This window comes from Sorex araneus, chromosome 9 (genome assembly GCF_027595985.1).
Source record: "Sorex araneus isolate mSorAra2 chromosome 9, mSorAra2.pri, whole genome shotgun sequence".
NCBI classification, from domain to species: Eukaryota; Metazoa; Chordata; class Mammalia; order Eulipotyphla; family Soricidae; genus Sorex; species Sorex araneus.
Genome location: NC_073310.1, coordinates 5683221 through 5751428, shown reverse-complemented (window position 1 = coordinate 5751428; position 68208 = coordinate 5683221). Strand labels below are relative to the sequence as shown.

Sequence of the window (68208 nt, the reverse complement as noted above, 5' to 3'; positions counted from 1 at the left end):
TAGGCAGGAGAAGGCAGAAGCATGGAGAGAGAAATTATAGAGATCGGTGGAGGTGAAAATAGTCCTAGATGAGTACAAAGAGACAGAAAAATATTCCTCAAGCCCACCCACTCACCCAGGCCCCGTTTCTCCTGGAAGGTGCAGACATATGGAGCCACGTGGGGTTAACCCGGAGCACTGGTCACCCACCCCCGCCACCCCCAACACGATGACACTTTCTGTGCCTGAGTTCCAACTCCCCGAAGTCTCAGCCTGGGGTCCCGTGTGTCAGCGCTTACAGCCAGTAATTCCTGAGCCGCGGGTGCCGGACAGCTGAGAGTCCGTTTCCAGGAATCCTGCAAGTCCGTGGTTAAACACGCTGTTACTGAGAGGTGAAATGGGCTCGCGATGGCAGGGTAGCTGCGAGAGTCCGTCTGTTTCCTCTCTGAGGCTCACGGCACCTGTGGCCCCTTTTGCTCTCAAGATGCTCCCGCGGTTCCTGGGGCTCGGGGAGAGACAGACGCCGGCTCTTTGCGATCTGCTCACCTTTCGTCTCCGCGACACGCCAGTTACACAGACCCCCACGGGGCCACTCACGTGTGGGAATTAGGGGGAGGCAAGACAGAGTGGATTCTGGGGTGCACTTCCTGTAGTTGGCTGGAAGGAGCAGAATCCTGAGTGTGTGTGTGTGTGTGTGTGTGTGTGTGTGTGTGTGTGTGGAGGGGAACCCAGGGTTGAACACGCACAATAACAGAACCTTCACTCCCGCATTAAATCATACTGCCCCCCCCCCCCAATGTACCGGCTTTAGAGTCCTGGGTACCCATGAAAGCTTTCCATTAAAAAATAAATCAAAGGCAAGTTTGGGGGCTGGAGTGCTAGTACAGGGGAGAGGGCATTTGCCTTGCATGCAGTGGACCCGGGTTCGATCCCCGGCATCCCATAGGGTCCCCTGTGGAACAACAGGAGTGATTCCTGAGTGCAGAGCCAGAGGAACCCCTGAGCATCGCTGGATATAACCCAAAAAGACAAATAAAAAGGCAAATTTCCCGGAGTACAGTTGAGGGCTGGATTTGGGGTGAACCTTCCAGATCCCGGCCCCCTCCCAGCCCTACTGGGGTGGCAGCGTCTCCACCATGCACACGGCCGGGACTCACGGACCCCGCGACGTTCTCGATTCTGCCTTGCCCGGCCAGGACTGGGGGATCCATCAGCCGGGGACGAGCCTGCCCGGCGGGCAGAGCCCAGGTCTCTCCACCCGTGGTGGCGCCCGTCCCCTCCCCTCCTGCCAGGGCAGAGGGAGGAGAGTCACGCTGCATCCCGGGAACCACGCGTGGTCCAGGCATGAGACCAGAGGCCCCAGACAGGACACGGACCCTCGACTCTGCCTGCCTTGGGCACGGCCGACCCGGCTCATCCCTGGCCCCGAATCCAGCCCCTGAGTCGGGCCAGGAGTGAGGCCTGAGTAACTGGATGTGACCCCCAAATCCCCCCAAAAAAGAGGCTCAAAGTTATTCTACCACCCCCATCCTGGGCCTTGAAACTCAACGTAGCACCCCAGACTTCTCTGGGGAGCCCCCCTCTGCGAGGTCAAGGGCCAATACGTCTCCAGGAGAATCTCCCTGACTCCCCTCTCCGGCCCTCTCTGGCCCCCGAGACTCCAAATCTGGCATCGCAGGCTCTCAAATACCAAGTCCCCCAGCTGTGCCCCCCACCCTCTCAGTCAGCAGCCCCCTGCCCCCGCTCCAGCCTCCCGCACTGGGTTCATCTCCGTTCCCCCCGAACCTGGGAAGCCCTTAGCTCAGTGGACGAGGTAAGCACTGGTCAAGACCCTCGATAATGGGGAGCAAAGCCCACCCGGGGTGCCGGGAGAAGGACTTCCTGGAAGCCTGAGCTGCCAGACCGGGGTCATAGGGTGTCTGTCCCTGTCTCTGCCCGTCTTCACCCCCCAGAGCCTCGGGGCCTGTTTCTCTGCCCCCCCCCCCCCCACGCACACACACTTAAGGCCGTGGGTGCCGGGAGGGAAGGAGCCGCACCCCTTCTCCCTGAGCCAGCCCCCGAGAGCCATGTGGGGTCTGTGCCCGGGGGCACCCCTAAGGGCATGCGCCTCGGGTGGGCGGGAGAGGGGCGGGCTGGGGGCTGTTTGTCATTCGTGGGGGCTTGGGGGCTCAGTGGCCGTGCCCCCCTCGGGGACAGGGAGGGCGGAGGGGTCCGTGCGGTGGGGTGAGAGAGAGGGGGGCACGCTGCCCCTGGGCCCGGGCCCCCGGGAGCCTGAGAGCCACAAGGGGCCGATCAATCACCCGAACTTTAAAGGCCGCCGGGCCGTCCCCGGCCGCGTCCTCCGAATGTTTCCCCGGCTCCGCGCTAACACCCGTTTGTTTAGAACTCACAGCAAATACATCTTGCGCAGAACTTTGATCCCTGGCAGCTGTGAACGTGTGAGTGAGGCCGAGTCCCAGGAACAGGGAGACGGCGGAGAGGGGGCGGGGCGGGCCGACTGCTCTCTCTCATGCCCTCGAGGCTTGGCACCGCGTCCGCCCCAGGGCGAGGGGCTCAACGCTTGCCCTGGTGTTGGCCTCCTGGGACCGCAGGCCAAAGCCCAGCTCCACAGTCCCAGCATCTTGGGAAAGCCACAAATTCCTTCACGCTGTGTGACCTCAGGTAAGTCACACGACCTCTCTGGGCATCTCTTGCCTCATTGGTCCAGTGGACACGACACCCAGTTCTTGAGGCCGGGAGTCTGCCTGGGAATCACGGTGACGGGTGCGTGAGAGAGAAGCTCACACAAATGTTGCTTTACGTGGGACATCATCATGCCCAGCTCAGGGTCTGACACCCACGGGCAGCATGGCTGTGTAGCTCAATGGTCTGGAACAGCGTTCCCCATCCCTGGGCCGGACTGGCGGCCACAGCGCACTGTCACCCTCATCACGGCACCATCATCCATGGGTCACTGCCGCCAGCAGCATCACCGCCGTCACACCGTCACTCTCCCCCCCGTCCCGGGCCCACCCCCGTTCCCGTCAGGCCACCAGCATCACCATCACGGCACCGCCGCTACCCCCTTTGCCCACTGTCGCGCAGAACCCGGGACCCAGCGGCAGCTGTCCCCGGGGGCCTCTGCGAGGTGGGCCCCAGACGCAGAGAGGCGGTGGCCATGGCACAGTCAGGTGAGAAGTGGCCATTCTCACCCCTGAACGATCCGGGCCGGGCTCACCTCCCTGGGCGTGTCCGGCCTCCCCAGAGCTGTAGGCTGATCTCCAGGCGCACACGGACACGGTGACTCGGCAGCGGGGTCCTGAGCGTGACTGGGGGGTGGGGAAGAGATCCCGGGGTGGGGGAGGGGAAGGTGCAGCAGCTGGGCTGGAGTAGCTTCGAATCCTGCCCCCGGGTCCAGCTCACGGGGAGACTGAGATGATGAGGCAGACGGACAGAAAGACAAACCAGCCCGACCACAGACACATTCTCTGTCACACGAAGGCCCAGTTTTCCCATAGATATCTCACAAAAAGAGCCATAGGTTAACTTAATCCTATGCTAAGTTCCTCCCCACTTAAGCACCTCCTTTTCTTTTCTCTTCTACTTTCCAATAAATTTCTGCTTTCTGAGGAGGCTGGAGCAATAGCACAGCAGGGAGGGCGTTTGCCTTGCACGCAGCCGACCCGGGTTCGATTCCCAGCATCCCATAGGGTCCCCCCGAGCACCGCCAGGAGTGATTCCTGAGTGCAGAGCCAGGAGGAACTCCTGAGCATCTCCGGGTGTGACCCAAAAAGGGAAGAAAACAACAACTCTGCCTCTGAGCATCTTTACCACTCAATATTTCCATTCTTGAAAACGTCAAGGAACCTGAGTATCGAGAACAGACACCCGCGGCCGCTCTGCCCCACGTCTGCTTATTGCGCACGTGGATTCCTTTCCCCTTGCTGCTGTCACTGTCGCGGTGGGGACTGTGTCCACCGGGGGGCATCAGCCACTCGCTGTGGTGCGTGTCTGTGGCTGGCCAGGCTCGGGGTGCTGAGACTCACAGACGGCGGAGTCCGCCCCTCCCCCAGGGGTCTAAGTCACACCCTTCTGCCCACCAGCCCAGCACCAGTCCCCGCACCCGCTGATGTTATTCCAAGGGAGGATGAGACCCCTGAGGGGATCACATCTGGGGACCCGAGGCATCCGGTGACCTCGGAGGGTGGGAAGCTCACAGGGGGGCCCCTGGTCCCCGGGGACGAGGAGCTGACCCCTTCGCTGTGTGAGGTGGCCATACAGCCCGCCCGGTGGCCTGGGGGGAGCCTGACCACCCACCCCCCGGCACTGTGGAAGGGCACCTCTGATGAGCGTCACTGCCCACGGCTAACTAGCCAGGCAGCGGGGCCGCCCCGCGTGTCACTGCATCATCGTCACAGATTTTACACAATCTTTTTGTGCAAAAAATAAAAATGTCAGGCGCAAGGGGTTGGCCGGCATTGCTGAGAACAGGGCGGGTGATCCTGCGTGTTAATGGCGGGTCTGTGTGTGTCTTCCACACAGCCGCCCGGACAGAAACGGAATCACCGTGTTGCTACAGTGCCGTCTTCCTGGGGCTGGTCCCTGGGGTGGGTGAGCCCCAGGGACAGTTTCACTGTCCCCAGGGACAGCCCCAGCCACAGTTTCACGCTCGTGTTTTCCTGCGTTTCCAGTCTGGGCCATTCCCACTGCCTGGCTGGGTCCCCACGGTCAGGAGCCTGGGGGAATCGCTCCTGTGCAGCGTTGGGTGATTCCAGGGTCGAGGGGCTTCCAGAACGCGGCATCTCTCCTCGGAAACTCGGTGTAAAATCGCTTTTCCTGGGGTCTAAGTTTCTCTCTGGGCTTGAGTAGGTTGGTACCCCCAGGCCTGGCAAACAACAGCCACCGCCCCAAGCACTCAGGGGGACTCACAGAGAGGCAGAACTCCCCCATATATATATATATATATATATATATAATATGTATATGTATAATATATATATAATGTCTATATTATATATATGGGCTCTCTTGGAAAACAGGGCGTTTCGGTGGGCTGCATGTCCAAGCCCTGGTGGTGGGGGGGTGTACAGGGCACGGGTCTATTGTCCCTCTTGCCACCTGCGTCTCCAACTCTCTGCCTTATTTCTGGGGGGTCCAGGTTCAAAGCCTTTATCCAGAAATATCTGCCCACCCACTAGAGGCAGGCTCACGTGGTGCAAGGCGCTGCCGCCAGGAGGCTCCGTCTTCCTGCAGGGGCAGGACCAGATGGAGCCCCAGGTCAGGTTGGCTTTAAGCTCCTGGAGGCTTCTCCCCCCGCCCCTGGAATCCCACTGGGGGGATTTGGCCTCCAGGAAAGACCAGGAGAGGATGCGCGATCCTCTGCCGCCCTCTGCTGGCCATCTGGAGACGTGCAGGCAGTGTTTGCAACGGGGCAGGGCGGGGGTGGCTGTGTCCAAATTTCTGCTAATTCTAGAGGCAGATTTTTTGTTTTTAATTAGTGAGTCACCGTGAGGGTACAGTTACAAATTTACACATTTTCGTGCTTGTGTTTCCCTCATACAGTGTTTGCGAGCCCATCCCTCCACCGGTGCCCATTCTCCACGACCAATGAACCCGGAGGAATCGAACCCGGGTCGACCGCGTGCAAGGCAAATGCCCCACCCGCTGTGCTATCGCTCCAGTCCTGATACAGTGTATATATTTTTATATTTTTTATTGAATCACGGTGAGACAGACCCTTACAAAGCTGTTCATGACTGGGTTTCAGTCATACAGTGTTCCGACACCGTCCCTCCACCAGTGCACATTTCCCAGCACCAGTGTCCCCAGGTTCCCCCCCACCCGTCATCCGCACCCCCCCCCACCGCCAGCCTGCCTCTGTGGCAGGCACTTTTCTTCCCTCTCTCTCTCCTTCGGGGCATTACGGTTTGCCATGCAGATACCTCGAGGTTATCATGTTTGTTCCTCTACCTGCTTTATTTATTTTTTTTTTGCTTTTTGGGTCACACCTGGCGATGCATAGGGGTTACTCCTGGCTCTGCACTCAGGAATTACTCCTCGCAGTGCTCAGGGGACCCTATGGGATGCTGGGAATCGAACCCAGGTTGGCCGCGTGCAAGGCAAACACCCTACCTGCTGTGCTATCGCTCCAGCCCCGCCTCTACCTGCTTTCGGCACGCAGACCTTATCCAGAGCGCTCATTCCCACTCCCGCTGTAGAGGCGGTGCTCAGTGGTCGGCTGCCCGGAGCTGGAGGGCGCCCTCCCTCCCAACGCCCAGCCTTAGCAGAGCCTCCGGGAGGGGCCCAGGCTTCACCCCTACCTGCCCCGGGAGAGCTGGGGGAGGTCCGAGAAGCTTTGGATGAAGCTGGGGAACCTGGCTCCCTTCTCCAGCCCCCTGGCCCGGGGACCCCTCCGGCCCGCTGCCTGGGGAGCAGTGAGATGCTCTTCCACGGTGCCTGACTGGCCAGTGCAACACGGGGGCTAGATTTAAGGGGGAGGGTCCCCAAGGCCACACCGTGCAGCCCGCCAGGGTTGGCCACGGGCAGAGAGGAACAAGTGGAACCGACTCCAGCCCTGTCCGGGCCTCTGTCCACTCTGCTCTGGGCAGGGCGAGCCTGCCTGAGGCTCAGTTTCCCCATGGGTGGATGGACGCACAGCCGATTGCCCCAGATTCTGCCGTAGGCCATCCAAGCACGTGGAAAGGGGCCGAGAGTCGCCTTCAGCTTGGGGAGGTGGTTCCGGGAGGGGAGGCTGCTGGGGCGGTGGCCTCAGCCCGGGAGTCCCAGCGTGGAGGAGGCAGCAGGTCCCCCGGGAGGAAAAGAGGCCACAGGGATCCGCCCGCTGGTCTCCAGAGCTGGAAAGGGCGTGAGGGGACAGGTGGACATCTGGGCATGTGCTCGTGAGGGGCTAGGTGGGGGGGAGCGGGGGGAGCCACGGAGAAGGTCCTGCAGGTGGGCTGGAGTCAGCGTGGCAGGTGCCTGGCCTCCAGCTGGACAGCATGTGGCCAGGATCCCGGGAACACAGAAGCTGGACCAGGCCAGGAAAGGGAATGCAGTCCTGGGAGACTGCCTGGAGGAGGTGGCTCCACCCACTGGGGGGGGTACCTGTGCTGCTAAAGCCACCATGTTTGCGATGCTTTGTCCCACCAGCAGAGGGAGCCGCGTTTGGGCCAGGGGGGGCTGTCAGGAGCAGGGAGGGGGAAGAATTTCTGGGCAAATGTTTAGGGTCCAGGAGGCTGGAGCGATAGCACAGCGGGGAGGGCGTTTGCCTCGCACGTGGCGGACCCGGGTTCGATTCCCAGCATCCCATAGGGTCCCCCGAGCACTGCCAGGAGTAATTCCTGACTGCAGAGCCAGGAGTAACCCCTGAGCATCACTGGATGTTAAAAAGCCAAATTAATTAATTAATTAATTAATTAAATAAGTAAGTGTTTGGGGTCGAGCCCTTCCTGTCTGACCTTAGCCTAATCTGCTGGAGGATCAGAGAAGGATTAAGCTTTGGGGAGCAGACAGGGGGACCTCGGACAGGATCAGACAGGACGGGCAGAGTCCCAGGCAGAGAAGGGAGGCAGGGGAGGACAGAGTGTGGGGGGGAGCCGTGAGGCGGGCAGAGCCCCCAGGGTGGGGGGAGGCCTGCAGTGGAGCGGAGGACAAGAGCGGGTTCTTCTTCCCGCGAGACTCGGGGCCAGGGACACTCCCTGAAGGCGCAACTCGGAGCAGAGGCCGTGGCGGGGCTGGTCCCCGCCGCCCCCGCCCTGCAGCCTGGAGACCGAGACTCCCACGCGTGAGCGCAGTGCTCCAGGCCGCTGTCCCCCTCTCTACCAGGGAAGCAAGAACCACAACGCGCAAGACCTAGGGATGCGGGGCCCGAGCGCGGGAGGGCGTCTACCTTGCACGCAGCCGACCTGGGTTCGATCCCTGGCATCCCATGGGGTCCCCGGAGCACCACCCAGGAGTAATTCCCTTTTTTTTTTTTTCTTTTGGCTTTTTGGGTCACACCCGGCGGTGCTAAGGGGTTTCTCCTGGCTCTGTCCTCAGGAATTCTCCTGATACGGGGTCGGAGTGATAAGCACAGCGGGGAGGGCGTTTACCTAACCATAGCTGACCCGGGTTCGATCCCCAGCATCCCAAATGGTCCCCTGAGCACTGCCAGGAGTAATTCCTGAGAGCAGAGGGAGCAGAGGCAGGAGTAACCTCTGAGCATCGCCGGAAGTGACCCAAACAAACGAAAAAATAAATAAATAAATAAATAAATAGATAGATAAATAAATAAATAAAAATGCTCAGGAATCAAATAGTCAAAGAGCCTCACCTGGAGACTCTTTGGGAACCAGCGCCCCCTGCCGGCCGCGCCGCCGCATCGCTTTCTCCGGCCAGAGGCCCGCGCCTGCGCAGTGTGGAGGCGCTCAGGCCCGCCCCGGGGGAGGGTGTGTGTGGGGAGACTTCCTCGGGAGGCCACGCCCACTTCCTGGGAGGGCGGGTCTCGGGCTGCGCACGTGACTCGCTTCCGGCTCTTTCAAGATGGCTGCGCCCAGGGCGGCAGCGTGAACGTTGGCGGCGGTGGTGGCGGTGCCCGTCTGCGCGGGAGTCTGAGCCTGGGCACCGGCGCCATGTCGCGACTGATCGTGAAGAACCTCCCGGATGGGGTGAGCGTCGGGCCTGAGCTGGTCCGAGCGGGGGGTCGCCGAGGGGTGGCAGGGAGCAGGGAGGGACTCTGAGGGTCTTCGGTTCTCGGCTCCTCCCTCCGTCTAACGTTGGCCGCGAGGAGCGGCGAGTGCTCTGGGCCCCGCAGCCCGCCGCGCCGCGGGGAGACCCCAGTTCCCGCGCGGTGCTGCGGCATCCGCCACGCCCCCGGGCCCCCCTGTCCCGCCGCGGCTGGGTCCGACCAGCCACTTTCCCACTCACAAGATCGCAGGGGAGGCAGCGGGGGAGGAGTAAGCTGAGGCCCCCAGTTGAGTTTCCGCTCGGAACCTTGAATAAGGCGGCTGCGGGGGTTGGGGGCTCGGAGAGTTGGTAGACACTTGCTTCGCACACAGCTGGCCCGGCCTCAGTACCCGGCACCGCATGTGGACCCGTCACGCGTGATCCCTGAGCATCATAGCGGGGGGCAAGAAAACGCTGGGTAGCATAGACCTTACAGTGGACAGGGCATTTGCCTGGCCTGCGGACTACTGGCATGACCCACCCTCAGTCTCAGCTGCTGCCCGGCTCGCCCCAGAACGGAAGTCGGTGGGCCTGGGCCCCCCATTTGGGCCCCCAGGAATGGCCCTTGAGTGCAGAGCCAGGAGTGAGCCCTGCCTGCCCCGCCCACCCTCAGTCTCTGTGTTGCCGGCCCCAGCCTCTCCCTGTAGCTTATCCTATTGGCCGAAAGATCTGACTAGAGGGCTGGGCTATTGCACGGGGCTGAGATAGCACAGCGGGTAGGGCCTTTGCTTGCACGCAGCCAGCCCAGGTTCAGACCCCCGGCACCACATATGGTCCCCCCAGCCCCACCAAGAGTGATTCCTGAGTGCAGAGGCATGTGTAAGCCCTGAGCACCGCTGTGTGTGTCCCCACCCCACAAAAGAAAAGGGAGTACGAGATCCCACCATGAGACTGCGGGCCAAGCACTGTGCAAGGCGCCCTTGGGTGAAGTGTTGCCAGGCCCCCATCTCCCTGCCTTTGCCCACACACTGGACCCAGGGGCTCAGAGCATGGTCACACGTTCACAGGCACCGGGTTCTAGGACCTGGGGGCTGGGGGTCTGCGCTGTTCTGCCCACCCAGGGAGCACCCGGATGGGGCAGGCTGCACCCAGCTGACCTCTGCATAGGCACAGGCCTGTCTCAACCCTTCCTGGCAGGGGAGCCCTTCGGGTGCCTGCAGAGAGGGGAGAAGGCCGGGCCCTGCTCCCGCTGCTGGGGACAGATGCCTGGTCGTGAGGAGAAGGGGGCTGTCCCGGGAGCTCAGGAGGCGGCTGGCCTGAGGGTCCCCAGATCAGCTCAGGGGGCACCGACAGCACTGAGGGGGGCGGAGGAGCTGGCCAGGCTCGGGATTTCTGCAGTGAAGGGGGAGGCATCTGGGAACAGGGTGGGCCTCTCTGGGGAACCTCCATCCCACCCCACACACACACACACACACTCCCCGTGGTGGGAAGCGAAACCACCTTGTTGGGGCTGAGCCGAGCTCCCACCCTCAGCTCCGAGGACCCTCCCGCACCACTCGCTCCTCCCGCGGCCCCTGATAACTCCAGGCTCGGGCCATGCGCGAGGCTGCTGCGATCAGGCAGGAACCTGCCCGGAAAGCCTTTTCCTCCCGTGCAGCCGCCCTCTCTGGCTTTGTGAATTCAGTCTTGTTCGGATTCTCGGGGGACCCTGAGTGTCGTCTCCAGCGGCCACCCCCACACCGATCTCCTGAGAACAGCCCCGAGTGCGGGGGTTGGCATCTGGCTGGAACGAGGGGGGCAGGGGAGGCAGGTGAGGGTGCATGGGGCTCTTCGGCCGGGTGAGTGCGTCCGGCCAGCTGTGGCTATTTGAAGGCCCCGGCTTGGGGGGCAGAAGCCCGTCACCATGCTGGGACGCCGTGTCCCTCTTGTAGAGTCTCCTGGAAAACCCGTTTCTGGCCTTTTCCAGCTCCCCCACGCCGCCCGCATCCCCTGGCTCAGGGCCCCACCCCCTGCCCTCCCCCATCTCCTGGCTCATGGCCCTACCCCCTGCCCTCCCCCATCCCCTGGCTCATGGCCCTACCCCCTGTCCTCCCCCATCCCCTGGCTCATGGCCTCACCCCCTGCCCTCCCCCATCCCCTGGCTCATGGCCCCACCCCCTGCCCTCCCCCATCCCCTGGCTCACGGTCCCACGCCCTAACCTCCCCCAGCTCCCCGCCTTTGCCCACACTGGACCCAGGGGCTCAGGGCATGGTCACACGTTCACAGGTGCCGGGTTCTAGGACCTGGGGGCTGGGGGTCTGCGCTGTTCTGCCCACCCCGGAGCACCCCCTCCGCCCCCTTCCCTGTTCCGTTGTTCGCACCCGCAGACCCGCGTGCTGGGCTCCGCTCTCGGTCTCCGGGCGCGCCTGTGTCTGGAATCTTCTGGGTCTCCCCGTCGGGGGGTGGGGGCGGGCACCGCGGACGCCCCCAGCTCCCCTGTCCGCCCCCAGATGAAGGAGGAGCGCTTCCGGCAGCTGTTCGCCGCCTTCGGCACGCTCACCGACTGCAGCCTCAAGTTCACCAGGGACGGGAAGTTCCGCAAGTTCGGCTTCATCGGCTTCAAGTCCGAGGAGGAGGCGGCGGCGGCCCTGCGCCATTTCCACCGGACGTTCATCGGCACGGCCCGGGTCACGGTGAGTCCGGCCATGGCGCCCTGGCCCCGCGTGCCCGCCTGCAGCCCACTGGGCCGCGCCCCTACCCGGCCTCCCGCTGAGAAGCACCTGCCTCAGTGGCTCGCCCACTCGGCGGGCCAGTGCCCACTGAGCACCGCGTGCACCGCGGGGATGGAGCCAGTGGGCAGCAGACAGGCCACTCTCAGTGTCCCCAGGCCTGGGGCCAGAAGTGTCAGGGGGTAATGGGAACAGAGGAGACACCGTCTTTGGTCGGGTGCAGCCAGGAGAGCTTCCCGGAGGAGGAGGCTACACCATGTCCTTTACTTACCCTTCATGGCTCTGATAAAGCACATGTGATGCCAGTGATGAGAAGAGTGCAGGGGGCAGGTCCAGCCCGTGGCTCCCCCTAGAGTCCCTGCCCCACCTGCCTCTGGAGGGTGAGAGTCACAGCCTCCCCGAGGCCCCCCCCCCCCCACCCCTTCCCCAGCTGTCTCTGAGGGTGAGAGCTATGTGCAGCCTCTTAGCAAACCCGGTTCCCCTTCTGGGCAGCAGGAAGGGGAGGTGCTCCTTTCACAGTGCTCTCCCAGCTGTTGCCTGTGGCCGCTTGTCAGTACAGAACTGTCCCCACCCTGGGGCTCAGGGGAACTCACCAGCACCCCGAGGCGCCCCTTCCCTCTCCCCCTTCTCGGGCTGCACTTTCCCTCCCGCCCCCCGCCCTGCAGCCCCCGTGGGTGACTGAGACCCAGACTCACGGCTCCGCCCGGGGCTGGAGCCGCCCTCCCAGAGCCCCTCAGAGAAATGCAGGCCCACAGCGCAGGCCGGGCAGAAGAGAGGCCCCAGGAAGCTTCTGGAAGCCGGCGCGGGGGGTGGGGTGGGGGGTGCCAGGGTCTCGGCCCCAGCCTCGCCCTCTCGCCCGCGCAGGTGGAGCTCTGCAAGGCCTTCGGGGACCCCAGCAAGCCGCGAGCCTGGAGCAAGCACGCCCAGAAGCCCGGCCAGGCCGAGCCCCCCTCCAGAACCGAGGCCCCCGGGGCGAAGAAGGTACAGCCCCCCAGGGCAGGGCAAGGGGTGGCTGCGGGGTCCTGGAGGGGCTGTTCCCTAGGGCGCCCTGCCCCCACCCCCAGCCCCTTACCCGCCGCGCCCGTCTTTCCCTTTCAGGGTGACAGGAAGAAGAAGGTGGTGGGGGAGCTGGAGCAGGTGAGGGGGGACAGCCTGGGGGGCTCTGGGGGCGGGGCTAAGGCTGGGGCGGGGCTCAGGCTCTGGGGGTGGGGCCAGGCTCAGGCTCTGGGCTTGGCCCCCTTCTGGCCCCCCGCTGGCCCCCCTGACCCCGACGCCCCCTTACCGGCCACAGCTCCGGGGTGACAGCGAGTTCCAGGAGTTCGTGTCGGCCCACCAGAAGCGGGCGCAGGTGGCCACGTGGGCCAACGACGCCCCGGACGCGGACGCGGGGCCCCCGAAGGGCCGGGGCCGGCCGGCCAATGACTACCTCAACTTCGACTCGGACTCGGGGCAGGAGAGCGAGGAGGAGGAGGAGGAGGAGGCGGTGGCCGGGGCGTCCTCGGGAGGTGCGGGGCGCGGGCAGGCCTGGCCCCCTGGGCAGGGGTGCCCAGAAGAGTCCACTCTGGATTGTGCTCCGTTTCCCGTGTTTCAGGGGGCCGCGGCTGGGGGCTTCTGTTTGCTTCCCCGCCCACGGCGGGGCCTCCCTCTGAGGGCGGGAGGAATCAGGGAAGGCCTCTCTGAGGAGGCGCCCGGCCTCCCTGGCTGGACAGGGCATCACAGCTCCTGTGGCCCGGGCTCGGCTGGGGTCGGGGCTGGGCCTGGAGGGAAGAGGCGAGGGGGTGCCTGCAGCAGGGCGGGCGGAGCCGGGCTGGGAGACGCCCCCAGGCCTCCATCAAGGGTTGGGGGGCAGCTGGTGTCAGCACCCCACCCGCCTCAGCCCTCTGGCCCCTCCCTGAGTGTCACCGGGACCCTGCTGGGCTCACCCCCTGCCCCCGGCCCCCTTTCTGCAGACGAGGCCGGCCCCCAGCGGGAGGTGAAGGCGGCCACACAGAAGGAGCTGTCAGACATGGAGTACCTGAGGGCCAAGGCCGTGCGTGCCCCGTCCCCCTCCTCCTCCTCCTCGGGAGACGAGAGCGAAGATGAGGCGGTGCACTCCGGCAGCTCGGGCGCAGGGAGCCCCGACGAGGAGGAGGAGGAGGAAGAGGGGGAGGGCACCTGCCCGACCCCCGCCCAGCAGGTCCCCGGGAACACAGGGGCCCCGCCCGGAAGTCGGAAGGCCCAGGAGGCCCGTGCCCAGGTGCGTGGGGATCGGGGGTGACAGAGCTTGGGGTGGGGGGGGCCCTGCCAGCCCCTTCCTGCAGGGGAGTTGACAGTGGGAGGGCCGGGAACCTGAGCCCCCCGTCCCCGCTCCCTGACCCTCCCATCCCCGCCCCCCGACCCTCCCATCCCCGCCCCCCGACCCTCCCATCCCCGCCCCCCGACCCTCCCATCCCCGCCCCCCGACCCTCCCCGGGGCCCCACCTGGTCACCCCTGCCCTCCGTGCTGCCTCTCCCCCCAGGCCGAGCCGCCGGCGTCCCCCAGGGAGTCCAGCACCCCGCACACGGTGAAGCTGCGAGGAGCCCCCTTCAACGTCACAGAGGTGGGCGCTCCTGGGCCTTGGCCCTCGCCCCAAGGACGGCCGAGTGGGTCCCGTTACAGCCGGGGGGGGGGGGGGGGGGCGTCTGTGTGGGCTGCGGTCAGGGCGTTCCTGTGCCCGTCAGCAAGGCCTGTCAGTGTGTGACTTTCTGGCAGCGCTCAGGGTCCCCCCTGGGGGGCTGGGGGGCAGCCAGCCCCTCTCTGCCCGGCGCTCGCTGTCTCCCAGGCTCACGAGCCTGCCCTGGGTCCGAGAGGCCCTTCAGGGCGGGGCCTCCGGACATCTGGGCTGAGCATCACTGAGCGCCCCCCCACACACACACGCCCCTGCATGGCCCCCGGAAAACAGCAGGGAGGGCACTGGTGTTTGCGTGGGGGGCTGGGGAGGGACGAGCATCGGGGGCCTGGGGGTGCAGCCCCAGCCCCTGTCTGTCCACCTGACCCTGGGGCCGGGCACACTTCTCCTGGGCAGAAAAACGTGATGGAGTTCCTGGCCCCGCTGAAGCCCGCGGCCATCCGCATCGTGAGGAACGCACACGGGAACAAGACGGGTGAGGGGGAGCACGGGGAGCGGGGGAGGGAGCACAGGGAGCCTGGGCTCAGGGAGGAGGACAGTCAGGGGAGGGAGGACGGAGAGTCGGGTGAGTCCAGGGGGTATTTTCTAGCCGGGGCTGGAGTTCCCGGGTCCCGCCTTTGCTCGCGTCCCCGTCCTCGCCGTCCTCCCCGTCCCCCCTCCTATCCTCCCCAGGGCCGCTGTGCTCACGCCCCGTCCCCTCAGGGTACGTCTTCGTGGACCTGCACAGCGAGGACGATGTGAGGAAGGCGCTGAAGTGCCACCGGGAGTACATGGGTAGGGGGAGCGGCCCCTCTCCAGGCCCGTTGCGGGGGGCGGGGCACAGGGGCCCTCCAGGATGGCCGGCCGGGGGGTAGTTTCGGGACAGATCCACGGGGGCTGTCTTGGCCCAGCTAGTCGCCTGGTGCTTGCGGGGGCCCCAGGTGCAGGTGGGCCACGCCTCCACCTCCCCGGGCAGGGCCCGGAATTCTCCAGAACCCCGAGGACGCCTGAGCCGGGGCGATGGCCTGCACATGGCCGGCCTGTGTGATCCCGGCACCCCGTGTGGCCCCCCCACCCCGCCCCCCGGGATTGATCCCTGAGCACCTCCGGATGTGGCCCCAAGCCGGGAGGTGGCCGCTGGGCGGGCTGTCCCTGGACAGGCTCCGCCCCCACGGCCACCTCTCCCGCAGGCGGGCGCTACATCGAGGTGTTCCGGGAGCAGAGCGCACCTGCCCCCAAGGGACCCCCGCGCAGTGGCACCAAGGCCTGGGCCGGCCGGACGCTGGGGGAGCACGAGGAGGAGGAGGACCTGGCCGACTCGGGCCGGCTCTTCGTGCGCAACCTGCCCTACACCAGCTCCGAGGAGGACCTGCAGGGCCTCTTCTCCGCCTACGGTGCGCCCGCCCCACACCCGCACCCCTGCGCCCTCCCTCCCCCCACCCGCACCCCTGCGCCCTCCCTCCCCCCACCCGCACCCCTGCACCCTCCCTTCCCGCACCAGCACCCCTGCGCCCTCCCCGCCCTCCCCGTGCCAGGCTTTCCCTTGCCCAGTGGAGCTTCCTTCCGCTCTGGGCCAGACCCCGGGGTCCGGCTCGGCTGCCCCCTCTCAGCTCTGTGTCCTGGGGTGGGGCCCGGGGACCCCGCAGGGTGGGGAGGGTGAGCAGGAGCCTGAGGACGCCCCACATCTGGGCTCATCTCCCGGCCCAGGCCTGGGTGGGTGGCGGGGCCCTTTGCTGTGTCCCTGCGGCTCAGGGCCCCCCTACACCTGCCCCCCCACCCAGGGCCCCTGTCCGAGCTCCACTACCCCATCGACAGCCTGACCAAGAAGCCCAAGGGCTTCGCCTTCGTCACCTTCATGTTCCCCGAGCACGCGGTGAAGGCCTACGCCGAGGTGGACGGACGCGTGTTCCAGGTGCCGGGGGGCCGGGGCCAGTGCGTCGGGGTGTGCACACATGCTTCCTACACATACACACTACACGTGCTTTACACACAACACACATGTTCATACACAGCTACACATGCTTTACATACAGTGCACACGTACACGCACACTTCATACACATACACGCTACACGTGCTTTACACACAACACACATACTCATATACACATGTTCATACAGCTATACATGCTTTACACAGTGCACACATACGTGCATGCTTCATACACATACACACTACACATGCTTTACACACACTACACATGCTTTATACACATACGCTACACATGCCTTACAGACAAGGCACATACATGCTACATATGCTTTACACACTACACACACACCTGCTTTACACAGACACACACGTTCACGCTTTACTCACACACAGACACACACATTCACGCTTTACTACTCAAGCTTCACACCCTGCGGTCCTGTGGGGGGCGCCCTGGGCCTCGGGTGCGGGCAGGAGGGGGGCTTCCTTGCAGTGTTGGTCCGGGGTCCCGGCCCCCACCCCCCTCCCCCGTCCATCCCTCCTGGTGCCCCTGGTTGGGGGCTGGCAGGACCCAGCCTGGGAGGCGGAGAGTGCCAGGAGGGCGCCCAGGGTCCCCCAGGCCCCCTCCCCGCCCCAGCGGCCCCAGTGCCCGCGGGCCTGACCCCGCCCCCGCCCCAGGGCAGGATGCTGCACGTGCTGCCGGCCACCATCAAGAAGGAGCCGGGCGAGGAGGCCGGCGCGGGCACGTCCTCGTACAAGAAGCAGAAGGAGCAGAAGGAGAAGGCGGCCAGCTCCAGGTCTGCCCGGCCCGCGACCCCCGACCCCGACCCTGACCCTGACCGGGGGGGGGGGGGGGGGGCGGAGGGAGCCAGCGGGCGGCCACCACGGGCCCGGCCGTGCCGCGTCACGCCCTGGCTGTCGGGCCGGCGGGGGAGGTGGCGGCCGTGCCTGACGCCCGTGGCCTCCGCCCCCAGCTCCCACAACTGGAACACGCTGTTCATGGGCCCCAACGCCGTGGCCGACGCCATCGCGCAGAAGTACAGCGCCACCAAGAGCCAAGTGTTCGACCACGTGAGTGCCGGGCACCCCCCGGCCCTGCCCTGCGCTGCCGGCCCTGGCCGTGCTCAGCGCCGACCCCTCCCGCCCGCCCGCCAGCCCCGTGCTCAGCCACAGTGCTCACTGCCAGCCGGCCCCTGTTATGCCCACGGCGTCTGGCCTGTCCCGGGGAGACATGCGTGGGCGTGGGCGTGGGCAGGGGGTCAGGGGTCAGGCGCTTCTGCAGGACAAGGTCCACCAGGGCCGAGGATGCAGAGTTGGGAGGAGTTGGGGGGGCCTGAACCCCAAATCTCACGGGCCGAAGCCCAGCGGGCAGGTGTGGGTGTGGCCGCGAGGGTCTGCCGTGCTCAGGGCCCCCGTCCCCCCCCCCGCAGGAGGGCAAGGGCAGCGTGGCCGTCCGCGTGGCCCTGGGCGAGACCCAGCTGGTGCAGGAGGTGCGCCGCTTCCTGCTGGACCACGGCGTCTGCCTGGACGCCTTCAGCCAGGTGAGTGTCCCGGGGGCCGGGCGGCTGGGGCCACGGGCGGGGACACCCCCCCACCCGTGCCCTCGCCCCCCCAGGCCGCAGCCGAGCGCAGCCGGACGGTGATCCTGGCCAAGAACCTGCCGGCCGGCACGCTGCCCGCGGAGCTGCGCGACACCTTCGGGCGCTTCGGCAGCCTGGGCCGGGTGCTGCTGCCCGAGGGCGGCGTCACGGCCATCGTGGAGTTCCTGGAGCCGCTGGAGGCCCGCAAGGCCTTCCGGCAGCTGGCCTACGCCAAGGTAGGCTGGGCCTGCGCCCTGCACCCCCGCCCTGCCCTGCCCCCAGCCCCGATCGGCCCGGCCCACACCCAGCGCCCCCACCTCTTCCTGCTTCCTCCAGCCCCCCCCCCCCATCTAAGGCACCCCCGGACCTCATCCCAGCACGGCCCCGCCCCCGCCCGCCCCTCCAAGGCCTGGCCGGCCCTCTCAGCACCCCCCTGTTCCCCCCCACTCTCTCCCAGTTCCACCACGTGCCCCTGTACCTGGAGTGGGCCCCCATGGGCGTCTTCTCCGGCGCGGCCCCTCCGAAGAAGGAGCCCCGAGACCCAGCGGCGGAGCCTGCGGGGAAGGACGGGGCTCGGCCAGACACAGGTCGGTGCCCCCCCCCACACCCCGGGCGCGGGCGGGGGGCTGCGCGGGCCAGAAAGGCCCCTTCCTCCTGGACGCAGGCTGCTGTCAGGGCCGGGGAAAGAGGCTGGCGGCGAGGCTGGCTGGCAGCGTTTGCTGAGGCGGGGAGCACGGGGACCCCCTGAAGACCCCGCCCCCATCAAGGGCCCCTCCCCAGGCGGCCGTGTGGGCCTGAGTAAGGGTGACTGCGTTTCCCTCCCGTCTCCACCGGCCTGGAGCCTTTCTCTGCCCGGAAGTACGCCCCTCGGTCTCTGTTCTGGAAGCTTCCCACTGGGTGCCTGGTCTAGACCCGTGTAGCCTGAAGTGTGATTTCAGTTGTGGCTTCAGCCAAGACCCGGCCCCCGGCCCCCCCACTCACCCCCCCCCCGCGATCCCACAGTGCAGGGCTGCGGCTCTCAGCGGCGCGTGTCCAGGTGCTTGGCTGGAGGGCGTGGCCCGGCACGCCCCCTTCTCTGTGCGACAGGCCGGACAGGACAGGGTGTCCCAGCGCCCGTGCAGTGTCCATTGTTCTCCGGAGGGGGCGCCCCCTGGAGAGCTCTTGCTGCTTGCTGGCCCGGGGTGGGGACATTTTGCGCCTCATTTCATGGATTTGTTCTTCTGGGGGAAGCAGCACAAGCCCGTGAGACCCCAGAAAGTGAGACCCCAGCGTCGGGAGGAGCAGATGACGTGGCCGCCAAGACGGGGGCGCAGGAGGAGGAGGGGGAGGAGGAGGAAGAGGAGGAGGAGGAGGAGGAGAGCCAGCCCGGCTGCACCCTCTTCATTAAGAACCTCAACTTCGACACCACGGAGGAGACGCTGAAGATGGTGCGTGGGGTCCCTGGGGAGTGACCCTCCCCTGAGCTCCCCCGAGGCACCCCCAGAGCCGGGGCGGGGGGCCTGGTTGGGGGGGGCCTGGGTCCCTGAGCCGGGTGGAGGTGGACGGTCCTTTCAGAGCAGAGTGGGCAGAGAAGGGCCCCGGTGGCCAGAATCAGGGTCTGCACAGAGGAGTGGGTTTGGGGGAGCTCTGTGGGGGGTCAGTGGGTCAGCCCTGGGGGACGGGGTGGGGGACGAGGCGGCACTGTCTGAGGTGCTGGGCACGCTGGTCCCTGTGCTTGGTGGCCGCTGCCTGCCTGCCTGCCCGGCGTTTCCTATTCGTTGGTTTGGTTTTGGGTCACACCCGGTGATGCACAGGGGTCACTCCTGGCTCTGTACTCAGGAGTCACTCCTGGCGGTGCTCAGAGGACACTATGGGATGCCAGGGATCGAACCCAGGTCAGCTGTGTGCAAGGCAAATGCCCTCCCCACTAGACTATTGCTCCAGTGGTTTGAGCCCGGCCAGCTTGGCCTGGCGGCCCTGGAGAGGGGCCGAGAGGGTCTCTCCCTCCCGGGCGCACAGGCACCGGCGGAGCAGACACAGGCCTAGGGCTCGGGGCAGGAGCCCGTTTCCTCCAGCCCATCCCCTCGACCCCTGCCCCTGGGACCCCGACCCGCGGCTCATGCCTGACCTTTGCAGGTGTTCTCCAAAGTGGGGGCTGTGAAGAGCTGCTCCGTGTCCAGGAAGAAGAACAAAGCAGGTAGCCCTGACCCCACTGTCTGGGGGGCCTTCAGGATGGGAACAGGGCTCAGAGGGCTGCTGGCCGAGCGTGGTTCTGGAAGCTTCCGGCCCAAAACCGGGGTGTGTTAGGTTGGGATGGTTCCTTTTTTTTTTTGGGCTTTTTGGGTCACACCCGGCGATGCACAGGGGTCACTCCTGGCTCTGCACTCAGGAATTACTACTCCTGGCAGTGCTCGGGGGACCATATGGGATGCTGGGAATTGAACCCAGGTCGGCCACGTGCAAGGCAAACGCCCTCCCTGCTGTGCTGTCGCTCCAGCCCCGGATGGTTCCTTCTGAGGCCGGGAAGCTCGTGGACTGGTGCCAGAGCTGAGAATTTCCCCGAAAGGACGGGGGAGGGGAGAAGAGTGAGTGTTTGCGGGGGGCTCTGTCCCCCACTGCCTCTGCAGCCCCCGCACACACTCTTCCAGGGGCGCTGCTGTCCATGGGGTTCGGATTCGTGGAGTACAAGAAGCCTGAGCAGGCCCAGAAGGCGCTCAAGCAGCTGCAGGTAACGGGGGTCTGGGCGCCCCCCAGGGACACTTGGCAAGCGAGGGGCCGGGGGCCCTTCCCCGGAACCAGACAGAAGCACAGGCCGGTCCCCAGCAGGGGGCAGCCTCCGGGGCACGTGCCAGTGGCTGGCACAGATGCCCTCGGCGGGCAGAGGGGGCCGCTGCCCCCACCAGCGTGGCACTGCCCATGGCGGGACTGTTCCATGGGGGGCTTCAGGGACCACCCGGAGTGATTCTGCTGGTGCCCGGGTCCGCCCTGAGGGGCTGGCTGGCACCCCAGCCCACGTGGGTGGCAGGGCCACTGCCACTCGGGTGCTCCTAGGCCCCACGGAGGACCTTGAGCCTCCCCCCACCCCATCCACTGCCCACCCTTCCCCCGCCCACCTGTCCCCGCCCCCCGCCTGGGAACCGCACAGCCCCCCCCTACCCCTGCACGCAGCCAAGGTTGGCCCCGGCCCCGGCAGGCACCAGAGGCCAGGCCCACCTTCCGCCGCCAGGAAAAGCCACCCCCGGGGTCGGTTTCTGCGGGGACTGACGGAGGGTGGCCTGTCTGTCCCCCAGGGCCACGTCGTGGACGGGCACCAGCTGGAAGTGAGGATCTCGGAGCGCGCCACTAAGTAAGTGACCCCCCCGCCCCGGGCGTCCTGGGTGCCACCTGACAAGGGGGTGGGGCGTGTCCCCCTCTGACGGGCAGGTGCAGGCCCCAGGCCCCGAGGGGGTGGCCTAAGCCCCGAGGCTAGACGGGGACACGGGGAAGGTCAGGCAGCGTGAGGGGCCCCCGGGCTCCCAGGCAGGAGGTCCTGGGCCTCCTCTATGATGAGGGGGCTGGGGGCAGGTGCCCGTAGTCGGGGGACGCTCTGAGCCCGGGACCCTGAGCCTGTGCCCCCCCGCCCAGGCCAGCCCCGACGGCCGCGCGGAAGAAGCAGGCGTCCCGGAAGCAGACGGGCTCCAAGATCCTGGTGCGGAACATCCCCTTCCAGGCCGACCGCCGGGAGCTCCGAGAGCTCTTCAGGTGGGCGTCTGCGCCGGGGCGCACGTGTATGTGTTGTGTGTGTGTGTGTGTGTGTGTGTGTGTGTGTCTGCACGCACGTGCATGTGTGTGCATGTGTTTTTGCACGTGTGCATGTGCGTGTGTGTGTGTGTGTGCGCGCGCGACAGCCAGAAGACCCGCACACTGTTCAGGTCCCGTCCGCTCAGAGCCTGCGTGTGCGGGGGTGCGAGGCAGTGGCCACAGGGCCTTGGGTGCTGTCCTGCTTCGCCCCCATGTGCGGAGAGAAGCCCCTGCAGCCATCCTGCCCGGGACCCCCCGGCCCTTCACCACTGCTGCCTGCGGGGCTGGAACAGAGGGTGGGGCCCCACCCTGGAGCCTCAGTTCGGGCCCCAGCTACCGCCCAGGCCTACACGCTCAGGCCAAGGAGCAGGCTGCAGGCTGGAGGCCGGGAGGCCGGAATGATCTCTCTGGGGCTGGGGCTCTGGCCCGAAGGGCCCCGCCCATACTTGGCCTGCGGGAGGCCTGGGTTCAGTCCCCAGCACTGAGCACTGTTTCAGGCATAGCTCAGAGCACTGGGCCTGGAGCAACCCCGAGCCCTGAGTCAGGAATAGCTGTGTCCTTTGCTTCCCGGAGCGGGGCCAGACGCCATCCCTGCTGATGCCCTCGGAGAGTCTGAGCCCCTGGGCGGCGTCTTCGCAGGGGGAGGGGCAGTGGCTGGGGGCTTGGGGAGGGCGCGTGCCCCCGCTGGAACGCGCTGACGAGTCTCTAAAATATGACTAAGAACGGCCATGTCAGGAGGGGGGGTGCGCCGAGGGGACAGTGCCCGGGGCGGGGGGGCGGGGGAGTGCCTGTGCCCTGGGCAGGGGGGAGGGAGGGAGGGAGGGAGGGAGGGAGCCCCGCACCCGCTGAGAGCTGCCCCTGGTCTTCCTCTCCCACCGTTGTTCCTGCACGTTCTCATCCGCCCTGGAAACGGGGTGGGGGTTGCAGGGAGGACGGGGGTGAGGGAGGCCCCATGGAGGAGGGAGGCGTCCCCCCCCCATTGGACTGGGCAGTGGGTTTGGAGGGGGGCTGCGGGCCTTCCCCGTGGCGGACAGCAGGGGGCGCTGCGGGCCTTCTCAGGAGCCGACTCCGGGCGGGAGGGAACCGAGTTTCAGACAAAGCCCGTGGCTGGCAGAGGTCAGCCAGGGCCCTGGCCGGCGGCACAGTGCGGGGTGGGGTGGGGGGGCACCTGTGGGCTTGTCCCCCTGCACGTGTCTGGGACCACACACGCCCAGGCTCCCGGCCGTGTCTGTGTGGGGGGGGGCTGCACCCGTGTCTGGGCACCGTGTCCCCTCCCTTGCCGCCCTCCTCAGGGGCTGCTCCTGGTGTGCACCCCCGTCCCTCTCTCCTTTCTGGGCCTTAGGCCACACCCAGCGGTGCTCAGGGGTCACTCCTGGTAGGGCCCAGGGTGGGGCCCTGGTCAGCCCCAGGGCAGAGGGCCTGCGTGTCCTGGGGACGGGCACTGGGTGCCCTGTCCACCCCCAGGCGGCTTGCCTGACCGGCAGGGGGCCGTGTGCCTCCGTGCCTCCCGCCCCGAGTCCCTGCAGCGTCTCTCTGCACCCCTGCCCCCCGCCCGGACAGCCGCTCCCGACTCCTCCCTGCAGCAGGAAAAGCCCACGTGGGTTCCCCAGTCACTTGCTGGGCCGGGTGACAGGCGGGCGAGACGGGCACGAGGGGGGCACCGGGCCTCCTGAGCCCGTGACGGGCCAGAGGTGGGTCCACTCTGGCACCGGCTCCCCAGTCAGTGCTCAGCCTCCCCCACCCCACCTCAAGGGGACCGGGCTTGGGTCCCCCGGGCAGTGACACCACACAGTCTCGCTGTCACCGGGGCACAGGAAGCGCCTGGCGCTGGCCCCAGAGGCCTCATGGCTGCGGCCCGCTGGCGAGGTTTCCCCCAGAGACGCCTCCCTCCCCCTCTGCAGGGGCGGAAACTTCCTTCTTTATTTTTGGGGTTTGGTGCCACCCCCAGCTGTGCCCAGGGCTTCCCCCTGGCTGTCCCGACCCCTCTGGGCTGTCCTTGACCCCCCCCCCACCAGCCCTGGCCTGGCCCCCGCCACAGCCCTCACCTCCCCCTGCAGGGCACCACTGAGGAGTGGGCCCCCCTCCCCCTCCCCTCCCCCTCCCCCTCTCCCTCCCCTTCCCCCTCCCCCTCTCCCTCCCCTTCCCCCTCCCCCTCCGTGTGTAAAGGAGCAGCTCGATGAGGGGTGGGAGAAGGCCCCGCCCAGGCCCTGTGTCCCCCGCAGGCTGCTGGACAGCGACTGCCCCCCACCCAGCCCCGAGGTCACCTGCGGGCCCCGTCAGCGCGGCCGCCGCGTCCTGCGTCCGTGCGGGCAGCGCTCAGCCCTGTTCTGGGAGGGAAGAGGAGGCCCCTTCCCTTTGGAGCTGGGGTGCGGCAGGTGAAGCCCTGCTTCCGGGGTGACCAGAGCGTCTCCCCAGCCCCCACCACCCGCCCCCCCAGGAGCCGGGGGTGGGGGGCGGCCGCGCGCCCGGCTCACGACGAGTCACTCATTTGTGTCTCATTTTCAGTTATTATCGAGCCGCCGGGCGTGAGAGTATTTTGACAGCAGCTGTCAGCGAGGTGCAAGCGGCTGTCAGCACCTGCGATTGGCTGCAGGCGCCAGGGCAGCGCAGCGGGCCGAGCCCGCCCCCCGCCCCCCCTGCACCTCCCAGAATGCCGGGCAGCCACCTGCCTGTGGGGGGGACTCAGCCTGCCTGCACCCCAGCCCCTAGACCCCAGCCTGCACCGTCTGCCCCCTGCCTACACCCCTGCCTGCCCCCTGCCTGCCCCTGCCTGCCCGGCACAGCGCCGCCCCTACCTCACCGGCGTGTGAGCTAGATCTTTCTACCTCACCTGGCGTCCTCCACACCTGCTGGCCCTCCCGCTGACCCCGTCCCCTGCCCAAGAGGGCCACGCCCCTGTGGTACCGCCCCTCCATTGGCCCCGCCCCTGCCGCTGGCCACGCCCCCTCCAGCCCCAGGCCTAGGTCTGTCCCCGAGCCCCTGGAGACCCTCGCACCTGTGCTCCTCCCTCCCTTCCCGCGACAGATGGCGGGATCAGTCCACGGGAGCTCGCTGGCCCCAGTTCCCTAACTTCCTGGGGGAAAGTCAGCATGGGGGCGGGTGGGGAATCCGAGACCACCTCTGTCGCAGGCCTCCCTCCCCTCCTCCTCACCCCCTCCTCCCGAGGCCGTCTCCGCGGGCCCATTGGAGCCGCTGCCCAGCGGTGCCCAAGCGGGGTAGGGGAGCCCCGAGAGTCTGGCCTGGGGGGATTCCTACCCACAGCCCCGCGCTCAGGGGCACGGAGAGGAAATGAGGTCTGAGGGTCATGGGGTGCAGGGGAGAGAGCCTCCTGCCCTGGGTGCCCCCTCCTTGGCACTTGAGGGGACAGTGGGCTCCCAATGAGGTTGGGGGACCCTCATCGTCAATGCCGAGATGATACCACGCCTGGCAGAGCTGGCGTGCAGGTACGGGGGTGGCCTGGTCACTCGGGGGTGGGGCCGAGGGCTGCACCCTGACAGTTGGCAGAGCGCCCACCCGAGCCCAGGCAGCGGGAGAGGGGCATGGGGTCTGGCAGCAGAAAGGTGGGGCGCCCCAGTTGGGACTGACGCCCCTTTCTGGGGTCGCTGTTTGGTCTGTTGCCCAGTGCGGGTCCGGGGAGGGTCCCATGGGGGGCAGCTGTCGTCTGTTCTCCTGGGCGAGCACTGGGCATGGCTGGCCCGGTGCCGGGGCGCCCCGTCTCGGGCAGGCTGGTCAGCAGACACAGTAAGGGGGGCCCCGACCCCAGCGGGCCGGGCAGTGCGGCTCCCAAAGAAACAGTTACTTCCTGTTGTTGCTTTGGGGGGTGTTGGGGGCCTTGGGGTGGACCCTTCGCTGTTTCGGGCGACTCCTGGCTCTGTGCTCAGGGGCCCACGCAGTGGCGGCGACTGTTTCCTGCGTCTTGGGTCTCTCGGCGTGAGTTCTTGAGGAAGAGGAGGGAGTAAACACGCAGTCGGCCAGCCGCGGGCCAGTGCTTGAAGTGTCTGGGCCGGGGGCTGGGTCCCACGGACCCACATTGTTTTTTTTTTTCTCTTCTTCCTAAAACACAAATGTGACTAACGTGGTCACACGCGTGTACCTTCCAGATGTATGATTGGGGGTGCCCCTCCGGAGACCCCAGCCGTCCCCAGTTGGGGTCAGCGCGCGGTGCCAGGAACCCCAGTGGTGGTCAGGGGTCTCTGTCCCCACCTGTTGATGCAGCTGCCAGGGCGTGTCCAGGGCCTCCTTGCCCAGACCCTGAGCCCAGACTCGGACTGTTTCTGGCCGGTCCCCTTCCTCCCTGCGGGTGCTGTGGTGCCCCTCCCGGCAGTGACTCCCCCGCCCCTCCCCTCCCCTCCCCTCCCCAGCATTACCAGCTGAGTCTGGAGCCAGAGGCGGCCGCAGGGCTGCGGTGGGCGCTGTCTGCTGGGCTGGCCCTGGGCGGTGCCGGCTCCAAACCCCGCATTTCCCGGAGCCGCGGGCGCGTGGGCCACTGGCGGGCGTGACTCAAGACACCGGCGGGCATGACGGGTATGACGGGCGAGAGGAGGCGGAGCAGGCCGTGGGCTCGGGGACTGCCGGGCCGGTTCCGGCCAGCGCTCGAGGAGGACGCCAGGTTCCTTCTTCCCTTTTTCCCTTTTTCCTCCGTTTCCTGCGCTGAGGGCCGGACACTGGAGGGTGTTAAATTGGACCTGAATGTCCACCTCTGGCTGACCACATTCTTGTAACGATTTCATTAGCCTGAATTATCCACTTTATTTTCCTGTAATGGGATTAGCTGTACTTGAGGCGCCCGCAGGCCGGCGGGGCGGGCGTCTGCCCTGTGTGTCTCTCTCTACCTCGCTCGGGGCCGGAGGTGAGACACCCACGCCCGCCCGCCATGGGGGAGAAGGGGCAGGGGGTGTCCCGGGGCGGCACCCAGGGCGCCTCTCGCTCTGGGCCCCGGCACCGCGCGGGCATTGGGCATCGGACACACCTGGCCCGTCGTTGGCGGGTCCCAGCTGCACCTGTCAGCTGGCGCTCTCTTGAGGGCACGCGGGCGGCTGACCCCACAGACCCCTGCTGCCGCTCTCGGGCCCAGAGGCCTCAGGAGAGGGGCCTGTGGCTGGGAAGGGCGCGAGTTCCCCCGGCCTCCTGCGCCTCAGTTTCTCCGCGGGTGACGGGTGACGTGGGAGGGTGGGGATGTGCTCCCCCGGGGCCTGCTGTCAGCCAGGCCCTGAACCTACCAAATCTCTCTCTTTCCTAAGGATTTCAGGGCCCCCCTGTCCGGGGAAGCTGCTGGTTCTTTATCAACTGGGGGTGGGGGTGGGGGCGGATCAGAATAACCTGCAGAGGGGGGGGGGGGCCTGCAAAGCCCCTGCTTCTAATTAGCGGGAGGCCACGCCCCTTCCGGCCGAGCTCGGGCTCACCCAGGCCCACTCCCTGGACCTCCTGACCGCCAGGGCAGTGGCAGGGGTCGCGCAGTGCAGCCGCCCCGTATGATCACAGACCACGTGTGTGGGGGGGGCAGGGGTAGTGGGGGTCGTAAGCTGCCGGCTGGGTGGCATCACCCGTGTCTTCGGGACTTTGGGGCTTTGGGCCAGCAGGAGTCCGGGTGTCCTCTCCTGGGGGTTCTTGATGGAGATTGAGGCCCCAGGGGGTGTCCGGAGACCGCCCTGCGGAATGGACCCACCCCCTGCGCCCAGCTCCAGGGCCCCACCCCGGCGCCCCTAAGGGGCCCGCACTCCCCGCCCTCCTCAGCTGGAAAGAACCGATCCGGGGCCTGGAGGGACACAGACCCCAGGAGGGGCTCCGGGCGCAGCCACGCGCAGGCCCAGCCTCGTGCGGGCCCCGGGGGCACAGTGCCAGGGGTCCCCAGGCTCTCCCGACGAAAGGAGGGGGGATCCTTATGCAGGAGGCCCGGGGAAGGCCTCTCCGAGTGGGGTCCTGGGGTGCGCGCATGCTCCCGGCAGACCCTGCAGGTCCTGCGGCGCCCAGGAAGAGGATAGGAGGGGACCCGTCTTTTGGATGGGGGTACAGAAGGGGGCAGCCCCCATCAGCCAAGGTTGGGGTCCCGGGGTCCTGCCGAAGGAAAGGAAGCCCATATTCGGGCCAGGCCAGCTGTACAGAGCCCGGGGTGGCGTCTAGGCGAAGCGCGCGCGCGCTTCGTCCAGCCACTCTTCCTGCCCGGCTCCCCTGGGTGCCCGCCGGCTGGCTGTGCCCCAGCAGGGGACGCAGGTGGAGACACTGGCACGTGGGTGCACGGGACGCAGCACCTCCAGACCCGCGGGGCCGGCAGCGGGCGGGTCTGGGCCGTGCCCACCCTCCAGCTGGTGCCAGCGCTCAGGGGAGGGGGGTCCCCGCCACCTCCCCCCCGCATTTCCCTCCAGGCGCGCCCCTTTCCGGAAGCAGCGCGCACACCCTGCACTGGCCCTCAGGAAGCGGTGGGTCTGGTCTGGGCGCACGTTTAGGGGGGTGTCAGCATTTAGGGGGGATGCATGCGTGCGTGCCTCTGTGCCCGCGCGCGCGCGCGCCGTGCGCCCCCGCCCCCCGCCCCCGCCCCCCCCCCACCCCCACCCCCACCCCCACCCCCACCCCCACCGCGGGCCTGCGCGCAGACGCGGTTTGCATGCGGGGGCTTGTTGATGAGGCCCGGGTGGTAATTGGCTTGCCTGGCGCTACACCTGGGTGCCCCCCACCCCGGCCCCCCTCCCCCCGCCGCACCTCGCAAGAAATTAGAAATGTGACAACAAACTCTAGCCCCCCTCCCCCGTGTGCCACCCCCTCCCTCCCCCCCAGCCACGTCCCAGTCCCGGGCTGGGGGTGGTCTGCGGCGGTGCGTGGGAGGGATCGGCGAACCCGGGGTGAATGGAATAATTGGAAAAGTGAGGTGTGAGTTGGTTACTGACGGGCGAGGGGGGGCGGCTGCTTAAAAGCCGCGCGTGCCCTCCCTCTTCGCGGCTTCGGATACAGTAATTGCTATTTTGTGGTTCCTATTATCTGCACGGTGGGGGGCGGCCGCAGCGCCTTCCCCCGCGGGCCGCCCAGCCGGGGGCCCGGCCAGTTCCTGGGTGCCTTCCCCTCGGGCACTCCCCCAGGGGACCCTGCTCCGCACAGCCGCCCCTAGGAGCCCCGGCGCTTGGCAGTCAGATAAGAGCCTTAATAACGGCCGGTGTTTATCCGTCGCTTATCTCCAAGGAGCTAAAGGTACTTCATCGATTCCCTCCCTCCCCAGCCTATTTTCCTCCTCTCCGTTTTAATTTTCCAATATCTACCCAGATCATTAGCCTCGGCCTCCAGTTACCCACCGGGCCCCACTCCTCGGGTCCAGGCCCAAGGCACCGCCTCCGCCAGGGGGCCGAGCTGACCCGGCCTTGGGGTCCCCGCCCGTGGGGGCCGTGGGAGGGACCACTTGGCCGGTGGCCTCTCTGGCCCTCAGCTACCATTGAGTTGTTGACCTTGTGAGATCCAGGACCCCCACACACACACAGCCCCCTCGGGTACTTGCCACTCCCTTGGCTGGCTGCACCCCTGCAAACTGGTCAGGGTTAGATAGAAGCTTCTGGTCTCCCTGTCTGGAGCCCCCAGCTGCCCGGGACAGGATCCCCAGACCCCCGATGCCGCACATGGCCCCCTGCAGAGCTCCCCCACCCAGTGCCGTCCTCCCCCCGAGAGTCCTCCCTGCTGCTCCCAGAGAGGGCGGGCCTTGGCTGCCCGGGGCCCAGGCAACTCCGCCCCGGAATTTAGGGGCCATGGAGGGTGGGGGGCAGAGCCGGGACCTGCTGCCCTCCACAACCCGTCGGGGGCCATGGGTCAATCACAGCCCCGCTCAGTCCTGGTGGCTGTCCCCCTGTCACCCGCCCCTGGCTGCCCCACCTCGCGTCTGCAGGGGCCGTTGTTGAAGCCGGGGCAGGGGCCCGTGGGCCCCCGGGATTCCCTTCTAGCCCTGCCCCGCAGGAGTAGGAAGTACCGCCTGCCTAGCCTCGGCTTGCCCCCCGTCAGAGGGGCGCAGGCTGGCATGGCCCTCTGTCTGTCTGTCTGTCTGCCTGCCTGCCTGTTTTCCCGGCTGAGGCGCCGACAGTACCAGGTGGTCGGCCCCGTGGGGGTAAAGTGGGCTGCTGGCTGCATCCCGAACGCAGGGGGGCGTGGGGCCATGAGCAGCCCTCCCCCCCCACCCGTGCCCAGGCCTCAGAGCCCGGGTGGGCCCCTGACGCCCGTCAGCCTGTGACCCTTGGGGTCCCCCAGCCCAGACCCAGCTGCTGTGGGGCAGCTCCGCCTTTAGGTGGCAGGAGAAGGCCAGGCTGGCAGCCCCTGCTCCCCGGCCCGGCCCTCGCCGTCCTCGTGCCAGGCCAGCGGGGTCTGGCCCGCACCAGCCTCGCCAGCCGGGAGAGACCAGTGGGGCTCCACCCCCTTCCTGGCCGGCCGCTCGCCGGCCAGAGCGCGGGGCCCGCGGAGGCGTGCGCGTCCATCCCGAGGCCTCATCACGCGGCCTCCGGGCGCCGTCCTGCCGGCAGAAATTGGGCCGGCCAATGCCTGGTCATGCGGCCGGGCTGCAGGTTCACGGCTCAGCGCCGGCCGCTCTCATTTCACGAGCCCGCGCGGGGGACCCCCCCCCAGACGGCGCGCGCGTGAGTGGGCGCCCGGCGGTGTGCCGATTTTCAAATCAAACCATCCCTCTCTCCAGATGCGCGCACATTAAATATTTATCGGCCGCGATCCGTGCGTATGTATTTGATAAATGGGCGTCAGGACACGGCTGGGGCCGGGCGGGGGAGCGGGCAGAGCCGGGCGGGCTTTTGTCCAGGAAGCTCTCAGGTGTGTCTGGGGGAGAGGCGGGCAAGGGGGCTCCCGGGGCCTCTCTACCCGCCTGCCCGGGGGCACAGGGGCACGGGGAGCCTTTGCCTCCAGCGCTTTGGTGCTTCTCGGGATCCTAGCCGCAGTCCCGAGGCAGGGGAGGGGGCCCTGCATTCAGGGCTGCCCCCGCTGCGGGACCCCCACCCCCTACCCCCTGCCGTCTTACACCCCCTGTGAGCACCGAGGCCTGTTGGGAGCTGCAGAGACTCTCCTCGACCTGGTCCCCTGCCCGTGTACCCCCGACCCCAAGTCGCAGGGGGCGTGGCCGGGGGGGTGCGGGGGCTGCAGGGACCCCCCCCCCCGGAGGAAGCCACGCCGGGGAGATCCGCCCGCCCCCTCTCGCTGCCTCGGTGCTCAGGCTTCTGTTTGCGCTTCCTTCCAGCACCTTCGGCGAGCTGAAGACCGTGCGCCTGCCCAAGAAGCTGGCGGGGACGGGCGCCCACCGGGGCTTCGGCTTCGTGGACTTCCTCACCAAGCAGGACGCCAAGGTGAGCCCGCGGGGAGCAGCGCCGTCTGTCCGTGCGTCCCGCAGAGCGGGGGCTGGTCGCCCACCCCGCCTCCCCTCCTCCTGGGAAACTTGGGAGCGGTTTGGGGATGGGGCCGCACCCCCGGGCCTTGAGACTCTGGCCCCGGGGACGGCGCCCGAGGGGACAGCTCAGGACGCAGCTGCAGCCTTTGTGGGCCTGGGAACGGCCGGGCTGGAGCGCGAGCGCCGCGCCCCCCACCTTTGTTCGGCGCCCCGCACTCAAGTGCCCGTTGTGTTGACGCGCGGCCGCCTCCACCCCGACAGCTGCCCGCCGCCCCCCTGGCAGGGAGCCCCCGCCCGGGTGCCCGCGGCGGCGTCAGCTGGGGGCGCACAGAGGGGCGGTTTCCCCTCGGAGCAGGTGGGGGGGGACCCGGGCAGCGCCCTCTGCTGCCCCCTGGGCAGAGGGGGCCGCCCCTGCCCACCCCGGGGCCGCCCCTTGTTGGGGTCAGTGGAGGCGGGTTTTCAGGGTTTTCGAAGCTTCGGGTCCAGTTGGATCCATGGTGACTGACTTCCAGCGTGCCTCAGTTTCCCGCCGTAGCAGGGGATGTACCGTCTGTCACCGAGCTGCAGGCGGGTTCTTAGACCCAGGGGAGAGAGGGCAGAGGGACGCGAGCCGCAACCCCGCCCTCCTGACGGGCCCTCCTGCCCCTCAGCCCCGACGCGCGCGCACACACACACACACACACACACACACACACACACACACACACACACACACACACACACACACACACACATACGCAGACATACACGCACACACACACACACACCCCACCTTGCACCCAAGGCCCCCCTTGCCAAAGCCCCCCTTGCTTTCTGGCCTCCGCAGATGCCCCCCCCCCCACCCCACGGGCCCTCAGTCTCGCGGATTCTCCGCACTGGCTCTTTTTGTCTGTTTGGTTTGAAGGATTTGGGTTTTGTTGCTCGGGGACACACCCAGCTGTGCTCAGGGCTGACTCCTGGCTCTGTGCTCTGGAACTACCCCTGGCGGGGCTCAGGGGACCCTACAGGATGCCGGGGATTGAACCCGGGTCAGCCGCCCGCAAGGCCAGCGCCCTCCCCGCGGTGCTGTCACTCGGCCCGGCCTCTCCGTGTTGTGTTTCTCCTGGGAGGCGGGGCACGCTGCTGCAGGGATCCTCATTCTTGGGGCGGGAACTGCCCCGGCTAGGGTGCTCCCCTCCGCCCTCCACACCCTGCCGCTCCGGAGGGCAACCCTGCTCTCCTGCCCTGGCGCTGAAGCCACCTCAGGCAGGGCGGGGCCGGGAGTGGGGCGAACGGGGACCAAGAGTTCCTATACACAGGAAAGCTGTGCAGGGCTGAAGCAGGCTGGACTCCCAGCACAGTGCTCCTCCCAGCGTCACCCAGACTGCAGGGAGAGAGCAAGACCCCAGCCAGCCCCCACATAGGTAGGGCCAGGAGGGAGCGTGTGCTCTGCGGCCGGGGAGCCCCCGTGCCCCCACCCACCCCCAGAGCCCCTTTCTCCAGGGTCGGCACAGGCCCCCCCCCGGGAGAAGAATCTGGAGGTGGCTGGGGCACATGGACACAACATGCCACACGTGTCTCAGTGCATACACTGTACATGCATTCATCACACAAACACGCCACTCCCATGTCACATGTCAGACACATCATGCGTGTGCACTGAAACACCACACGTGTATCCCTCACCCCACACGCACACACGCTCCTTCGCACCCACCATCTCCCCCCCACCCTCCAGCAGGTCCGTGGGTGCAGCTGAGCTGTGAGCCTGGGCTCGGGGGACGGACCCCGCCTGTCCCTGTCTCTGCAGGTGCTTCCGGCCGTGTCCGGGGCAGGCTCTGGTCACGGCCCTCGCTGGCCCTGGTGTGCCCGCCCTGCCCGCAGTGAGGAGCCACGGCGGCAGCCGCCCGAGCCCAGGGTCTTCCCGGCTGCTTCTGCGCCCACGACAGCTCTGTGCTCTCTGTCGGCTCCGGGGGCACCGCAGACCCGAGCGTGCTGGGTGCTGGGTGCTGGGTGCTGGGTGATGGGCTGCGTGTGCGAGGGGCACATGCTCTGCCCTCCGCTCTGGGAGATCCGGGGCAGGAGCACTTGGCAGATGGAGAAACGGAGGCTCGGAGGAGGGAAGCCACTGCCCAGCCTGTCCAGCAGAGCAGGGCCCCTTCCTCCACACACACACACACACACACACAAAAGCATGCATGTGCACACACACACTCACATGCACACGCACATATTGCGCGCACACACAAGCATGCATGTGTGCACACACACACATGCACACGCACAGATGCACGCACACGTGCACGGATCTCAGTGGGAAGCCCTGTACTCAGGCCAGACCACACCCGCTCTGCGGTGTCCCCCTCCGCCCTCTGACCCATCAGAGGAACCGTGCTGGCGAGACAGGCTTGGGGGCCGGCTGCCCCTCGGGATGGATGCTGGGGACAAAGGCATGGGGTGGGGGGGGGTCTCAGGTGGCCCAGGAGCCCGGCTCAGCTCCCGCCCACATGGGGCTGCTGGTGGGGGCCGGAAGGGGGTGCAGGCAGCCCCCGGAGGGGCCCCGCCGCGGAGGTGTGCGCCTGCCCCTTTAACTCCCCCCAGCGCCCCCCCTTTGTACTCTGGCAGTTGCAGCTGTTTTTATTTGCCGCCACGGCTGTTGTTTTAAAAGGTCTATTTTCACATGGAATGTTATCCAATTAGCGGAGCGATGTGTCGGCTTAAATAAACACTCGCGGGGAGCAGGCAGTGGGGGACGGGATGGCGGCGGGCAGGCGGGGCCCTCGCCCTGCGGCAGAGCGTCAGGCTCCCCGGCGGGCCACACCCGGCCCGTGCCCAGCTCAGCCCGGTGGCGCGTGCAGCCGGGCACAGCCTCGGGGCCAGGGCAGGGAGGGGCAGGCGGGGGGGCATCAGTCTGTGCCCGGGGTCTCGGCCTGGCCGGGCCCCCGAGCGAGAGCCTAGTGGCCAGAGCCGAGTCCAGCCCCTGTGGGCCGGGCGTCCACTGCCCACACGGCCGGGCAGGGCTGTGCCTCCGAGGGGGCCCCGTCAGTGGCCTGTGGGCGCCCGGCCCGGCGTGTGGGGGGGGGCGGGTTTCCTGGGCCTGTGTTCACCCCCGGTGCCCGAGGGCAGGGCCAGGCCACCAGGGAACGGCCACCCTGGGCGGGGCACAGCGTTGGGGCTGCCCAGAGCCCAGGGGGCGTCACCCGCACAGCTTTGCTCCCCAGCCCTTGCCTGACCGGCTGCAGACCCGGGGACGGGGGTCTGGGCCCCACTCCCGGGTCTCAGGGACCAGGCATTGGGGCCCCCACTCGGGTCATGCTGTGGCTGTGGCAGGAAGAGGTGCTTGGCCCCACCCTCTAGCACAGATTTGCCCCGCCCCCCCAGGTCAGTGGGAGGCTCTGGCCCCTCTCAGAGCCCGAGGCGTCAGCACCTGTCACCTGCTGAGCTGAATGGGGGCTTCGTGCCAGTCCTGCCTCCCCTCCCTCCGCCCACATCAGGTCCGATGTGCCTGGTTTCCTCGGCACGGTGCCCCCTGCAGGGCCAGCGCGTCCTTCCCTGGCATGTCCCTTGCGGGGCAGCTCGGACAGCCTCTGAGAAGCGGCTTCTTCCCCTTCCCGAGGCCAGAGATGATCTGTCACCGCCGCCTGCCATAGTTCGGGGTCCCAGACGTGGGGCTGAGGGATGGCGGAGCTGGGCGGACTGAGTGAATGAATGAGGGGGTGGGCTGGCAGGACTGAGTGAATGAATGAGGGGGCACAGCTCGGAGAGCTGGAGTGAGTGGATGCGGGAGCGGGAGGGGTGAGTGAAGGGCTGGCCGGGCGGCTGGGGAGGGTGGGAGATGCCTGTGCCGGCCTGGGGAGGGGCCAGGTTCATCTCTGGGGCCGCCCCCCACCCCCAGTGCTGTGACTGGAATGGCCTGAGACCGGCCGCGGCCGTGGGTTCGAGTCACTGCTCTGGGCAGAGACCCTCGACCCCTTGTCACCTGGCAGGTGGCCGGGGCGGGCAGGGGTGAGGGGCGCCCGCCCTCTGCCGGCTGCCGTGCTCCCGGCCGTCTCGCCGGCGCGGGTCACGGGCTCCGCGGGCCCGGCACAGATGGCCAGGACAGGCTGGCTCCTCGCGATCAGGTGGCCTCGGCGTCCGCGGAGACGCAGCCCTGCGCGGTCGCGGGCGAGCAGACGGCCGGCCCCAGGTCTCGGCGAGCAGACGCCGCGCTCGCCTCGGGCCACAGGGCTGCCAAGGGCACGGCGGGCGCCCGCGGGAGAGCCGGGCAAGGTCAGGGCAGCGCCGTGCTGGCCCCCTTCCAGCTCCTCCCGTTCTGGAAGGATCCGGGTGGCAGGCCCCGGAGCCGTGGTCAGAGGGCGGCGCCGGGCCTGCTCACAGCTCCTGAGGGGCCCCCGGCTCTGACCCACGGGACCACCTGTGGCAAGGCCCACCCCCCCAGTTTCAGTCCCCCTGGGGGTGCAGGGGAAGAGCTGGGTGGGCTGCGGGCAGGGCTGGGCTCCAGAGAGACAGAGCAGACGCCTTTAAGTGGCCCTTGGGGGGTCCCTCCTGCCTCACCTCTGCCCATGAGACCCTGAGTCCCGGTGACCCACAATCCAGATTTGGCAGTGCCCGGGGCACGGAGTCCTCCTGCGGGCCGGGAGGGAGCGAGGGACCTGGGTTGCTCCGTGCTGGGGCCGGACAGAGTCTGCGGGGTCTGCCCCGGGCCCAGCGAGTGCCACGGGGCGGGCAGGCAGGTGGGCGGGCATCCATGAGGTGCCGGGAAGCCCTGATTGGTGTCATGTAGAGGCAGGAAGAGGGAGGTACGCGCAGACACATACATACACACATGTGTGCACGTGTATGCATACATGCACAGGCACGTACATGGACTCACACACATACATGTACATACACGTGTACACATTAACACTTGCATGGGCACATACATGCCCACACACAAATATGCACACATGCACACATCCATACACATCCATACACATGCCCACTTAAGTTCACACACAAGAGTGCATACGTGTGCAACACACATGCATACATGCACACACATGTGCACACGCACACAGGAACCCCACCCCTCACCCCCCTGCCTCGGCTTTCCCATGGGTGACCCGGGAGAGTTGGGTGTGTGCTGGCCGTTAGGGCTGAGGCAGCCCCAGACACCGAGTGGCCCCGTCCCCTCTGCCCCAGCCCGGGGGACTGGCCCGCTATGGGCGGCGGGTTCGAGCCTGAGCTCTGGGGAGGGTCAGGGCCGCGGGCCGGGCCCCGCAGGGTCCAGGAGCTGCTGCGGCCACGCACCCTGCCGTGCCGGAGCTTCCCGAGCCCCTCAGCGCCCCCCAGGCCCCCGCCGCGGGGTCCCCAGGGCCCCCGGGGCCGTCACCTCCCCTTGCCGGCGCCTCCCCGGACTCGGCCCGTCACCCGCTCATTAGGCGCCGTAATGAGACAGTTACTCTGGGTTACCCGGGGCTGGCTTTAGCCCAGTCAGGGTCCTCTCGGCTGCTGCGACAGTTTGAGGCCAGGCCCGCTCCCCCACCCTCCCCCACCCGCCCGCCCGGCTTCCCGGGGGCGAGGGGGCCCCTCCGCCTCCTTTCTTGGCACACCACAAATCGGGGTCCGGAGGGCCCAGGCCCGAGAGCCTGGTGGACCCCTGCCCAGCTGCTGCCCCGTTCCGCCCTCAGGGCCGCCAGAGACGGCCTCCGCCCGCCCGGGGCCACACAGCGGTCAGGGCGGCCGCTCCTCCGCCCCCGCCGCCCCGGGTCCCAGGGGCGCTGCCGGGCAGGGGGGCTGACTCCCTGGCCGCCTCCCTCACCCCTCCCGTGCCGCCGCCGGCCGTGTCCCCGGGATCCCGGCTCCAGGCTGGCGCCGCCGCCCCCAGCCCAGCCGTTCCTCGCCTCGCCAGCTGAGCGCGCGCGGCGTGAAGGCTCCGAATGGGCCATTTCGGCTCCGAGTCCAGATGCACTTTTATATCCACACGGAGAAACTGCCTCGGCTCGGCTGGCGCTCGGGAAGTTTTTTAAATTAAAGTGGGGGGCGGGGGGAGACAAGTTTTCCCGCACCTGGCCCTGCAGAACCCGGCAAACGGTGCCCTCCGCCCGGGTTTGGGGTCTCGGACTGGGTCACCCTCTGGGCCACGGCCCCACGTTCACCCCGTTTCACGGGGGCGGAAACTGAGGCTCCTGGGGTCAACGCAGCCCCCCGAGAGGCACCGGGCGGGTGGGTGGGGGGCTCCGCCCTGGGAAATAGGCCCTGCCCACTGCTGCCTCCCGGGTGCTCGGTCACCTGCCAGGACCGTTTCCCAGCAAGGGGACGAAGGACTGGCAGGACTCGGGCCCTCCCCAAGCCCCATGACTGCCACACCGCGTGGAAGCCAGCGCTGGACAGGCCTGTGGGTGGGCAGGGCTGGAGCCCCCCAGGGGTGCCTGCGGGGAGCGAGGCTTCCGGCGCCCCCGGGACGGCCCTGCCCAGACTCGGCCGTTCGTGTCCGTCTTCCCTGGTGCTGGGCAAAGTCCCGTCTTGCGGACACGGGCACCGGGTTCGAGCAGACGGGTCTCTCCTGTGGGGCTGTGCAGCCCCCACCTCCACTCTGCACGTCTGCGGGGGTCAGGCCCGCACGGTGGCCACAGGCCCGGCGACTCCTGCAGGGAGGGGAGTGGGCATGGCGGGAGAGGGGCCCAGGGCCACCCGCCGGCAGCGAGGGAGCCGCTGGCTGTCACTGCGTGTCCACACGGCGCCGGGGGCCGGCCACCCGCGCGCACCACGTTCCCCCCAGCCCTCCCGGTGACGCCCGGCCACTCTCAGGCCCGGGGCCAGCGCTGACTCTGCCCCTGCCCTCTGCCCTCTGTCCAGCGGGCCTTCAGCGCCCTCTGCCACAGCACCCACCTCTACGGCCGGAGGCTGGTGCTCGAGTGGGCCGACACCGCCGACCAGAGCCTGCAGGCGCTGCGGAGGAAGACGGCCGAGCACTTCCACGGTAAGACCCGCGCCCGCGGCCCGGACCCCCGCCGTCCCCCCGCCCCACCCCTGCTCCCCGGCCCTCTCTGTGCCTCCTGGTTCTGCCACGGGCTCCCGTGCTGCCCCCCCACCCCCCGTGTCCCCCCACTTCCTGTGTCCTGGTCCCCCTCTCCGGGCCCCAGGGCGCCCCCAGTCTCAGGACCCCTCGAGGGAGGGCGGGTTCTGCGGCAGACGGAGGGGCCGCGGGCTGCTGGCGCCCTGCCCTCCGGCCGGCCCTTCCCCACCGGGATAAAGACCCCGCGCATTAGCGTGGAAAGGGCAGTGCTGGGCACTGCTGGCCCCTGGCAGGCTGGCGGCCAGTGGCTCGGCGCCCAGGCCCTGCCCTGGCCTCACCTCTGCCAGGAAGGTACTCAGGGCCCCGCGGCCTCGACAAAGGGCTCCCGCGGCCAGTGGGTCCCCGGTGGAAGGTGGACGTGGTGGCCGGTGGCCGCGGCCAGCCTGCAGGCAGGCGCCTGTGTGCTCCGGGCACCGTGGGGGAGCGTGTCCCTGCGCCGGCCCCTGTCCCCGGGGCGGTGGCTTCAGGCAGGTGGACGCTCCCTGCCCAGCCCCCACCCGGCTCCCCCCAGCCTGGGTCACGGGCACCATGGCGACCGTCCTCTGGCCTGCTCGCCACCTCGTGCCCAGGGCCGTGCCCAGGCAGGCGGCTGATGTGGGAGCCCCCGACAGTCTGAGGGTGCAGGTGGGCTGGGGGCACCTCCTTCCCCCTTCCCGAGGGTCCCGCCCTCCCTGCACCCCCGGGCAGGCTCCGGGCCTGGTCTCCTGCTCCCAAGGACAGGGCAGGGCTGGGGTGTGCGGACTGGACGGGGAAGCTCTGGGGCGGGGGCTCCTTCCTGGGCACCCCTTCTGCCTCCCTGGGCTCCGGGGGGTGTAGGGGAGGGCGCCCATGTGCGTCCCGGCTGCAGGTGGGCGCTGCCGGGCCGGGCCCGTGTCAGCAGCGGCATCGGTGACTCTGGCCGGGGGAACCCCTGGACACCACTGCCCACACCCCTGCCCCGGGCACTGCCCTCTCCCAATGGCCCAGGGCCACCGCACAGCCCAGTCCCGAGCCTGCGGGGAAGGGGACAGCAGGACCTGGGCCCAGAGGCCTCTGCCCGCCCTCCTCCCCTCTCCCCTCCTCCCTGCCTTCTCTCCTCCCCCCTCCCCACAACCCTTCCTTCCTTCTTCCCCCTCTCCCCCCTATCCCCCCTCCCCTGCCCAGCGGTTTCTCCTCTCGCCGGGCCCCAGGTGAAGTGCTCTATTCTTCCCCGGCGCCGGGAGGGGAGAGGAAAGCCGGGCCGGCTGTGTCCTTTTCTTCTAGGCGTGTTAGGAAACAGCGGGGTCGCGAGGGGCTTTCAGGGCCTGGCAGGCGCGGCTGGCGGGCGGGCGGGCAGGCGGGATGGCGCGGGCTGGAGAGGAGCCGCTGCCCGCCCCGGGCCTCTGCGGGCCGAGCGTGTGGCCGGGAACAGGGCGCGGGCTCCCCTCTGCAGCCCCCGAGCAGCCGGCCGAGGCCCGCGGGCCCCCCAGAACCACGCGGGAGGGAGAAGGGGGACCCGCGGGTGGCCCCTGGGTCTGGGTGGGTGTTTGGGTCTGTGGTGTTTGCTTTTGGGCCCCACCCGTCGGTGCCCAGGGGTCACTCCCGGAGGTGCTCGGGGCACCCTGTGGGGTGCTGGGAATCGAACCCGGGTCAGCCGGGGGCCAGGCAAACGCCCTCCCCGCTGTGCTGTCGCTCTGGGCCGCAGCCACTCTTTGTTCCGGGTGACGCTGAGGGGACAGGGGCCGTGTGGCCCTCAGGCACTGACTGTCCCCGGCCCCCAGCCCGGTGGCGGCCCCCCACACCCCTGCTTCTCAGTGCAGCCCCGGAGGCCCCCCCCCGCCCCCGAGCCAGAGTCGGCCAGAGCCCCAGAACCCTTCCTGGGCACGACGGTGTCGCCTGCCTCTGGCCTGGCCCTGCCTGACGGGGGAGGGTCAGAGGGTCTCGCCCCTGCCCCCTCCCCGGGGCCCCGGGGGCTGTGGAGTGGGGGGAGCAGGAGGCCAGCCGGGGTGCTGGGGCCCCGACCCCCCCACAGAGTCCCAGTGTGGAGGCGGGACGCGCAGGAATCTCGCACGCAGCCCATGTGGGTTTGATCGTCCCCCCTCACCCCCCCGGGTCCCCTGCCCCCACCAGAAGTGACCCCTGAGCACCACCAGGTGTGGCCCAAACCCAGGCCACACCCAGACCAAACCGTGGGTGCTGTGGGTGTGCTGAACCCCAGTGGCCTGGGCGCTGCCCGGCCCCCCACGGGGTCCCCGAACCCCGCCAGATGGCATCTCCCACACACGGGCCACAGAGTAGGGGGAGGGGGCATCGTCAGCCACCACCACCCCACCCCCCGGGCGGGAAGTGGAAGACGGGGTGTGTCCAGGCAGCATGCGAGGGCCCATGTGGGAGCCCCTGCAGACAGGCAGCCTGCCCCCTCCACCCAGGAGCCCCCCGCGCCTGCCCTGGCGTGTGGGCCGCCTGCGTCCCGGGGAAGTGCCAGCACCGGCTTTCAGAACCAGGGTCGGGGAGCGCGGGGCCGGGGTTTATTATTCAGGGGAGCCCGCGCCTCCTCTGCCCACTCCCCGGGAGAGGCTGCAGAGCCCCCAGGCCGCACTTTGATCCCCCGTTTGGGGGCCGCCTGGTCCCGCAGGAGGGCTGGGGGGGCCCCCCCGCTGGGTGTGTGTCCCGGGGGCAGGCCAGGCCACGGGCGTGAGTGTGTCGTCCCCCCACCCCCGCGGCCCCCCAGCCCCGCGGCCCGCGCCCCTCGGCGTGGCGGTTTGGAAACATTTCCGCGCGCCCGGCCCGGCGCCCCCCGGGAGCGGCTCTCCGTGCGGGCGCGGGCCGGCTCCCAATCCCGCTAAATCGTTATTGACTTGTGTTCTCTGCGCTCCGCAAACATTTCACTCAGCCCTCGCCGGCGGGGCCAGGGATCCCCGCTAGGGCTAACGGGGGAGCCAGCTGTGCCCGGCCGCCTCTCCGGCGCGTCCTCATCGATCACGGAATTAAACTGACAGGAGGAGACTCGCCCGCGCGCGGGAGGGGCAGCGCCCGGCCGCCCCCGGGGCCGGGGATCGGGGCTGCCTGGAGGGTGGCCCTCCTCTGGGGTTGCGGCCGGCGGCGGGGGGCGGCCAGCGGGCGGCGGGCGGGCGGGCAGCTGGGAGCGGGGCTGCCCGCGATCGCTCGAGCCAGAGACGCACCTGCCGTGGAAGGGCCCGGAGAATCCCGGCCTCGCGCCCCCTGACCCCGCGGGGCGCTGGGGGGGGCGCGTGGGGGGGAGAGGGGGCTCCATGGACGGCCGAGGCCCCCTGTGGACACCCACCCCAGCGGCGGGTGCGCTCAGAGGCCCGGGAGGGGTCCCCCCGCCCGCCCTCCCGCCCGTCAGGCCTAGAGCAAACACAGAGCCCAAGCCCCAAAGCCCCGGGCTTACCGCCCCGCGCCGCCAAAGCCCCGTAATCCGCGAGCGTGTCCGGGCCCGGGTCGGCCAGGCCCAGGGCCGGCCCCGCCACCCCCGCGTCCCCCCCCAGCACACACTGCCCCGACGTTTCCCCCCCCCCAGCAGGGGCCCCCCTCCACCCACATGGAGCCGGCCGCCGCGGCTCTGCAACTCCCGGGTTTCTAGATTGTTCTGTGGGCTGAGGAAGTGGCAGGTGCAGGCCGCTGGGCCTGTGCCCGGTGCTGGACACGGAGCTCGTGTCCCTCCCCCGAAGGATCAGCCGCGACCTGACCCGGGGTCGGCCGCGCCCTGCTACTTCCCCCCAGGGAGTGGGGGTGTGGTATGGCCCCGCTGGCCCATCTGTCGGGGGTGGGGGGCTCGGCTCCTCCCCCGGGGCTGCGGGCACCCCCCACCCTCCCCTTGGGGCACTGCTGCTGGGCCTGCTTGCTTGGGTTTGGGGGTCACCGGGCGGCACTGCCAGCTGCTGCCAGCTCGTTGCTCCGGGCTCAGGCCTGGTGGTGCCTGGGGGCCGCAGGGAGAGAAGCCAGGACCCCCACACGCAGATCCCGAGCTCAGCCCTTTCCGTGGACTGTGACCCCCGCCCCTCCCCTGCGTTGTCCTTCCCTGGGGAGCAGCGCGTCCCTGCGTGCGGGCGGGTCCCAGGACCCCCAAGTGCACTTTGAGGCCCCGGAAGTGCAGGCAGGAGCCCGTGTCAGAGGATGCCCAGGGCAGAGGTGCCCTGAGTGGCCGTAAACTCAGCCCGGGGTGCTCGCCCCGAGCTCTGAAGCCCCGAGGGCGCGGAGCCTGCGCACAGCAGCAGGGAGGGCGTCCGACTTGCACGGAGCTAACGGGGGCTCGCTCCCGCCACCCCTCGGGGTCCCCGAGCACCGGCAGGGGGGATTCCTGAGTACAGAGCCAGGAGACTACCCTGGGGAGCTGGGTAACCTGGAGGGGAGTCCCCGCCCCCAGCCCCGCGTCCGGCCCCCGCTTCTCCCTGGCCCTGCCTGCTCCCACCCCTGACCTCCTGACCTGCCCCCCCCACACACACAAACACACACACACACACACACACACACGCAGCCTCGAGCCCCCCAGCCTCACGCCCCTCCCACCCGCCCGCGCCCTCCGCGCATGCGCACGGGGCAGCCGCGCCAGCAGCCAGGGCCGGGCGAGCCGAGCCGGCGCGCCCTGGCACCCTGTCAAGGAATTAATTGAAAAATAAAATCATTAGGTGGGAACTCCAGAAATGCAAAAGCGGTGGTTGGAGGGGCCGGGGGGGTGGGGAGCGGGGCAGGACTGGGGGGCTGTCGGGGGCAGGCCGAGCGCTTTGTCAAGTTAATTTCTCGGGTATCGATGTTGGGTGACATTCACTTGTTGTTTATCTCCGGGCGCAGCTGTAAGGCTGGAGGAAAATGCACAGCTTGTTCCGTTTATTTATTTTACACCTTTCTCCGCTCCCGCATTATGTTTGTTTGGTGAAAACCCACCGAGGCTTTTGATGTCGGCGGAGCGGGCCTCGGCAGCTGCTCCCGGAGTGCGGGGCGCGGCCGGGCGGGGGCTGGGGGGCCCTCGCGGCCGCCCGGGGAGCTGGGGCCTGCTGGGACCCCCGGGACGGGCCCGGCAGCCGGAGTGAGTGACCCGCCGTCCACGCGCCCACCCCCGCGCCCTGCAGACGCCCTGCCCGGTGCCAGCCTTGGGCCCCGGGGCCTGGACGAAGCAGGACACGGGGCTGCCCACAGTCACCCAACCCCCGGGGGCTCTCGGCCCCGGCTGGCAACAGTCAGGCGGCCAGTCCCCTCCGGCAGGAACCGGGAGGCCGGGGCCCGGCTCCTCCCCAGAGGGGGCCCCAGCCCTGTTTTCCAGTTTTTTTTTTCCCTTCTTTGTTTTGGGTTTCCGGGCCGCGCCCGTTGGTGCTCAGGGACGGCTCCTGGTAGGACTCGGGGGACCCTGCCCGATGCCGGGGATCGAGCCCAGGTGGGCCGCCTGGGAGGCCAGCGCTTTTCCCAGGCCCTGTCTCTCCAGCCCTGCCCCCGGTTTGAATTCTCCCCGCTGCCCCCAGAGGCAGCCCCGGACGCTCTTCCCCCCACCCCCCTTGGACAGAGGAGGAAACTGAGTCACAGAGGGTTAGCTGGCCCAGGAGCACCTGTGTTCCCTGCATGCAGTTCCAAATGCTGTGCAGTAGGGGGCGCTCATGGTCGCTGTTCCCCTGTAGGGCCCTCTCTGGCAGGCAGCGCCCGGGGGCCGGCCCGGGGAACAGGGCAGAGCCAGACCCCCTTCCCGGAGCCCCAGGTCCAGCCGGCGGTGGGGGACAGGGCCACTCTGCCCCCGGGAAGGCAGGCGGAAGAGACTTCTCAGGGGCAGGCCCTCGGTGCCACCACATCCTGGCCGCGCCCAGGGGGTACTCCTGGGGTGGGGGGTCTCCCCGAGCTGGGGTCTGGGACCTGGGTGCGAGGGAGATGGACGACTGGTGCTGGACAGTGTCCTCAGAGCTCTGAGACCCGGGGGCAGTGGCTCAGGGACGAAGCATCAGGCTGCCCTGGAGTGGGGGCGGGGCATGGAGGGTCAGGCTGCTCGCTCGGCGGCCCCAGGGCCCTTCCTGTAAAGTGGGGAGCGTGGGGTTTGCGCTGCCTCTCTGACTCCCTGGTCTGCTTGTCTGGGACTAGGTGCTTGTCCCCAGGGCTCAGGGCTGAGTCCCCGCCCCCTCCAGTGTCCCAGAGAGAACTCCTCTGCAGCCTTCAAAGCCCAAGGCAGATGACCCCCGTGCCCTAGAGCCACCACTGCCTATCATTCCGTTTGGCTGCCTCGGGACCCTGGGGCACCCCCAGCCCGACACGGCCCCACCCCCTTCCTGCCCTTTCCTGGGGTACCCCAGCCCCGTCCCTGCTCTCTCCTGCCCGCGGCCCTCCCTGCCTCCCCCCTCCCCGCCCCGCCGCCCTGCCCCGCCTCCCAGCCCTCTCGGCTGTTCTCTCCTCTCCCGCCATCTGCGCGCCCGCAGGGCCCCCGGAGAAGAAGCGGTCTGTGGCGTTGGACGCGATCCTGGAGCAGCTGGAAGACAGCGAGGACGAGAGCGAGGAGCCCGGCCTTCAGCTGCGGCCCGGCGCCCGGCGGGTAGGGGCCCCGGGGCGAGGGTCCACGCGGTCAGGGTCCCCAGCCTGGGCCCCGCCCGCCTCCTCCCAGGCTGCCAGGGCGCTGGGAAGGGGCTGAGCGGGGAGGGCCGGTTCCGGAACCTTCCGTCCTGCTTGACCCCACAGGCCCGCTGAGCTGCCGACCACCCCCGCGCGCCCGGCCGCAGGACCCCAGCAGTCTGCCCTCGGGGCCACGGCCCCGCCCTGCTCGGCGGGGACCCCCCCTGCCCTGGACCCGCCTCTGCACTGGGCCCCGACGTGGCACTCACGGGGGGATGAGCTGCGCCCCGCCCGGTGCCCCTCCCGGTGCCCGGACCCCCGCGAGGCTGGTGTGGGGGAGGACGCACTGCACCCAGCCTGGCCGCGGCACCTCCCGCCCTGTGGCGATGCTGAACACGTCCAGGCAGTAAAGACGGGACAGCCCGACCCGACCCGGACACGGGGCCAAGTCTTGTTTGTGTGTATGTGTTGGGGGGGTGTCATTGTTTTCTGGGTTCCCTCCTGGGCCCTCGCTGCACCCGAGAAACCGCGGGAGCAGGACGGCCCCAAGTGAGGGCTCAGGGGTGGGGGGGCGCGTGCACGTTCCCGGCTCCCCGAGGCCTGTTCTGGGGCCGCCCCCCTCCTGTCCCTGAGCTTCCGTGCCACCGGCGCCAGGAGAGCGGCACCCTAGGGTGGCTGGGGGTGTGGGGGAGCCCTGGCAGGGAGCCTGAGGCAGCCTGGGGCCAGGCCTTCCCCATCCCGTCTCCTGGAGGGCCGACGCTGACACCCCCTGCCGTGCAGAACCCCCCCCAGGTCCCTGCCACAGACCCACCTGTCACATGTGCAGCCCCCACCTGGGCCTTGGGGAGGAGACCCCTGGGATAGTGCGGACAGGTCTGAGTCATGGCAGCCGGAACATTCTGGAACGGGTCCCAGTGGCACGTGTGAGCCAATGGGACGTGGGGACGCTTCTTGAGTCCCACACGCCCCCTGGCCGGGTCCCGTGGGTGAGCACTGCGGGGAGGGTCCTTCCCCCACTTCCTGCTGGCCTCTCGCCAGGGCCCCCCCGTGAAGCCCAAACTGGGGGCGTCCCCCGGGGCTGGTGGTGCCTCGGGCTGGGCTCAGGCTTGGGCGGGGAGGCGCCGAGGGGCCCTGGCAGCCAGCATGTGATGGGGCTGTGGGGCAGGCAAGGGCGGGTCTGGGGTGCTCGAGGCCAGGGACTTCCCGGGACAGGGTGAGTGGCCCAGGGCCGCAGTTGCCCCGAGACGGTCGCGCACATCAGGGGGCAGGCAGGAGAGCGGCCGGCCCTGCCCCACCGCTGGGCGCCAGGCCGGGGCGGAGCAGCTCCTGCCGTGTCTGGGTGGCAGGGCCTGCGCTCTGCTCGCTCTTCAGTGCTCGGGCAGGTTGGAGCGAGCCGGGCGTGCGGGCTCTGGGGAAGAGGCGGCTGGTCTCTGCATCTGATTCCGTCTGTTCTGCTGAGGCAGAGGAGGGGTGGGGGCGGGCCGGGCGGAACCCGCTCTAAGCCTTGGGTGCCCCGCCCTGCCCCACGTGGAAGTACCTGGCCTCCAGGGGTCAGGACTCTGCCAGCCCCGGGCGGGGGGAACCCCAGCACCCCAGCCGCACCTCCCCCTGGGGCCCCCTCACCTGCTCAACACGCTGGCGCCACCCCTGCACTGCACGTCCCGTCCGGTCATCCCCTACAGGAGTGCTGGGGGCGACAGAGCAGCCTGGGCCTGCTCTCTCCACCCCTACACAGGCAGTACCCTCTCCTCACCCTTGCACAGATACCCTCACCCCTGCACAGGAAGCACCCTCCTCCCCCACCCCTGCACAGACAACACTCCTCCCGCTGCTCAAGGACGCGCCCTCCTCCTCCACCCCTGCATAGGTAACACTCCTCATCCCTGTACAGCAGCACCCTCCCCTCCTCACCCAGGAAACACACAAGTAACAGTCTCCCCCCCTCACCCCTGCACAGATGACACTCTCTCCTCACCCCTGCACAGGTAACTCCTTTGCCCCTGTGCAGGTAGCGTTCTCCTCACCCTTGCATAGGAAACCCTCCTCCCTCAGCCCTGCACAGGAAGCTCTCCGCCCCGGGAGGCAGGCTGCACTTCATACCTGGGCCCCCTTGCACACCTGGGACGAGGCCCCGGGAGCCAGGCCCAAGGCGTCCTGCCCAGCGCCTTCCTCCGGGGGCCCGAGCAGGGCCGTGGGGTGCTGGGGACCAAACCCGGGCTGGTGCCGTGCAAGGATGTACCCGACCTCCCCGGGCACCCCAAGCTCTGGGCCTTGTCTCCGGGCAGCGCTGGAACTGCCTCGTGCCAGCGAGGCCTCCTCTGCGGGTGGGGAGGGTGCCCGGGGCCCCTCGGGTGGGAGGGGCCAGATGGGTGCGGTTCCCGGCCCGTGAGGGGGGGTGGGGGCGCCCCTTTGACATTACGGCTGGGCCCCGGGAGAGAAGAACGAGTGTTTGCTCCGAGGCCTTCTCAGCCCAAGGGGCTGGGGGCGCCCTGAGCTGTGAGCAGAGCCGGGCGCCCTCCCGGAGCCCGGGGCAGGAGGCGAGACCAAGGTGTGACAGTAAGTGGCAGGTTCTCGGAGCAAGGTGGGGGGCGGGGGGGGGGGGTGGTCGGCCACGTGCAGACCCAGCCCAGTCATCGCAAGCTCAGTCTGAGGAACCTTCTAGATGCAGTTTCTTCTGAGCCCGAGACTCCTTCCACACAGAATCCACACAACTGCTGCAAAGAATGGGGGGGGGGCTGTCTCATCAGAACTGGGGGGCCAGGGGCTGGAGCGATAGCACAGCGGGTAGGGCGTTTGCCTTGCACGCGGCCAACCTGGGTTCGATTCCCAGCATCCCATAGGGTCCCCTGAGCACCCCCAGGAGTGATTCCTGAGTGCAGAGCCAGGAGTGACCCCTGTGCATCGCCGGGTGTGACCCAAAAAGCAAAAAAAAAAAGAAAAGAACTGGGGGGCCGGGCCTTGCGCCCCCGTCCCACCCTCTTCCTCCGCACCGGAGAGCTTAGAAAGGCGTGAACCCTGGTCTAAACGTGCCCCCCAGGGCAGGATGCGGAGTTCCCACTCCACGGGGGTGGCTCTCGCTGGCCCACAAACTTCCTTTCTAGTTCGGGCTTTATTTCTCAGGAGCGTGGGACCGCGGGCTAGCCCAGACCACCCTAGAGTGTCGCGCTCCCCGTCTTCCCGAAGGCTCAGGGCAAGCAGTGGGCGGCCTCAGGGAGGGAGGGAGGCGTAATAAAACACGGGTGGGCACGAGGAACATGAAAGACCCGAGCCGGGCTCCGGCCGACCACACAGCCCGTGGGCCCCGCTCAGAGACCCCCCACGCCCCCGGTCTGGGGAAATAAAGTTTCACCAGCACAGGGCCCAGCGCTGCTGGGAGTGCTGACACGCGCGCACACACACACATACACACACACACACACACACACACACACACACACGGCTGCCTCTGGGCCTTGCCAGGGCCATACACACACGCCTCGCCAGGGCTGTTCTCCCTGCTGCCTCTGCCTCGACAGGGCCGTGTTCACACACACACACACACACACACACACACACACACACGAGCCGGCCTCCCTGCCAGCACAGCCCAGGGGTAGGGGTAGCTGCGGGAGTGGACCGCGCCACACACCCGCCGTGACCCGAGCCAGCTCCCGGGCTCTGGGCCTCAGTTTCCTCAGCCATCCCCGGGGGTCAGGAGTAAGCGGGCTTCAGCTCTACACACTGTCCGTGTCCCTGCCTGTCCCCGCAGCCCCCCGTCCCTGCCCCCATCAGCCTCGGACACCCGTGTCTTTGGGCGCCGCCCCGGCTTCTTTACCAAACCCCCCTCACCAGAAGGACGCTTTGTGGTGGGGGTGTCCACAGGCCGCTGACCTGTCCCTGCGGGGGCGGGGGGAGCCTGCCTCTCTGGGACTACCCGCTGGGTCCCCGAACCCTTCCCAGCTGCAGTGCCGCTGCCCGTGAGTCTGCCTGACCCTGCAGGACTCCACGCCCAGGACAGACGACACCACGTCGCACTGATAGTGCTGACCCTGGCCTGACATTGGCCGGGGCCTTAGGGTGGGCCCTACAGCTGGTCGGTCTGAGCCCACCACTTCCGGCCCTTGGCCTTGGGGACGAAAGCATGGATGGAGAAGTGCAGGAAGTCCCCGTGACGGTGCTCATGGAGCACTGGGGCCCGGGGGTGGGCTGGGGCTCCCGGGTTCCGATTCAGGGGCGTGACTGCCCGGCCCCCCGTGATTTTCTGACCCTCGGGACACTGGCCTCTATTTCACTCCACCCTGGGAGGGGCCGGCCGGCCATGTGGACAAACCCCCGTGGGCACCGGGCAGCCCCAGGGGCCAGCAGCGCCAACAGGACACACACAGGTCCCGTCTTCACCGGGGCAGCCTGGCGAGGGACCCACTTCGGCCGTGACCTGTGCAGGACACACCTGGGCCTGGGCGCTGCCCGCTCAGTGGCCCCGGGAGGCCCCGCTGCAAGCCTCCTTCAGATGGGGACACGCGGGGGGACAGGACAGTCCCCGTGCACGTGTATAGACTCCGCTGACCGCGTGTCCACCTCGGGGGCTGCCCTCAGCGTCCGGAGCCTGAGGCCCAACACGCCCACCCGCATCCTTGGTCTGTGGCCACCGGCCAGGGGGGACCAGGTGCAGCCACGCGCAGACCCGGGTACGTGGTCAGGCATGTGGTCCTGCGGGCCTCCGCCAGGGAGGGGGTGGGCGGCCGTCCAGGTGAGGGCCTGCCGCCAGGCCGCGCCATGGCCGTGACGGTCACCGGGCCACCGTCCTCCGCTCCGGACACTCCCAGTCTGCGCCAGCCCCGAGCCAGCCGTGAGGGTCCCCGAGAATTCACAGTCTGTTCCAGGGGACGCCGGGCAAGGTGGGTGCAGGGGGCTCAGGGAGGACATCGGGGCCTGGGGGAGCCCCGAGGAGGGGGTGGGAACAGGGCTCCACAGACTAAGGGCCCCCCGGGGACCCGCCACACCGAGCCCGTGTCTGGGAGGGGCTGGCAGCTCGCCGTGGGCTTTCGGGCTTCGGCTTCATCTCCGGGTGGATTCTCGGCCCCGCCTGGCCCTGCACCCAGGAACCGGGGGCGCAAGTCACCGACCTGGACCTGCTGGCACCTCGTCGTTTTTGGGGTGCGGGGCTGGGTGGAAGCAGCTCCACCCAGGCTGACATGCTGGGGTTCCCGACAACAGAGCCAGTGGCTCCCCAACCCGTCAGGGGGGGTACCGGGCAGGTCTCGGGGGGCGTGTCTGAGGGTGACCCCAGGACCCTTGAGCTGAGCTCACGCCCCGGGGAGGGGAGGGAGTTTCACCCGCCCCCACCCACCGCCTCCCTTTAAGCCTGAAACTGCAGCTGAGTCGCCCATTCTCAGAAAGAGCAAGAGACGGGCCCCCTGGGGGTGAGGGGCTTGGCGCCCTGAGGGCCCAGAGGACCCCAGGGGGGTGGCCCCAGGGGGGTGGGTCCCAGCAGCCGCACTGTCTCGGAGACGGCCCAGCCAGGGAGACGGGGCAGCACGGCAGCGGGGGTGGGGGCCTCCTGGGGTGCTGGGATGGGGTGGGCTGCTGTCCGCAGGGGGCCGGCCGGAGTGGGTGGACCCCCGCCCCGTCCCCAACTCGTGTCCCCGCTGCAGGGGGCCTGCGTGCAGCTTCCTCCCCGAGGCTGCCGCGCCGGGCGGCTGAGGCGGGCCCTGCTCATGAATACCAATCAGGCCTGGTAATTCACAGTAAGTGGGATCCAGATTGACTAATAAGCAAGGCTTTCACCCCAAACTGGGTCCGCGAGGAGAGCCGCGCTGGCGGGCAGGTGTGGGCACGATGTGACTGGAATTGGAAAGCGGTGAGGTGGCGCGGGCACCCGGGGGCGGGGGAGGGCTGCAGCCACCCCGGGGAGCGGGGGGCAGGGGGGCCACCACCCTGGGGAGCCCCTGGGCTCTGGCCAGCCCGGAGGGGACGGACCGTGCAAGCCCCTCCCCGTCCTGACCACGGGCGCGGTGGCCCCTGGGGCCCGCTACCCTGAGGGCGTCCAGCCCAGCCCGCAAGGGGGGTTCTGGGGACTGGACAGCCAGCGGGTGATGCCAGGCCAGGGTTGGACCCAGCACCCCAAGCGCGACGCGGGTCAGGGCCCCTGGGGGCGGGGCAGAGCCAGCAACTTGGCACCGCGGAGCCCGGGGCGGGCAGCCGTGCAGGGGGGACGGAGCCCCGGGTCCCGGTGGCTCTGGGCGAGGGGCCTCTCAGCCGACCCCGCCCTGACTCCCGCCAGGCCTGTGGGCCCCGCGCTGGGCGCCCGCGTCAGACCATATGCCCCATCCACCCCTGCACCCCACGGATGCATGCGTGTGTGTGTGTGTGTGTGTGTGTGTGTGTGTTGTGTTTTTCTGTGTCTATAGTATGTGTCCGTGAATTTATGGGTTTCTGTTTGTGACTGTGTGTGTATGTCTGTGCATGTATGGTTGTGTGTGTGTTTGTGTCTTTGAGTGTGTGTCTATGTATGTGTCTGTGCATGTTTGGTTGTGTGTGTTTGTGTCTTTATGAATATGTATGTATGTGTGTGCATGTATGTATGCATATATATCTGTATGTGCATGTATTTGTGCTTGTGTGTTTGTGTCTGTGTTTGTGTATTTTTGTGTACATGTGTGTCTTGTGTTTGTTTTTGTGCATGTGTGTTTGTGCATGTGCATGTGTGTTTATGTGTGCATGTATGTTTGTGTGCATGTGTGTCTCTGTACATGTATGTACATGTGTGTCCATGTGTATACATGTGTGTCTGTGTGTGTGTGCGTGTGTGCACGAGGTGTGGGGAATCCAGCCGGGGCTCCCACTTGCTCTCTTGCTGAGCCACACCCCCAGCCCCCTCCCAGGTTTTCATCCATGGACACTTCCTGGTTCCCTTCCCCTGGGGTTTGGGGCCCTTGGGAGAGGACAGACGCCCGTCTCTGTGAGGGTTTGGGCCTCTGGCCGGGGGGCTTCCTGGGCTGGCCGGGGGCCCCAGGGGACTCAGCCCCTGGCAGCCGGGAAACCTCAGAGAAGTCCCAAGGACAGAGCTCAGCCCTGCTCAGCCCCGCGACAGACCCCGGCCCGGGAGGGGGTGACTTCCAGCCCCGCACGCGTGGGCCTCGCCTGGGCCCGTCCCTGCTCACCCTGCCGGGGCCGCGGCTGTCCTGGTCTCCTGCGAAGCCGCCCTCGGCTCTGCCGCCAGCACAGGGTGGGGGGATTGGGGGGGGTGGCTCGGGGCCCGCACGAGCCCCCAACTCTCCCCCGGGCGCCGCTGGTGTGAGGCTGCCCCCGTCGCCCGCCCGACTCCCCAGCTCAGGCGCGTCCCAGGGCCCTGGGCGGGGGCTCCTGGGCTGGTCTTCGGAGCCAGAGGTGGGGGCCGGCCCAGGGCCCCCCACCCCCACGCAGGCCCGCTACCCCCTGGCCTGTCCCGCCTCCACGCCGGCCCCCCATATCCCGCCCGTGACACGCGTCCCGGGACTCCCTTGGTCCCTCACAGCCCGCGGTCAGCGGCCAGGCGGGGGTCCAGGCCTCGGGGCCAGGGCCAGGCGGGTGGTCTCTGCTCGGGACCCGCCGGCGGGCACCCCCCTGGCCAGCTGACTGGGCAGTGTCCAGGGCAGCCGTGGGGTCCCGCTTAGCGGGGGCGCAAACCCGCCTGCCCCCCCAGCCCCGCCCAGCAGCATCTGGCCACAGCCCCCGCCCCCGCTGTCCCTCAGAGGGCAGAGCTGGGCCCCGGACTCTGCCCCCGCCCGTGTCTCCTCCCCGGCCCGTGGCTTCCCGCCAGGGTCCCCCACGCGGGCGCCTTCAACTCTGGCCCTTTCAGAAAGGAAGGGTTTCTGAAACCCTTTCTGGCTTCCTCGGCCCCCACCCACCTCACCCCTGCTGTTCCAGCAGCACCTGGGAGGCGACCCGAGGCCAGGGCCAGGGCCGGGTCCACCCCGAGGGAGAAGCTGGACCCCCCGGCCTTCAGTCAGAGCCACCGGCCAGGCCAGACAGCACCCCCGACCCCCAGAGGAGACCCCGAGCCCCGCCTGACACCCCTCACCCAGCACAGCACCTCTCACCTCACCCAGTACCCCTCACCCTGACCGAGCCCCCCATCCCGCCCTTCTCCCGCACCCCTGCCCAGCCCTTCTCTGCAGTTCCGATGCCCCGTTCCTTCACGAGGGGGGGGGCTGCTCATGGTGGGGAGGGGGAGAGCCAAGTCCGGCAGTCGGGGCTGCGCTGGCCTGCGTGGGCCGGCGGGGCGGCCGCGGGGTCCGGCTGCGGTGGCGGCTTCGTTAGAATGCGGCTCCCGGAGCCCCGCTCTCTGATGACTGCAGTGATTGACACTTACAAATTACCCAGCCGAAAGAGGCGAGTCTTTGACCCCTGAGTAACATCTTTGGCAAGCCTGAGATTTGCCAGCATTTTGTCATCTAATTACTACAAATCCCTTGAAAATTCACTGGCTGGTGAATTTTTAATGCGGGGCAATTTCAATGCGATGCATCGCCCAGATGGGTTCTTGCGTTTCTCACCTCTCTCCCCCTCTCCCCCTCTCTCCCTCTCTCCCCCTCTCTCCCTCTCTCTCTCCCTCTCTCCCTCTCCCTCTCTCTCCCCCTCTCTCTCTCCCTCTCTCCCTCTCTCCCCCTCTCTCTCTCCCTCTCTCTCTCCCCCTCTCTCTCCCTCTCTCACTTTTTCCCTCTCTCTCTCCCTTTCTCCCTCTCTCTCCCCTTCTTTCCTTCTCTCTCTTCTCTCTCCCTGTCCCTCCCTCTCTCCCTCTCTTTCCTTCTCCTCTCTTCCCTTTCTTTCTCTTTCCCTCTCTCTTTCCCTTCTCCTCTCTCCTGTTCTTTCCCTCTCTCTCCCTTCTCTCTCTTTCCCTCTCTCTCTCTTTCCCTCTCTTTCTCTTTCCCTCTCTCTCTCCATCTCTCTCTCCACCATCCCAATCTCCATCTTTCTGTTTATCCCCCATCTCTCTCCATCTTTGTCTCTCTCATTACCCCCTTCTCTCCTCTCTCTTTCCCCCTCTCTCTCTCTTCTCCCCATCTCTCCGCCATTCCTCTCTTCACTTTAATCATCCTACAAACTTTTTTTTTTTGCTTTTTGGGTCACACCTGGCGATGCTCAGGGGTCACTCCTGGCTCTGCACTCAGGAATTACTCCTGGCCATGCTCAGGGGACCATATGGGACGCTGGGAATAGAACCCGGGTCGGCCGCGTGCAAGGCAAACGCCCTCCCCGCTGTGCTATCGCTCCAGCCCCTCATCCTACAAACTTTTGAACGAGGGGGATTTCGGGAGCCGCCTCTGGAGAGCCTGGCCGACCCTCCCAGGAGAAGGGTCCCCTCCTGCCCCGACCACACGTGGGCCTGCATCCCCCTGACCCGTCCGCGGCACCGCAGGCCCGAGGCCCCAGCTCTCACCCCTGGCGGGGGGGTGGGGGGGGTGGGGGGTGGTGCCGAGGGCAGGGCTGTGACTCACGCTGAAATCTAGGCTCCTCGTTGCTGTTGCTGTTGCTGGTGTGGCGCCCCCTGCTGGCCTGCGCCGGCGTCCCCTGAGCCGGCCCCAGTACATTTGTCTCTCCTTGGGTCCCTCCCTGGAAGACTCTTGGGCGAGGCTGACATTGCGCTCTCGTGTTCAGTGCTCACCCCCGGCTCTCCCTATTTGGGGAGTCACTGTTGTAGGTGCCCAGGGGGCCACGCGGGACAGGGGTGGCTTTAGTGTCACTCCTAGGGTCGGGCGCTCCCCGGGGGGAAGGTTGGGGGGGCAGAGGTGGGACTTTCCGACCATCCTTGGGCCTTTGACCTTCTGGCCCCTGCCGGGCAGTGGGCCCTGCACCCCAGAATGACCCCCCACACCTCCCGCCCCCTCAGGGCAGTCAGGACGCAGGGGGTGTGGGGGGACCAGCTCGGTCTCGCCCTGTCTCGTCCCCTCCCACTCTTCCTGCCTCTTTTCCATCCCGCCTCTGCCTGGAGGTGGGATTCTGAGTTCTGCTCCGTGCAGAGCGGGCGCCGCCCCCGCCCTCCCGCCCCCCTCCCCCCCAACTGCCCCCACCCACCCGCCCCCACCGCACAGAGAAGCCCCCTCCAGCCCCGCCCCGCCCCCATTCAGGTGACCCAGGCTTCGCTTTTCAGCCGAGCTTCTGCTTACACGTGTCCTCGGCTGATAAAACGTCCCCCGCAGCCCCTCTCCCGCGGGACCCTCGCGGGGGGGGGGGGGGCGGGGGCGGGGCTGACAGCGCAGGGCCTGGGGCTGGGGGGATTCTCCCGCCTCCCGCCAGCAGGACACAGATCCCCGTCCTGGGCTCGCCCCGGGAGGGGAGAGGACTCCCGGGGAGCCTCTGGTGACACCTGCCCCCCGGGGTGGCACCCCAGCAGGAGGGGGCGGGGAGGGGTCCCTGGGGAAGGGGTGCTGCGGGGAGGGTGTGGAGGGAGAGAAGGGGCGTCGGGCTTCATACCTTATACCCAGAAGGTTCTAGAAGCGGCTGGGAGGATGCTCCCGAATAGACTCACCCGCGGCTTCTCTCCACCCCCCTCCTGCACGTGAACCCGGGTTTCCTCCAAATCCAGAATGTTCCAGGGCCAACGGCATAGGCACCCCTGAAGCGCCCCCCTATCCGAAGCCCCCCCCGCAGACGCAGGGACAGCAGCCCGCAGAGTGCCGGGTGGGGCCCGGTGGCTGCTGAGACAGGGCCCCGGGCAGTGATGGGGGGGCCGGGAGCAGGTGGGCTGGGAGCCACGCGAGGCGCCGGGCACACGTGAGAGGCGCCGGCCACGGCAGCAGAGGGGCCGTGCATGGCGAGACCCCGAAGGGGTGGGAGGGGACGGGCGACGAGCCTGGGGCCACACAGGCATTGAGACCCCTCAGCCAGCCAGGGCGGGCCTCAGGCCAGAGGGTCCCCCGAGACCTAGGTCAGGCCTGCAGCGACCCCCACAACACACGTGCGCAGCGCCCGGGCCCACCAGGAAGAGAAGCAGAAGAACTTGGGGTGAGCTGTGAGGGGAGGGGGCGGGGGGAGCTGTGAGGGGTGAGTGGTGAGCTGTAGGGGTGAGGTGTGAGGGGTGAGCTGTAGGGGTGAGGTGTGAGGGGGTGAGCTGGAGGGGTGAGCTGTGAGGGGTGAGCTGCGAGGGGTGAGGGGTGAGGTGTGAGGGGTGAGCTGTAGGGGTGAGCTGTGAGGGATGAGCTGTAAGGGGTGAGCTGTAGGGGTGAGCTGTGAGGGATGAGCTGTAGGGGTGAGCTGTAGGGGTGAGCTGTGAGGGGTGAGCTGTGAGGGGTGAGCTGTAGGGGTGAGCTGCGAAGGGTGAGGGGTGAGCTGTGAGGGATGAGCTGTGAGGGGTGAGCTGTAGGGGTGAGCTGTGAGGGATGAGCTGTGAGGGGTGAGCTGTAGGGGTGAGCTGTAGGGGTGAGCTGTGAGGGGTGAGGTGTGAGGGGTGAGCTGTAGGGGTGAGGTGTGAGGGGTGAGCTGTAGGGGTGAGCTGTGAGGGGTGAGCTGTGAGGGGTGAGCTGTAGGGGTGAGCTGCGAAGGGTGAGGGGTGAGCTGTGAGGGGTGAGCTGTGAGGGGTGAGCTGTGAGGGGTGAGCTGGGTGAGCTGGAGGGGTGAGCTGTAAGGGGGAGCTGTGAGGGGTGAGCTGGAGGGGTGAGCTGGAGGGGTGAGCTGTGAGGGGTGAGCTGTGAGGGGTGAGCTGTAGGGGTGAGCTGCGAAGGGTGAGGGGTGAGCTGTGAGGGGTGAGGTGTGAGGGGTGAGCTGTAGGGGTGAGCTGTGAGGGATGAGCTGTAGGGGTGAGCTGTGAGGGGTGAGCTGTGAGGGGTGAGCTGGGTGAGCTGGAGGGGTGAGCTGTAAGGGGGAGCTGTGAGGGGTGAGCTGGAGGGGTGAGCTGGAGGGGTGAGCTGTGAGGGGTGAGCTGTGAGGGGGTGAGCTGTAGGGGAGAGCTGTGAGGTATGAGCTGTAGGGGTGAGCTGTGAGGGGTGAGCTGGAGGGGTGAGGGGTGAGGGGTGAGCTGTAGGGGAGAGATGTGAGGTATGAGCTGTAGGGGTGAGCTGTGAGGGGTGAGCTGGAGGGGTGAGCTGGAGGGGTGAGGGGTGAGGTGTGAGGTATGAGCTGTAGGGGTGAGGTGTGAGGGGTGAGCTGTTACCGTCAGCGTCCCCAGCCTTGGCGCCCCAGCCCGCCAGCCGTGCAGCGGGAGGGTGGGATGGATCTCCCTGTCTCACTGTCCCTCTGCTTCTGGCTGGGCGGGTCCAGGGGCCAGAGCCCCCCCCCCCCCGCCCCCAGTCCTGCACCTTCCTCCAAAACTGCCAGGAGCGACCCTCGGCACAGCTGGGTGTGGCTCCCCCACACAATAAAAGCAAATAAAATTCCTCTCTCCTCCCGAGCTTGTCTGGGAGCACTCCCCCCCCCCCCAGGGCACCCGCAGCCGGGCGACTGCTGGGCACGGCCCCGGGACTCCCGGCCTCGCCGCCCTCCTTCCTGCCCCTGATCCTGCACCCAGACGGGCTTCCTGGGGCCAGAGCGGCCGTGCAGAAGGGAGGGTGCCTGCCCTGCATGCCGTCCTACGGGTTCGAGCCCCACACCCCACATGGCCCCCGAGCACCGCCAGGAGCGACCCCTGAGCATCGCTGGGCATGACCCCAAACAGACCAGCTGAGAGCCAGCGTCACCGTTCCCCGGCTCAGCGCAGCCAGTGCTCAGACGAATTTTTTTTTCTTTGCTTTTTGGGTCACACCCGGCGATGCTCAGGGGTTACTCCTGGCTTTACACTCAGGAATCACTCCTGGCAGTGCTCAGGGGACCCTATGGGATGCTGGGAATCGAACCCGGGTCGACCCTGTGCAAGGCAAACGCCCTCCCCGCTGTGCTGTCACTCCAGCCCCTCAGACGGGGAGTTCTTGCCTCTGACACTCCTGGGCACCAACGAAGATCCAGGGGAAAATGCGATCACCGTTCTGGCAGGGCCCGAGGGCGGGAGGGGAGCCGGCGGGGGCTGTGGTGGTGGGAGAGACACTTGCCAGGAAGGGACATTTAAGTCAGGGCGGGGCACCCAGACCTCGCTCCCGGAGCACTGTGGGTGAGCTAAAGAATGTGCTGGCAGATTTATTGTTTTCTTTCTTGATTCCCTCATTTCTTGTTTTTATTTTTATTTATTTATTTTTGCAATGCAGGAGCACTGCTGTTAATTGTGCTGGCAGACCCTGAGCGGGGCAGACGGCCCACCCTCCCTCACAAAGGTGCAGAGGGGCACGAGAGACGTGTTGGTCAGTCAGGAATACGGGTTCCCAGGCTCTCCCCTGATGCTGCAAGACAGTGGATCTTTTCGGGAAAGTTTGTCTCCTCCCGGTTGGGGAAACGTAATAAAGATAAGTTAAGCTGCAGGCCCTCCCTTCCCCCCAGCTGGAGGCTGCTGAGATGTCTGCTCAGATGCCCGGAGCAGAGGCAGCCGTCCTGTGGCCATGAGAAGGGCCCAACTCCAGGAGAGGCTTGGGCCCGCCCGCTGGCTCTGCAGACTCTCGCTGTGGGAGACGAGCGTCCCCGCCGCCTGACACCAGCGAGTCCACACTTGCTGCCTGTTGTGCCAAGGGTTCTGGGCTGGCATAGGGCGAAGGGTGCAGGCCGGAGCAGGAGTGACGCTCTGTGGAGTCAGGCGTGGAGCGGGAGCGGGTGCGAGCCCGGCTGGACCGAGGGAGTGTTTCCGTCTCGGCCCCTGCCTGTAGGGAGGAACTCGGGGACGGAACGAAGGCAGGGGAGCGTCCTGTTCTACATGCGAGGCCAACGGGAGAACTGCTTCCCGGGGTTGATCTGTGCGTCCTCAAGCCTCGGTGGGGAAGGACCGGCCACACACACACACACACTCACACACACACACACTGAAACACACACACACTGAAACACACACACATATACTCACACACGGACTCAGACACTCAACACACATTGAAACACACACATACATGCACTCACATGCACACACACCCTTACATACTCATACACACACATTCACACAGACGCACTCACACATACATTCACACACACACTGAAACACACACATATACTCACACTCAACACACATACATTGAAACACACACATGCACACAGAACACACAGACACACACATTCACAAACACTGAAACACACACATGTACTCACACACACACTGGCACACACACATTCATACACACACTGAAACACACACATATACTCACACACACACACTCACATTCACATACACGCTGAAGCACACTGAAACATATACATATACTCACACACGGACTCACACACTCAACACACACACATTGAAACACACACACGTACTCACACACACATGCAGACACACCCTTATACACATACTCATACACATACACACATTCACACACACACAGACACGGGGTGGGGGGATTTTCAGGATGGTAAGTCAGGTGACAGTACCTGGTCCATGGAGAAGGGAAGAGAGAGATGACCAGGGTGACAGATTCTTCACACGGTGTCAGGAAGAAGACCAGGGACACTGGCTCTCTGTCCGCCTTCTCCCGAGACCCGCCTAAGTTCTCGCTGCGCGGGGCTCGGCCCTGCAGTGGAGCCCCACAGTGGCCGGGGGCTTCCTTCTCACCCGGGGAGACCCTCGGAGGCGGGGGTGGGAGAGAGCGAATCCCCCACGCAGGGAGGACTGTGCCGGGACCCCCGTTCCCCGAGGACAGAAGGTGGAAGGGGCCGGCCAGGGCGGGTCCCCGGGCTCGGAAGCAGGAGCTGGTGCCCCCTTGGCCAGACCCCGCGCCCTCGGCCCTGAGCAGGGACTCGGAAATGGGGCGTCGGTGCTCCCGGAACACGGCGGGGAGGGCGCACCCCACTGTGCCCCCCAGATAGCCGGACCCTTGCCGCCTGCAGGAGGCAGCTGCCCGGGAGAAGCAGCCCCCCCACCCCGTGAGCCTGTCCCGACTCACAAGACGCCACAACCACTGGACAGGGGGGCGTGTGGGGAGATGCTCAGAGGCGAAGCCCCGGGTCCGAGGCAGAGACCCGGGTTCCGGCCCTGGCACTGCATGGTGGTCCCCATCACCACTGTGCCCTCAGCCCCGAGCCTTGACCCGCCGGCCTGGTTGGTGAGAGATCACTGAGGGGGCCCCCAGTTCCCCTGAGCACCGCTAGGGAGCACCCCTCCCTCGCAAAGACCAGGCGATTTCCGTATGGTCGACCACCCTTGATGGGTGACCGTGGAATTTCCTTCTCCCGGGGCGCCGTGGGGCTCCGCCTTCCTGGGGGCTCCCGGGAGCCCCTCAGCAAGCCTCTCTCCTGGGCTTTGTGGTGGACGGAGCACTGTCTGCCCTGGGTCAGACCCGCAGGTGGGAGAGGTCCGGAGCCGCCCCCGGCGTCCCACTTGGCCCCCTTTCCTCCACTCGCCCCTTCACGGCTTGGCTCCCTGCAACGCCCCGGTGTTCTGCCCGATTGCCGCTGGTAACCCGACCGTCCTCCACGCCAACCCCCAGGGAAGGAATGAATGTGCGTGTGTGGCGGGCGGTGCAGAGACGCCTGGGGGGGTGGCTGCAGAGAAGAGCGCCCCCTGCTGGCAGAGCTGAACCTCTCCTCCAGGAGCGCCCCGAGCAGCCCCGCCTTCCTGCTCCGGAGCCGTCTCAGGCAGGGGACACGGTCCTGCAGACCCACCCCCCACCCCAGGGTGCCCACTGCCTGGCTGAGGAGGGCCGGACGCCTTCTGTGTCCTGGCGGCATCAGGGGGGCGCGTCAGGACCGTCCTTGAGGCTGCTGAGAAAGCGTCTTGGTTCTGCGCTCTCGGAGCTGGGCTCACACACCCGGCGGTGCTCAGGGCTCTGCACCCAGGACTGACTCCTGCTCAGGGGGCCTCGGGGGTGGGGGGCGGGGGTCCAGCCTGGGCTGGCCGCGGGCAAGGCCAGCGCCTCACCTGCAGTACTCTCGCTCCAGCCCCAAGGAAGTGGGGAAGGGCCTCGACCCCTACAAGTGCCTTAGGGACACCCCACAGAAGGGTCCTGGGGTCGGGTCAGCAGTGCGGCTCTCCCTGTGCTCTCGGGCACGTCCACCGCGGCATTAGACGGCCGTTCTGACCGCTGTCCAGCCAAGCTGACCCCTCGCGGCACTGCCTCCCCCGCTCCCAGATGCTCCAGGCCCATCAGACCAGAAGCTTCTCCGCCCTCTGTGCCCACCTGCCCGTGGTCCTGACTTGGGCCCGTCAGGTTTGGGCATGGGCAGAGGGTTCCTTGCTCTTGGATCCAAGAGGACCTCCGCGTTCTGCTGGGTCGAAGGGTGGCCTCCAAGGTGCTGCTTGGAGAGCAAAACGGAGACATTCTGAAAACTAATCGACTTCCCAGAGAAATAAGAAACTCAAGTACCGTGGATACCGTATCTTCTGGAAAGTGCATCACAAGTTTGTGTCTACCGTATTTTCTGGAAAGCACGGCGTGTTTTGCAAGAAGCTCTGGCATGTCTTCTGAGCGGGGGGTGGAGTTGTCTCTCTTGTGTTTGCAGGTCACAGAACTCACCCCCCACACACACCAGCTTCTCAGGCCCGTGCTGACATTCAGTGTGGCAGTCTGGTCGGTCGGGGACATTTGGTCATGGGGGAAGATAAACCAGGCCCCGATCTTTCCATGCAGTCAGCCCCCAGCGGCTGTTAGTCGGCGGGGAGGGGGGACTTGCTCTCAGTGCTTATCTCAGTTTCCCCCCACTTTACCCACGAGACAGTGGGGGCCCAGAGAGGTGAAGCCACTCGTTGAAGGTCACACAGCATAGCCAGGATTAAACCAGGTCAGTCTGGTAAAGATGCTCTTTCTCAGACCACAGTGATAGCAGCTTCTTAACGTGTGCTTGTGTGTGTGTGTGTGTGTGTGTATAAGTCTGTGAGTGTGTGAGTGTTGGTGTGTGTGAGTGTGCGTGTGTGTACGTGAATGACATTTGTGTCCCCATGTATGTTTGTACATGTGTGCTGCAATGTTTGCGTGTGTACATATGTGTGGGCACGTGTGTATACACGTGCCTGTGTGTATGTGAATGTAGTGTAAGGGGGTGGGGAGAGAAATTTCCAGAAATCCCCACTCTGGGAACACTGCCGGGTCTCAGGCGGTCTAGACTGCTGCTGTGGCCAGGTGACCCACAGCCACTGAGGCGGGGGGCACAGGGCACCCCCAGAAAAATCCCGCGGGGCCTCCGGCCCCTGCGAGCTGCCGGACCACGTGCCTCACCCTCGGGGCCTGCAGCCTTCCTGGGAGGGTGGTGGCCCTCCCGGGACCCCCGAGTTCACACACCGGGAGATTCTCATTTTCACCCGCAGACAGCCTGTCTGTGCGAGTCGGAGCCGCCTTCTTTTTTCCCTCGAATGATAATTCCCCCCCCCCCCACACACACACACTTTTTCTCTCTTTTTTTTTTTTTTTTTTTTTGTAGCTAAAAATCACCCAGGCTTGTCCAGACGAGAGGGCAGAAAATTATGCGGTGAAAGAGAAGGGAAGATAATTTCTCTGGGTCACGGGTATTCACGCTGTCATCGTCTGCGGCGGGCGCGGGGGAGGGGCGGGGCGCGGGCCGGGGATGGAAATGAAGGCTGGTCCAGATCCATCACTGTCCCCTCGCTCGCCGGGGAAGGGGCTGCCGAGGGAGGGGGCTGGGCGGCCTCAGTTTCCCTACTGAGAATCCGGGCATGCCACACGCTGCTCCACCCACCAGCCCTGTGCGGGCAGATGACAAACAGGAATATTCTGGAAACCCCAGACCAAGATCTGGCAAAGTGGAGCTTGCTGATCCCCCCCCCTCAAAGCTGATGAAGTCTGGGAGCCAGGGTTGGACTCAAACCCAAGCACAGTCCTGGTGTGTGTGTGTGTGTGTGTGTGTGTGTGTGTGTGTGTGTGTGTGTGGAGGGGTGGATTTGTGACCTCTCTGGACCTCAGTTTCCCCATCTGTGCAGTGGGGCTAAGAACACTGTCCCGGGGCTGGAGCAATAGCACAGCGGGGAGGGCGTTTGCCTTGCACATGGCTGACCCGGGTTCGATTCCCAACATCCCATCGGGTTCCCCGAGCACCACCAGGAGTAATTCCTGAGTGCAGAGCCAGGAGTGACCCCTGTGTATCGCCAGGTGTGACCCAAAAAGTAAAAAAAAGAAAAAAGAAAACCCAAACCTGTCCCCCTAGGGTGGTTGTGGGACCCAGTGTTCTCACCCCACTAGCAGCCACAGGGCTCTGGGGGCCCCCACCGGCCCCCCATCCGCCTCATGTGCCTGAGAAACCTTTGGGGCCAGAGACAGGCCCGCCAGCACCCAGCCACAGGGCGGCTCCGGGGTCCTGAGGCCGCATCCCCATGAGCCTCAGTTTCCCCATCTGCAAAGAGTGTGTGGCAGCACCTCACACAGAGGGTCCCGCCTGGTGAGGTGATGACGCGGGTCTGCCCAAGTCTTGCCTCGACTCCTCGATTCCGCCACCCCCACCCCTGAGCATGTGGCTTGCTGGTGTCCACGGGGCAGGGGGGGACGAGGAAGGCCCAGCAGCCTGGGCACCAAGAGGAAGGAGCCGGGCTTCAGGGCTGCCTGTCCTGCAGGGCTGACACACCCTGGGGACGCCTGGGGACGGGGAGGCTCCAGCCTGAGAGGAGGCGAACAGCCTCAAACCACAGCAGAGACGCGCCCCAAGGCCGTCGTGTGGCTGCTTTCACGGTCTGGCCTCGCGGGGACCCTCCCCCACCACGTCATCGGTGCCACTAGCCTGGAAAGACCCCCACTCCCCCCCGTTCTGTGTGAATCTCGGGATCAGGGTGTGTCCAGAGGCCTCCTGTCCAGTCCCCCGCCGCTGGCAGTCGCCGCAGCCCTGCCCCCCAGCCTAGCCCCCCGCGCGTGGCTCTCGGAAGGCCCCCCTGGTGCCCGCTGTCCTCTCTCCCGCCGGGGCAGCGTGGCGTCGACCTTCAAGCCGGGCTCCCAGGCTGAGTTGGGACCTTGAGACTCCCCCAAGCCGAGCCCGGCTGTGGCGGGGCCGCGGTGCCTCCCTGTCCGTTCCCCGGCAGACATGACCAATCAATCAAGGCCATCTCTCCTGCCCCGGGCAGCCTCTCAATCACGCGGGCGGCTCCGGAGGCCGCAGCTAATGGCCACGGGGAGCCGAAAGGAGAAAGACAATAGCTGTGCGCAGTGCTGGGAGCCTGGGGCCGTCCTGGGGTGTGGGAGGAAGCCCCGTCCAGGTGCTGCCTTCAGTGGGGGGCCTGGCGGGTACTGAGAACCCTTGGCCCAGAGAGGACACTGGGTCTGACAGGTCCTGGCAGGAGTCTGCGGGTTGTTTAGGTCAAAGCCACGTCTTCTGCCTTCCCAGAACTCAAGTCTCTAAACAGGGGACTTCCCCGGGGCCAGAGAGATGGCCTAGGGGTTAGGGCTCTGGCCTTGCCTGTGGCCACCGGAGTTTGGCCCCCCAGGTGTTGCCAGGTGCGTCTCTGGGGCCCCGCCCCCCACCAGGATGGCCCAAGTCCCTCTCGGCACCCGGACCCCACCTTTGAGTCACCAGCCCGGGAGGCCGAGTCAGCAGGACGGAGCCTCCCCCACCAAAAATAATAAAAAATCGGGGCCGGAGTGAGAGGAAAGCAAGTAGGGAACTTACCTGTCACTCGACCGACCCGGGTTCCATCCCCGGCACCCCGTAGGGTCCCGAGGAGCACCACCGGGAGTGATCCCTGAGCGCAGAGCCAGGAGGAACCCGAGCCCTCAGCCAGGTGTGGCCCCAAGACAAAGCATCATGATAAAAATAAAAGACATTTTCCCAACAGAGAGTGAAGGAGGAAGGAGTGAGCCCCCTGCCCCTACCACCCCTCCTCTGCTTCTAAAACCTCCTGGTGCTTTACAAACTTTAAAAGGCAAAAGTAGGGGCTGGAGCGATAGCAAAGTGGGGAGGGCGTTTGCCTTGCACGCGGCCGACCGGGGTTCAATTCCCAGCACCCCATAGGGTTCCCTGAGCACCGCCAGGAGTAATTTCTGAGTGCAAGAGCCAGGAGTAACCCCTGTGCATTGCCAGGTGTGGACCCCCCCCCAAAATAAAAGAAATAAATAAAAGGCAAAAGTAGACCCTGAGACTCTGGTTTCCCACTGCCTCCTCCTTGGAGTGGCTGCTCGTGGTTTCCCTTCCAGAACCTTCCAGAAGCTTCCAGCAGAGGTTCAGACAGAGACCTTGGGCGGTGGGTGTGTATTTGTTGGGGTGGGGGACAGTGGCCCCGGCTGGTGGGTCTGGCTGCAAAGGCTGGGCCTCCGGGAAGGTCAGTTTGTCTCCGAATCCCGTTTGACGGATGTGCCCTCGGTGTCTGACGCTGTCCGGTGGCTGAGGACGACTCCTGTCCACTCTGCCTGAGCCGTCCGCCCTGACCCCCAGCCCCGGGACCGCGCCCTTGCAGAGTGCCCCCGCCTCGACCCATTTATCCTCTAGAGCCCTGAGGTTTCTGAGTCTGTTTCCCGCCCAGACCTGGCTGTTCTCCGGCTGCTGGGTGATGTGGACACGACTGGTCTGGGCCCCTGAGGGCCTGGGCCGCGCTGGACACCGGCAGGTGATGTGCAGGGCCCCGCCCGACTCACCGGTGGGAGGGAGTAGCCGGCGCCTGGCCCGGGGCTTCTCCGTGTGCCTCTGTGTGAGTTTAATTCCGTGACCCGCCTCGGTGGGGCTGACCCTGCTCTCCCCGCCCAGGGCCGAGCACCCGGGCCTGCAGAGGGGGGCCCGGTGCACGCCGGGAGCCGCTGGGATTGGGGGCCAGGCAGGGGTGAGTGGAGGCAGCGCGGGCGGGACACAAAGAGGCCAAGCCCCGTGTCCATCCGCCCTGGGCTGAGAAGCTCCGATGAGCTTTGCCCAGGTCTCGGCCATCCAGGGCCACGGTATTCCCGGGCGGCCACTGCACCGGGGTCACGGCCACACCTCCCCCCTGCAGCCACTGCACCGGAGGGTCACAGCCACACCCCCCCTGCAGCCACTGCACCGGAGGGTCACAGCCACACCCCCCGTGCAGCCACTGCACCCAAAGCCACTGCACCCAAGACACTGCATTTCCCCAGCCACTGCACCCAGGGCCACTGAACCTCCACCACCACCCCCTGCAGCCCCTGAGCTCCAGGCTGCTGTGCTCCGGACAGTCACCGTACCGAGGCCACCACGTTGCAGAACAGAGCTGCAGCCTCACCCCCTTTTATTATTTATTTGTTTATTTATTTTTGCTTTTTGGGTCACACCCGGCGATGCACAGGGGTTACTCCTGGCTCTGAGCTCAGGAATCACCCCTGGCAGTGCTCAGGGGATCCTATGGGATGCTGGGAATCGAACCCGGGTCGGCCACGTGCAAGGCAAATGCTCTCCCTGCTGTGCTATCGCTCCAGCCCCTACCCCGTTCCCCTCTTTATACCAGGAGGCTTTTTCTTCCTTTTCCTGACCCGCAGCTGGGCATCAGACAGACGAGCTTGTGTTTGGAGACATTGCCAGTCCCGTCCTGTGTGGCTTTGGGGAGCTTACTTGCCCTCTCTGAGCCTGCGTGTCCTGCCAGATGGCACCCGTGCATGTGCCCACGATGCAGGGCGAACAAGATGAGGAGAGCACACTGGTGAGAAGCCTAGCAGGGAGGCGGTGCACGATGCCCAGGAACCCGCCCACTCCCCCGGGGGTCCCTGGGAGCAAGACCGTGTCTGCCGCTCAAGACCACCGCCATGGCCCTCCAGAGGGTGGGTGGCCGGCGCCCCCTGCAGGTGTGCGGAAGGCAGGTCTTATGGCGGCATATAAGCAGATGGAGCTCAGTCCCCCACCTGTGCCTGCTTTCACGCCAGATGTTGTGGCTGCCTCAGTTTCCCCATCGTGAAGGGGAGGCATTTGTGGAGGGCCCTCGGACAAGATCGGGTGTCCTCGGTGAGGCGTGGGGTGGTGCCTGTGTGCCCTCGGCGTGGGGACTCACTCAATGGCGAGGCCCCAGAACTCCATAAAACCCAAGCGACAGTTAAGTGGGACCTGGGCGGCCGCGGGAGTAATTAGCACACTCCCGCAGAGAGGAAACCCAAATGTCAGGCAGCGCGGGGACATTAGAGCTGGCCCCTGCGCGGCCCCGGGAGCCGCCAGGGCTGGGGACTGCGTCAGGCAGCCTGTGACCCGCTCAGCCGAGATCCCGCACCTGCTGGAGGTCCCCTCACCGTTGCCCTCTGTCCAGTGGGCCGTGTCCACCGCGTGGGGGGGGGGTGCAGGAAGAAGTGTCTCGGACCTGGGGTAAGAATGTAAGGCCCTGAAGGGCCACCAAACAGAGTGTCCAGGGCCCCGCAGGCGTCACCAGCAGCCAGATGGCTTGAGCGGATGTTCTACCCCCCACTACTCTGGCTGAGGGGGGGCTTCTGGGGGGTGGTGAGTGGGGGGAGGGCAGAGCCATCGCTACCAAGGCCTGGTGGGTGCAGAAAGGCATCCCGCATACCTAGAAAGCAAGTCACTTAAGGGCATGGGTGGGTGGGAGGGGCGCGTTCTACAAAAGGAACAGAAAGGAAAGAAAGAAAGAAAGAAAGAAAGAAAGAAAGAAAGAAAGAAAGAAAGAAAGAAAGAAAGAAAGAAAGAAAGAAAGAAAGAAAAGACAGAAAGACAGAAAGAAAGAAAGAAAGAAAGAAAGAAAGAAAGAAAGAAAGAAAGAAAGAAAGAAAGAAAGAAAGAAAGAAAGAAAGAAAGAAAGAAAGAAAGAAAGAGTGAATGTGTGAGTGATTTTTCTCATCTGCAGTTTGGAGTAACAGGTGGGGGTCGAGGGGCTGACAGGGGGGTGTCTGCAATGGAAGGGTGTGTGTGCCCTGTGCTTCTCACTGCTGGGCACCAAAGCAGCATGTCCTGAAGCTGTCCGGTTGGCCCATCCAGGGTGCTGAGAGGGGCTGGAAAGTGGGTGAAGGATGGACGCGGGTGAAGGGTTGGTGGCGGCTGCTCCCAAGCAGTGTTCTGGGGGTCCTGGGGCCCCTCCTGGTGATACTCAGTTCAAGGTTGCTCAGAGACCTACCAGGGGTCCCTGCTGCCGTATCTGGGGGAACATGTGACACTGGGAATTGAACTTGTGGCCTCCAATGACCATGGAATTAATTCCTTTGGGCGCTGAGGGGGGTTGGGTGACACCCAGCAGTGCTCATGGACTATTCCTGGCTCTGTGGAACCTCGGTGGTGCTCAGGTTGACGATACAGGGTGGCGGGGACTGAACTGGGGTCAGCTGCGCAGAGTGGATTCTCGAGCCTCAAGGTCACACCCCAGCTCTGCTCTCCTCGCTGTGGCTCTGAGCAATGGCCCCCACCTGAGTCTGTTCCCCCCAACACATACAGCCCACAGCCCTGGCCTATGGGGGTCCCTCTGTGGGTGTCAAAGTTCTTCGAGTGGGGTGACCCCCGACTCTCCCTCTGCCCTGTAGTCTCATCTGAGGCGTCTGGGGATTCTCCCGGATGCTGTGGGGGACGATTATTCATTTCCAGGACGGTCCCTCTGTTCTCCAATGGCAGCGGAGAAACGGCAAAGGGATCTACTGAGCACAGGGATGCAATGAGGGGGCAGAGACAGAGGAGGAGCAGCCATCAGGGACCCACAGCAGACGACGTCACACGATGCTGCAGATCGGGGAGGACAACACAAGGACCTGACGGCCCCCACCTCTGGCCTTGCCTGGCCGCACCGCGCCCTGGGTGGCCGAGATCCGGTCCCTTTCTTGGCTTCAGTACGCAAAGTGGGTGTGATAAAGAGCCTCGAACTAGCTGACAGAGAATGAACCGGGGCCCCGTATGCACAACTACATTAATTTCTTTGCATGCCCTTAAAAAAAATTTTTTTTTATTAAAAACACCGTGATTTACCAAGTTGTTCGTTATACAGTTGTCTCAGGCATTTAGTGTGTTCCAACACCGCCAGAGGTCTGCACGCCCTTCTGTCGCTAAGGCTGGGGGGACGCTCTCCAGGGCCCAGTGGAGACCTGGGGGGGACTGATCTGGAAGTGACCACTTCGGGAGGGGCTGGGGGGACCCCGAGTGCAGGAGAGGATGGAAACTGAGTCCCGGGGCCTGGCCGGGGGTCGGGGCTCAGGTCTGGGAGGCTGGTTTGGTTAAATACCCTTTACGAAAGTCCCCTGTGAAGATGAGACCCAGCTTTTAAAATTTTTTTTATTTTTAATTTTTTTGCTT

At 66.9% G+C, this 68208-nt stretch overlaps 1 protein-coding gene across 1 annotated transcript; it reads left to right on the top strand.

Annotated features, from left to right (window-relative positions):
- Positions 1 to 8454: 8454 nt before the first annotated feature.
- RBM19 (RNA binding motif protein 19) lies at positions 8455 to 44546 on the top strand. Its single transcript, XM_055146972.1, has 25 exons — positions 8455 to 8603; positions 11092 to 11274; positions 12175 to 12291; positions 12409 to 12447; positions 12602 to 12815; positions 13260 to 13546; positions 13809 to 13889; positions 14355 to 14433; positions 14661 to 14732; positions 15128 to 15331; positions 15719 to 15849; positions 16548 to 16666; positions 16844 to 16940; positions 17300 to 17410; positions 17485 to 17685; positions 17907 to 18036; positions 18683 to 18876; positions 19565 to 19625; positions 20077 to 20156; positions 20719 to 20774; positions 21053 to 21169; positions 30417 to 30522; positions 37383 to 37506; positions 43974 to 44086; positions 44230 to 44546. The coding sequence occupies exons 1-25, from the start codon at positions 8568 to 8570 to the stop codon at positions 44236 to 44238; spliced, it is 2961 nt and encodes a 986-aa protein (XP_055002947.1). The 5' UTR covers positions 8455 to 8567; the 3' UTR covers positions 44239 to 44546.
- The last annotated feature ends 23662 nt before the right edge of the window (positions 44547 to 68208 follow it).

Excerpts from the sequence above, each read along its gene's own strand:
- RBM19 (XM_055146972.1), top strand. The coding sequence starts at position 8,568 with ATGTCGCGACTGATCGTGAAGAACCTCCCGGATGGG. Across the intron at positions 14,434-14,660 it reads CGCACACGGGAACAAGACGG|GGTACGTCTTCGTGGACCTG; the intron begins GTGAGGGGGAGC and ends CCGTCCCCTCAG. Across the intron at positions 17,686-17,906 it reads GGCAGCTGGCCTACGCCAAG|TTCCACCACGTGCCCCTGTA; the intron begins GTAGGCTGGGCC and ends ACTCTCTCCCAG.